This window comes from Nerophis lumbriciformis, linkage group LG18 (genome assembly GCF_033978685.3).
Source record: "Nerophis lumbriciformis linkage group LG18, RoL_Nlum_v2.1, whole genome shotgun sequence".
Taxonomy (NCBI): Eukaryota; Metazoa; Chordata; class Actinopteri; order Syngnathiformes; family Syngnathidae; genus Nerophis; species Nerophis lumbriciformis.
This window is the reverse complement of record NC_084565.2, coordinates 43,627,941-43,700,029: the sequence shown is the minus strand read 5'-3', so window position 1 is coordinate 43,700,029 and position 72,089 is coordinate 43,627,941. Positions and strand designations below refer to the sequence as shown.

At 41.4% G+C, this 72,089-nt stretch overlaps 2 protein-coding genes across 2 annotated transcripts in view; one reads left to right on the top strand and one right to left on the bottom strand.

Moving 5' to 3' along the window:
• arhgap39 (Rho GTPase activating protein 39) overlaps positions 1-25,128 on the top strand; it is a 104,399-nt gene extending 79,271 nt beyond the window's left edge. The window contains exons 3-11 of the mRNA XM_061978434.1: positions 14,578-15,835; positions 15,921-16,085; positions 19,358-19,543; positions 19,619-19,832; positions 21,330-21,403; positions 21,483-21,682; positions 24,075-24,166; positions 24,233-24,402; positions 24,477-25,128. Coding sequence (XP_061834418.1) covers positions 14,578-15,835; positions 15,921-16,085; positions 19,358-19,543; positions 19,619-19,832; positions 21,330-21,403; positions 21,483-21,682; positions 24,075-24,166; positions 24,233-24,402; positions 24,477-24,671 — 2,554 coding nt within the window. The 3' untranslated portion in view covers positions 24,672-25,128. The remainder of the gene's footprint in view (positions 1-14,577; positions 15,836-15,920; positions 16,086-19,357; positions 19,544-19,618; positions 19,833-21,329; positions 21,404-21,482; positions 21,683-24,074; positions 24,167-24,232; positions 24,403-24,476) is intronic.
• A 13,947-nt stretch (positions 25,129-39,075) lies between these two features.
• LOC133617997 (leucine-rich repeat-containing protein 41-like) lies at positions 39,076-67,705 on the bottom strand. Its single transcript, XM_061978446.1, has 10 exons — positions 67,521-67,705; positions 58,590-58,676; positions 58,458-58,516; positions 57,748-58,381; positions 51,021-51,227; positions 50,791-50,958; positions 49,387-49,485; positions 49,191-49,319; positions 49,055-49,127; positions 39,076-39,330 (listed from the first exon to the last, which is right to left on the bottom strand). The coding sequence occupies exons 1-10, from the start codon at positions 67,684-67,686 to the stop codon at positions 39,147-39,149; spliced, it is 1,806 nt and encodes a 601-aa protein (XP_061834430.1). The 5' UTR covers positions 67,687-67,705; the 3' UTR covers positions 39,076-39,146.
• Between the last annotated feature and the right edge of the window lie 4,384 nt (positions 67,706-72,089).

Here is a 72,089-nt window from a genome sequence, read left to right as displayed (position 1 = left end):
AACTCTGTGGCGGGCCAGTGTTAGCTGCCTGAGGGTTAGATGAGGACGTCGGCATGACCTCCATTACATCATCGTTATTAGCAATCACACTTCTTATTGGCTGTGCAGCGTCTCTCTCTCTCTCTCTGCAGAGCTGCTGGAGTGGCAGTTTGTCCTCTCGCTAACATGCACATGGCTCCGCCTCCCCGCACAGCCAAGGTTACGAGAGAAAGAGCGAGGATGGATGACATGCATCTAGTCGTTTTCACTGATAATAATAATAATTTATGTTATTTGTAAAAAGCACTTTACATTGAGTAAACAACCTCAAAGTGCTACAGTGTATTAAAAAAATAAAAATAAAAAGATAATAAAAAATAATAATAAATAAAGACTAAAACAGCCAAATAGCTAGAACTTGTATGCATATATCTAAAAAAAAAAGAAGGTTTTTTTTAAAAGCATCCACAGTCTGTGGTGCCCTCAGGTGGTCAGGGAGAGCGTTCCACAGACTGGGAGCGTCGGAGCAGAAAGCCCGGTCTCCCATTGTTCGTAGCTTTGTCCTCGGAGGTTGGAGGAGGTTAGTCTGTCCGGAGCGGAGGTGTGGTGTGGAGGATTTGGGGGTAGAGGGGGGGCATTTCCATGGAGGCACTGGTTGGTTAGTAGGGAGACTTTGAAGTCAATCCTGAGTGGAACAGGAAGCCATTGAAGGGATTTGAGAATTGGTGTGATATGGTCATATTTCCGCACTCATCAGGATCCTAGCAGCACCGAGGGCCACATTTTATGTTATGTTTGGCCCCAGAGGGCCGCTTCTAATAATGAACACTATTATTACACAATTTTTTAATGCATTTTATTAGTAGATTTTTTTAAATGAAAAAAAATATGGTAAATTGCAATAATTTCACTTAAAATGTAGTGCATATTACTGTAAATGGAAAAGCAGTACTGCTGTTAAAAAAAAACAGCTCAGTTGCCAGAATTTTACTGTAAAATTTACGTTAGTTTTTTAACTGTAAATAAAAAAACTGCAATTTTACAGTAAAATTTTGACACCTGAGCGGCCAGTTTTTTTTGTTTACTTTTACCGCAAATCAACAAGTGTAGATTTTTTGGTGTATTACTGTAAATGCCAAAACGGCACCACAGTTTATTACAGTAAAAAAAAAGTACAGTTTTTTTTGCATTTAGAGAAAAATGCTGTAAAAACCACAGTAAATTTGACCATGATAATAATAATAATAATAGATTTTATTTGTAAAAAGCACTTTACATTGAGTAAACAACCTCAAAGTGCTACAGTATTATTACACCATTTTTTTATGCATTTTATTTGTAGATTTTTTTAAACTAAAATGTACAAGAAATATGGTAAGTTGCAATAAATTCACTTAAAAATGTAGTGTATATTACTGTAAATGTAGTGTATATTACTGTAAATGTAGTGTATATTACTGTAAGTGGAAAAACAGTACTGCTGTTTTTATAGTTAAAAAAAAACCGTTCAGTTGCTAGAATTTTACTGTAAAATTTACATTAGTTTTTTTACTGTAAATAAAAAAAACTGCAATTTTACAGTAAAATTTTGACACCTGAGCGACCTTTTTTTTTTGTTTACTTTTACCGCAAATCAACAAGTGTAGATTCTTTGGTGTATTACTGTAAATGCCAAAACGGCACCACAGTTTATTACAGTAAAAAAAAAGTACAGTTTTTTTTTCATTTAGAGAAAAATGCTGTAAAAACCACAGTAAATTTGACCATGATAATAATAATAATAATAATAGATTTTATTTGTAAAAAGCACTTTACATTGAGTAAACAACCTCAAAGTGCTACAGTATTATTACACCATTTTTTTATGCATTTTATTTGTAGATTTTTTTTCAACTAAAATGTAAAAGAAATATGGTAAGTTGCAATAATTTCACTTAAAAATGTAGTGTATATTACTGTAAATGTAGTGTATATTACTGTAAATGTAGTGTATATTACTGTAAGTGGAAAAACAGTACTGCTGTTTTTACGGTTAAAAAAAACAGCTCAATTGCCAGAATTTTACTGTAAAATTTACGTTAGTTTTTTTACTGTAAATAAAAAAAACTGCAATTTTACAGTAAAATTTTGACACCTGAGCGGCCCGTTTTTTTTTGTTTACTTTTACTGCAAATCAACAAGTGTAAATTTTTTGGTGTATTACTGTAAATGCCAAAACGGCACCACAGTTTATTACAGTAAAAAAAAAGTACTGTTTTTTTTGCATTTAGAGAAAAATGCTGTAAAAACCACAGTAAATTTGACCATGATAATAATAATAATAATAGATTTTATTTGTAAAAAGCACTTTACATTGAGTAAACAACCTCAAAGTGCTACAGTATTATTACACCATTTTTTTATGCATTTTATTTGTAGATTTTTTTTAAACTAAAATGTACAAGAAATATGGTAAGTTGCAATAATTTCACTTAAAAATGTAGTGTATATTACTGTAAATGTAGTGTATATTACTGTAAGTGGAAAAACAGTACTGCTGTTTTTACGGTTAAAAAAAACAGCTCAATTGCCAGAATTTTACTGTAAAATTTACGTTAGTTTTTTTACTGTAAATAAAAAAAACTGCAATTTTACAGTAAAATTTTGACACCTGAGCGGCCTTTTTTTTTTGTTTACTTTTACCGCAAATCAACAAGTGTAGATTTTTTGGTGTATTACTGTAAATGCCAAAACGGCACCACAGTTTATTACAGTAAAAAAAAAGTACTGTTTTTTTTGCATTTAGAGAAAAATGCTGTAAAAACCACAGTAAATTTGACCATGATAATAATAATAATAATAATAGATTTTATTTGTAAAAAGCACTTTACATTGAGTAAACAACCTCAAAGTGCTACAGTATTATTACACCATTTTTTTATGCATTTTATTTGTAGATTTTTTTTAAACTAAAATGTACAAGAAATATGGTAAGTTGCAATAATTTCACTTAAAAATGTAGTGTATATTACTGTAAATGTAGTGTATATTACTGTAAATGTAGTGTATATTACTGTAAGTGGAAAAACAGTACTGCTGTTTTTACGGTTAAAAAAACAGCTCAATTGCCAGAATTTTACTGTAAAATTTACGTTAGTTTTTTTACTGTAAATAAAAAAAACTGCAATTTTACAGTAAAATTTTGACACCTGAGCGGCCTTTTTTTTTTGTTTACTTTTACCGCAAATCAACAAGTGTATATTTTTTGGTGTATTACTGTAAATGCCAAAACGGCACCACAGTTTATTACAGTAAAAAAAAGTACTGTTTTTTTTTCATTTAGAGAAAAATGCTGTAAAAACCACAGTAAATTTGACCATGATAATAATAATAATAATAATAATAGATTTTATTTGTAAAAAGCACTTTACATTGAGTAAACAACCTCAAAGTGCTACAGTATTATTACACCATTTTTTTATGCATTTTATTTGTAGATTTTTTTTAAACTAAAATGTAAAAGAAATATGGTAAGTTGCAATAATTTCACTTAAAAATGTAGTGTATATTACTGTAAATGTAGTGTATATTACTGTAAATGTAGTGTATATTACTGTAAGTGGAAAAACAGTACTGCTGTTTTTATAGTTAAAAAAAACGTTCAGTTGCCAGAATTTTACTGTAAAATGTATGTTAGTTTTTTTACTGTAAATAAAAACACTGCAATTTTACAGTAAAATTTTGACACCTGAGCGGCCTTTTTTTTTGTTTACTTTTACCGCAAATCAACAAGTGTAGATGTTTTGGTGTATTACTGTAAATGCCAAAACGGCACCACAGTTTATTACAGTAAAAAAAAAGTACTGTTTTTTTTTCATTTAGAGAAAAATGCTGTAAAAACCACAGTAAATTTGACCATGATAATAATAATAATAATAATAGATTTTATTTGTAAAAAGCACTTTACATTGAGTAAACAACCTCAAAGTGCTACAGTATTATTACACCATTTTTTTATGCATTTTATTTGTAGATTTTTTTTAAACTAAAATGTAAAAGAAATATGGTAAGTTGCAATAATTTCACTTAAAAATGTAGTGTATATTACTGTAAATGTAGTGTATATTACTGTAAGTGGAAAAACAGTACTGCTGTTTTTATAGTTTAAAAAAAAACGTTCAGTGGCCAGAATTTTACTGTAAAATGTATGCTAGTTTTTTTTACTGTAAATAAAAAAAACTGCAATTTTACAGTAAAATTTTGACACCTGAGCAGCCTTTTTTTTTTGTTTACTTTTACCGCAAATCAACAAGTGTAGATTTTTTGGTGTATTACTGTAAATGCCAAAACGGCACCACAGTTTATTACAGTAAAAAAAAAGTACTGGTTTTTTTTCATTTAGAGAAAAATGCTGTAAAAACCACAGTAAATTTGACCATGATAATAATAATAATAATAGATTTTATTTGTAAAAAGCACTTTACATTGAGTAAACAACCTCAAAGTGCTACAGTATTATTACACCATTTTTTTATGCATTTTATTTGTAGTTTTTTTTTAAACTAAAATGTAAAAGAAATATGGTAAGTTGCAATAATTTCACTTAAAAATGTAGTGTATATTACTGTAAATGTAGTGTATATTACTGTAAGTGGAAAAACAGTACTGCTGTTTTTACGGTTAAAAAAAACAGCTCAATTGCCAGAATTTTACTGTAAAATTTACGTTGTTTTTTTTACTGTAAATAAAAAAAACTGCAATTTTACAGTAAAATTTTGACACCTGAGCGGCCTTTTTTTTTGTTTACTTTTACCGCAAATCAACAAGTGTAGATTTTTTGGTGTATTACTGTAAATGCCAAAACGGCACCACAGTTTATTACAGTAAAAAAAAGTACTTTTTTTTTTTTTCATTTAGAGAAAAATCCTGTAAAAAACACAGTAAATTTGACCATGATAATAATAATAATAATAGATTTTATTTGTAAAAAGCACTTTACATTGAGTAAACAACCTCAAAGTGCTACAGTATTATTACACCATTTTTTTTAATGCATTTTATTTGTAGATTTTTTTTAAACTAAAATGTAAAAGAAATATGGTAAGTTGCAATAATTTCACTTAAAAATGTAGTGTATATTACTGTAAATGTAGTGTATATTACTGTAAATGTAGTGTATATTACTGTAAATGTAGTGTATATTACTGTAAGTGGAAAAACAGTACTGCTGTTTTTATAGTTAAAAAAACCGTTCAGTTGCCAGAATTTTACTGTAAAATGTATGTTAGTTTTTTTACTGTAAATAAAAAAACTGCAATTTTACGGTAAAATTTTGACACCTGAACGGCCAGTTTTTTTTGTTTACTTTTACCGCAAATCAACAAGTGTAGATTTTTTTGGTGTATTACTGTAAATGCCAAAACGGCACCACAGTTTATTACAGTAAAAAAAAGTAGTTTTTTTTTCATTTAGAGAAAAATGCTGTAAAAACCACAGTAAATTTGACCATGATAATAATAATAATAATAATAGATTTTATTTGTAAAAAGCACTTTACATTGAGTAAACAACCTCAAAGTGCTACAGTATTATTACACCATTTTTTTAATGCATTTTATTTGTAGATTTTTTTTAAACTAAAATGTAAAAGAAATATGGTAAGTTGCAATAATTTCACTTAAAAATGTAGTGTATATTACTGTAAATGTAGTGTATATTACTGTAAATGTAGTGTATATTACTGTAAGTGGAAAAACAGTACTGCTGTTTTTATAGTTAAAAAAACAGCTCAATTGCCAGAATTTTACTGTAAAATTTACGTTAGTTTTTTTACTGTAAATAAAAAAAACTGCAATTTTACAGTAAAATTTTGACACCTGAGCGGCCAGTTTTTTTTTTGTTTACTTTTACCGCAAATCAACAAGTGTATATTTTTTGGTGTATTACTGTAAATGCCAAAACGGCACCACAGTTTATTACAGTAAAAAAAAAGTACTGTTTTTTTTTTCATTTAGAGAAAAATGCTGTAAAAACCACAGTAAATTTGACCATGATAATAATAATAATAATAGATTTTATTTGTAAAAAGCACTTTACATTGAGTAAACAACCTCAAAGTGCTACAGTATTATTACACCATTTTTTAAATGCATTTTATTTGTAGGTTTTTTTTAAACTAAAATGTAAAAGAAATATGGTAAGTTGCAATAATTTCATTTAAAAATGTAGTGTATATTACTGTAAATGTAGTGTATATTACTGTAAATGTAGTGTATATTACTGTAAGTGGAAAAACAGTACTGCTGTTTTTATGGTTAAAAAAACAGCTCAGTTGCCAGAATTTTACTGTAAAATTTACGTTAGTTTTTTTACTGTAAATAAAAAAACTTCAATTTTACAGTAAAATTTTGACACCTGAGCAGCCAGTTTTTTTTGTTTACTTTTACCGCAAATCAACAAGTGTAGATTTTTTGGTGTATTACTGTAAATGCCAAAACGGCACCACAGTTTATTACAGTAAAAAAAAGTACTGTTTTTTTTTTCATTTAGAGAAAAATGCTGTAAAAACCACAGTAAATTTGACCATGATAATAATAATAATAATAATAGATTTTATTTTTTAAAAAGCACTTTACATTGAGTAAACAACCTCAAAGTGCTACAGTATTATTACACCATTTTTTTATGCATTTTATTTGTAGATTTTTTTTAAACTAAAATGTACAAGAAATATGGTAAGTTGCAATAATTTCACTTAAAAATGTAGTGTATATTACTGTAAATGTAGTGTATATTACTGTAAGTGGAAAAACAGTACTGCTGTTTTTATGGTTAAAAAAAAACGTTCAGTTGCCAGAATTTTACTGTAAAATGTATGTTTTGTTTTTTTACTGTAAATAAAAAAAACTGCAATTTTACAGTAAAATTTTGACACCTGAGCGGACAGTTTTTTTTTGTTTACTTTTACCGCAAATCAACAAGTGTAGATTTTTTGGTGTATTACTGTAAATGCCAAAACGGCACCACAGTTTATTACAGTAAAAAAAAAGTACTGTTTTTTTTGCATTTAGAGAAAAATGCTGTAAAAACCACAGTAAATTTGACCATGATAATAATAATAATAATAGATTTTATTTGTAAAAAGCACTTTACATTGAGTAAACAACCTCAAAGTGCTACAGTATTATTACACCATTTTTTAATGCATTTTATTTGTAGATTTTTTTTAAACTAAAATGTAAAAGAAATATGGTAAGTTGCAATAATTTCACTTAAAAATGTAGTGTATATTACTGTAAATGTAGTGTATATTACTGTAAGTGGAAAAACAGTACTGCTGTTTTTATAGTTTAAAAAAAACGTTCAGTGGCCAGAATTTTACTGTAAAATGTATGCTAGTTTTTTTTACTGTAAATAAAAAAAACTGCAATTTTACAGTAAAATTTTGACACCTGAGCGGCCCGTTTTTTTTGTTTACTTTTACTGCAAATCAACAAGTGTAAATTTTTTGGTGTATTACTGTAAATGCCAAAACGGCACCACAGTTTATTACAGTAAAAAAAAAGTACTGTTTTTTTTGCATTTAGAGAAAAATGCTGTAAAAACCACAGTAAATTTGACCATGATAATAATAATAATAATAGATTTTATTTGTAAAAAGCACTTTACATTGAGTAAACAACCTCAAAGTGCTACAGTATTATTACACCATTTTTTTATGCATTTTATTTGTAGATTTTTTTTAAACTAAAATGTAAAAGAAATATGGTAAGTTGCAATAATTTCACTTAAAAATGTAGTGTATATTACTGTAAATGTAGTGTATATTACTGTAAATGTAGTGTATATTACTGTAAGTGGAAAAACAGTACTGCTGTTTTTACGGTTAAAAAAAAACAGCTCAATTGCCAGAATTTTACTGTAAAATTTACGTTAGTTTTTTTACTGTAAATAAAAAAAACTGCAATTTTACAGTAAAATTTTGACACCTGAGCGGCCTTTTTTTTGGTTTACTTTTACCGCAAATCAACAAGTGTAGATTTTTTGGTGTATTACTGTAAATGCCAAAACGGCACCACAGTTTATTACAGTAAAAAAAAAGTACTGTTTTTTTTTCATTTAGAGAAAAATGCTGTAAAAACCACAGTAAATTTGACCATGATAATAATAATAATAATAATAGATTTTATTTGTAAAAAGCACTTTACATTGAGTAAACAACCTCAAAGTGCTACAGTATTATTACACCATTTTTTTATGCATTTTATTTGTAGATTTTTTTTAAACTAAAATGTAAAAGAAATATGGTAAGTTGCAATAATTTCACTTAAAAATGTAGTGTATATTACTGTAAATGTAGTGTATATTACTGTAAATGTAGTGTATATTACTGTAAGTGGAAAAACAGTACTGCTGTTTTTATAGTTAAAAAAAAACGTTCAGTTGCCAGAATTTTACTGTAAAATTTACGTTATTTTTTTTACTGTAAATAAAAAAAACTGCAATTTTACAGTAAAATTTTGACACCTGAGCGGCCTTTTTTTTTTGTTTACTTTTACCGCAAATCAACAAGTGTAGATTTTTTTGGTGTATTACTGTAAATGCCAAAACGGCACCACAGTTTATTACAGTAAAAAAAAAAGTACTGTTTTTTTTGCATTTAGAGAAAAATGCTGTAAAAACCACAGTAAATTTGACCATGATAATAATAATAATAATAATATATTTTATTTGTAAAAAGCACTTTACATTGAGTAAACAACCTCAAAGTGCTACAGTATTATTACACCATTTTTTTATGCATTTTATTTGTAGATTTTTTTTTAACCAAAATGTAAAAGAAATATGGTAAGTTGCAATAATTTCACTTAAAAATGTAGTGTATATTACTGTAAATGTAGTGTATATTACTGTAAATGTAGTGTATATTACTGTAAATGTAGTGTATATTACTGTAAGTGGAAAAACAGTACTGCTGTTTTTACGGTTAAAAAAAACAGCTCAATTGCCAGAATTTTACTGTAAAATGTATGTTAGTTTTTTTACTGTAAATAAAAAAACTGCAATTTTACGGTAAAATTTTGACACCTGAGCGGCCTTTTTTTTTTGTTTACTTTTACCGCAAATCAACAAGTGTAGATTTTTTGGTGTATTACTGTAAATGCCAAAACGGCACCACAGTTTATTACAGTAAAAAAAAAGTACTGTTTTTTTTGCATTTAGAGAAAAATGCTGTAAAAAACACAGTAAATTTGACCATGATAATAATAATTATTCTTCCGCAACTTTGCGCTGTAATTTGACCCCCTTAGCATGCTTCAAAACTCACCAAATTGTACACACACATCAGTAATAAACGGCAAAACTTTTTATCAAAAAACCAAACCCCAAAACTCAAAATTCCGCTCTAGCGCCCCCTAGGAAAAAAAAAACTAGACTGCCTGTAACTCCCACTAGGAAGGTCGGAGAGACATGAAACAAAAACCTTTATGTAGGTCTGACTTAGACCTAGATTTCATAATAGTATATTCTCGGGCAAAAATCAACAGGAAGTTGGCTATTCCCCCTTCAAGACAAAAAAGTACTAAAAACAGTAACTTTTGCCTCTTTGAGCTGTAATTTGACCCCCTTAACATGCTTCAAAACTCACCAAACTGAACGCACACATCAGGACTGGCAAGAATTGCGATCTAATAAAAAAACCTAACCCCAAATTTAAAAATTGCGCTCTAGAGCAATTTTTGAATAAAACGGAGAAAAAAACTGCTCCTCGGAAGAAAAAAATGACAAAACTGCCTGTAACTCCCACCGGGAAGGTCGGAGAGACATGAAACAAAAACCTCTCCGTAGGTCTCACTTAGACCTACATTTCATAAATTGACAACCCCCAGCAAAAATCTACAGGAAGGTTGCTATTCCCCCTTCAACACAACATTTTTGTAAAAACCGGTCACCTTTCTTCAAACATTATCTCCTCTGAGCGACTTTGTCGTTTCGGCTTCAAACTAACACAGGAGAGAGATTGAACCCTTCTGATTGAAAGTTGGCGAAAGAGTTTTGATACCGGCTCCGGTTTTGATTTTATGACCCTTCAAAGAGCCGCTGCGCTGATGGTGCTGTTTTTTCAAGAAGGCTGCTTAAAAGCAGGAAGCACCAGCGTGCCCACACAATGCAGACAAGGTAGGTACACTACACAAAAGTATTGGGACAATTCGGACTAAAAGTAGACAAAAGTATTGGGACACTTAGGACTACCACTGGACAAAAGTATTTGGACACATAGCACGAAAACTGGACAAAAGTATTGGGACACTTGGGACTACAACTTGACAAAAGTATTGGGACACTTATTACTACCACTGGACAAAAGTATTGGGACACTTGGGACTACAACTTGACAAAAGTATTGGGACACTTATTACTACCACTGGACAAAAGTATTGGGACACTTATGACGAAAACTGGACAAAAGTATTGGGACACTTACACTGCACAAAAGTATTGGGACACTTAGGAATACCACTGCACAAAAGTATTGGGACACTTCACACTAAAAGTAGACTAAAGTATTGGGACACTTGGGACTACCACTGGACAAAAGTATTGGGACACTTGGGACTAAAACTTGACAAAAGTATTGGGACACTTAGGACTAGCACCTGCCAAATACGCGGGAGTCCTTATGCAATGGGCCATGCGGGCCCTAAAAATAGATTTTATTTGTAAAAAGCACTTTACATTGAGCAAACAACCAGGGTGTACACCGCCTTCCGCCCGAATGCAGCTGAGATAGGCTCCAGCACCCCCGGGACCCGGAACGGGACAAGCGGTAGAAAATGGATGGATGGAACCTCAAAGCGCTACAATGTATTCAAAAAAAATTAAAAGATAATAAAAGTAAATACAAATAAAAACTAGAACTAGCACGCATATATATCTAAAAAAAAAAAAAGGCTTTTTTAAAAGCATCCACAGTCTGTGGTGCCCTCAGGTGGTCAGGGAGAACGTTCCACAGACTGGGAGCGTTGGAGCAGAAAGCCCGGTCTCCCATTGTTCGTAGCTTTGTCCTCGGAGGTTGGAGGAGGTTAGTCTGTCCGAAATCTATTGCTACTTTTACATTGCACAATTTGATGGATAATAAATAATTATTAGTAGTATTTATTTCTATTAAAAAAAATAGTTTGAATATTTGATCACATATTTTTGCATAATTAGACGATATTTAAGTTTGTGATTACATGGAGTACATATATTTAGTAAGAAAAGTTACAGTACTTTATTTGATACATATTATTTCCAGGCTTTCCAGGGCCAAATAAAATGAAGTGGCGGGCCACATTTGGCCCCCGGGCTTTGACTTGGACACCTATGATCTAGGCTCTTTGTGATTTTGACCTTAACTTGTACTTTTTGGGGTTCATTTTTGCATATCATTCACAATCCTTAATCGAGACAGAAAACATATTTTTAAATTTGTTTTATATGCATTCTAAATCGTAAATAAACGCTAGTAAAAGTCAGCTGACAAAGGAACCAATGAAAGTCGCTCTATTGCGCCAATAAAGCGCTCTAAAAACATTAATCAACAATTGATATACATGCTGTAATGTAGTATCTGCCACATTCACGATAACATGTAATATTGACATATTTTTCTCATTTTAAGCATACGCCTGCGTATCCACGGACGCTACTTCTACTCAAGGCAGTCTCTTCACGAGGGACAACTACGACTATCTTGGGACAAATGATGACCCCAGCACCTTATATTTTTGAGCCTGAACATAAGGAGGATTAGCTACAAAATCTGCAGCTTTAGTGAGACACTAAGCATCATGTAGCAGTAATGCTAAGTGCTAAACAAGAAATACAAACCACTCACTTTATGTTGTAACATGTTTCTATTTACACTGTTTTACTTTTTCTTCTGTTGTTTGGGATACTTAGTTTTGGGCGATACTACAAATTTGGGCGATCCAATATCAAGTAGTTACAGGGGCAGTATCGGTCATACCAATGCTGATACTGATACTTACAATTTTCGAGGGGGATTAAATCAGTGGTTGTCAAACTTTTTTCACCAAGTACCACCCCAGAATAACCTTGAATAATCTCCAAGTACGACCGTCATGGCCAACATTAAAATACAGTAGCGTAGCAGGCCTAAGTATTCATTAAAAACAAGGCAGAGGTTTTATTCAACAAGCATATTTAATATTTCTGGCCACCGTTTAAACAGTAACACTGTGTTTGAATATAGGAAAATAAAACACTACTTAAATCAAGTGATTCTTTGGAGTACCACTAGATGGAGCCCACGTACCACTAGTGAAGATCCGGTTTTTGATCACAATTATAACCCGACAAAAACATGCAATGGCGGTGCAACAATGTCAAAATATTTGAAGGATTTCCTACTATTGACTCTGACTTAAATTCTTTGGATTAAGTCCCTGGACATAGGAGGACTTTATTTTCTAAGTTTGTAAACGATGTAGAAAACACCGATCTAATCACTGTAGTTTATTGATTCTATGCTTGGTATGGGGGCGGTACCTCTGGATTGGCAGACCGGGGTGGTGGTTCCTCTCTTTAAGAAGGGGAACCGGAGGGTGTGTTCTAACTATCGTGGGATCACACTCCTCAGCCTTCCCGGTAAGGTCTATTCAGGTGTACTGGAGAGGAGGCTACGCCGGATAGTCGAACCTCGGATTCAGGAGGAACAGTGTGGTTTTCGTCCTGGTCGTGGAACTGTGGACCAGCTCTATACTCTCGGCAGGGTCCTTGAGGGTGCATGGGAGTTTGCCCAACCAGTCTACATGTGCTTTGTGGACTTGGAGAAGGCATTCGACCGTGTCCCTCGGGAAGTCCTGTGGGGAGTGCTCAGAGAGTATGGGGTATCGGACTGTCTGATTTTGGCAGTCCGCTCCCTGTATGATCAGTGTTAGAGCTTGGTCCGCATTGCCGGCAGTAAGTCGGACACGTTTCCAGTGAGGGTTGGACTCCGCCAAGGCTGCCCTTTGTCACACATTCTGTTCATAACTTTTATGGACAGAATTTCTAGGCGCAGTCAAGGCGTTGAGGGGATCTGGTTTGGTGACTGCAGGATTAGGTCTCTGCTTTTTGCAGATGATGTGGTCCTGATGGCTTCATCTGGCCAGGATCTTCAGCTCTCGCTGGATCGGTTCGCAGCAGAGTGTGAAGCGACTGGGATGAGAATCAGCACCTCCAAGTCCGAGTCCATGGTTCTCGCCCGGAAAAGGGTGGAATGCATCTTGGGTTGGGGAGGAGATCTTGCCCCAAGTGGAGGAGTTCAAGTACCTCGGAGTCTTGTTCACGAGTGAGGGAAGAGTGGATCGTGAGATCGACAGGCGGATCGGTGCGGCATCTTCAGTAATACGGACGCTGTATCGATCCGTTGTGGTGAAGAAGGAGCTGAGCCGGAAGGCAAAGCTCTCAATTTACCGGTCGATCTACGTTCCCATCCTCACCTATGGTCATGAGCTTTGGGTTATGACCGAAAGGACAAGATCACGGGTACAAGCGACTGAAATGAGTTTCCTCCGCCGGGTGGCAGGGCTCTCCCTTAGAGATAGGGTGAGAAGCTCTGTCATCCGGGAGGAACTCAAAATAAAGCCATTGCTCCTCCACATGGAGAGGAGCCAGATGAGGTGGTTCGGGCATCTGGTCAGGATGCCACCCGATCGCCTCCCTCGGGAGGTGTTTAGGGCACGTCCGACCGGTAGGAGGCCACGGGGAAGACCCAGGACACGTTGGGAAGACTATGTCTCCCGGCTGGCCTGGGAACGCCTCGGGATCCCCGGGAGGAGCTGGACGAAGTGGCTGGGGAGAGGGAAGTCTGGGCTTCCCTGCTTAGGCTGCTGCCCCCGCGACCCGACCTCGGATAAGCGGAAGAAGATGGATGGATGGATGCTTGGTATGGTTCCGGTCGATATTTCTGTCAATCCGTCCACCGTGTGTCGTGTAGCATGTCCTCCATAGTTTCTCTGCCGCCATAGAGGTGAGGATTGCTTTCTTAGGAGTGGTTTTGCACCGTGGAGGGACGTTAGCCAGAATGCCACAGTGATTTGAGGACATGTTCGGGACACAGCTCGAACGTGTGGTCAACATTCATTATCACGATAGAACGATGGTATCAAAAACTCCATTTATATCGTGGATATCGCGCAAACCTAAGCTGTGGTGTAGGTGGAGAGTGAGATGGTGGTGGTGGTGGTGGAGCGAGGTGAAGACCAAAGCAAACAGTGAAAGGCTTCTCTTTGTTCCCCGCGTTGGCGCCCATGCTAACATCCACAAGTGCCCCCTGGCAGCCACACTGACGCCATTCAGGTCCAGAGGGGGAAAGTGTGTGAAAGGGGCATGTGGCCAACACTGCAATCAATTTCACACTCTCTTCTCCACTCTTCATCCTCGTCTTCCTCCTGTTGTCGGACGGCGAGGGCACGCCGGATGAAGACGATGAATGCAAAGTGATGAGGTGGCTTGTTGCCAGAGACCCCCGTGTGCACCCCTTTAACCTCCGCCGCAGAAGCGATTGAGTCCGACATCTTCATATTTATTAACCTTAAACCTCCTCCTGTCCTCATGTGCTCCCCTCAGGACGTCCCCCTTCAGGTGGAATACAGGTACGAAGGAGCGTATGCTGATCAAGGTGACGGACAGGGAGCCCAGCTTCTTGGCCCACCAGGGTAACGGCTACTCTCCCTGCGACCCCCCCACACCAGGAGCCCTGTCGGGAGGGGGCACGGCATCGCGGACCCGCCGTTCTTCCGGAGGCCACCCGCCCTCGGAAGCCGACGGCTCGCCCGTCCTCTATGCCGAGCGCCGCCACTCCCCCTTCATGAAGCGGGCAGAGCTGGGCGGCACACAGCGCCGCTCGTCCGCCGACTCCCAGCCTTCGTCGCCGCGCTACGCCTACGAGCCACCGCTGTACGAGGAGCCGCCTTCCGAGTACCAGCCCCCGCCCATCTACGAGGAGCCTCCGTCTGACATCCACCTGTCCGACTCCTCCTTCTACGGCACAGGCAAGTCCCCTGCTCGCAAGACTTCGGCGCCGCTCTACCACTCCCCCAAGCAGTCCCCGTACGGCCAGCTGGTTCTGACCCGCCAGAAGTGTCCGGAAAAGACACAGAGTCTGGAGTACAGTCCTGTGGGCAAGGAGTATGTCAAGCAGCTGGTCTACGTCGAGCAGTCATCCTCCAGCCCCCGCTTTAAGACCACCGACCGCATGCTGCGTTACGGGACCACCGGAGGCTACGGCGGCTCCTACGGGGGCTCCTACACTCTGCAGCACAGCCAGTCTCTGATCAGGGATCCCCGCCTGCTGCTGGACTACAGCGGCGAGGGTGGCGAGGGGGGACAGAGGCTGCTTTATGAGGACTCGGTGTCCTGGTCCAGCCACACTCACTCCCTGTCCTCGTCCTCCGCCGGCCCTTTCTCTCCCGGTGGGAACCGCAAACGAAAAAGCCGCAAGCCGTCGCTTCCGCAGGAGCTGGCCCGCTGCGGCGCCCCTGACGGGGACTTGGTGGGCACGGCGTCGGAGGCCATGCTAGCCCAGGCCCGGCTGGCCTGGGAGGCGCAGCAGGTGATGAAGCAGCGGAGCAGCTGGGACTCGGACCAGGGATGCGGTCTGCAAGGCTCCAAGGACGGATACGAGAGCGACGGCGCCGTACCTCCGCCCCTGCCGGGCCCCGTGGTGAGGGCCTTCAGCGAAGATGAGGCGCTGGCCCAGAGTGACGGCCACCACTGGAAGCGCAGCACCTTTGAGAGGCTGGGCTTCCCCCAGGCCCTGCTGGAAAAAAGCCTTTCAGTCCAGACCAGCCTGGCGTCCCCCGAGCCCTACCTGCACCCGTCACAGGTACTGACGCATGCTGGGAGTTTGCAGGACTGACCCTACAAGACTAATAACATTTCTTGAATGGCATTCTTCATTTTCTGTCTAGTCGGAGGACCTCGGCGCCTGCGCCCAATTCGAGGCCAGCCGCAACGCCAGGAACATGATGCCGAGCGCCAGCTGTGGAGTTTTCCCAGAATTCACCCTGAGAAAGCCCTCGTCTGAGACCGACATAGAGAACTGGGCGTCCAAGCATTTCAACAAACACACGCAGGTACTCAAACCTACCACACCCTGCAGCTGCCATAACCACTACACAAACTACATCCATCCTAAACCTACTACCATAACCACTGAACAAACTACAACTACATCCATCCTAAACCTACTACCATAACCACTGAACAAACTACAACTACATCCATCCTAAACCTACTACCATAACCACTGAACAAACTACAACTACATCCATCCTAAACCTACTACCAGAACCACTGAACAAACTACGCTACGTCCACCGTAAACCTACTGGTATACTACCATAACTATATTACCATGTATAGCCATTATGCAATAAGTGCATTCACCAGACCGACTACCATAACCACTATACCAGGGGTCGGCAACCCGCGGCTCTTTGATCACTCTGATGCGGCTCAACAGCTTACTTGCTGAACCCCCCAATTTTCCCGTCAGACTTCCGGATTTCAGTGCCTCTCGCAGAAAAACTTCCGGGATTGATATTCACCGATTTTCACCCTTACGGCTAGAATAAGGGCGTGCCATGATGGTACAACATTTGGCGCCCTCTACAGTCTGTATTTACAGGTTACACTGACGGTGGTCATATAAAACAACTTTAACACTCTTACTAATAATGCGCCACACTTTGAACCAAAACCTAACAAGAATGACAAACACATTTCGGGAGAACATCTGCACCTTAACACAACATAAACACAACAGAACAAACACCCAGAATCCCATGCAGCCCTGACTCTTCCGGGCTACATTATACACCCCTGCTACCACCAAACCCTGCCCCCACCCCAACCCTGCTCCCTCACACATCAAATGAGACAGAAAAAGAAGTGGCATAAAACACGTCCTAGCATACTTGCCAACCCTCCCGAATTTTCCGGGAGACTCCCGAAATTCAGCGCCTCTCCCGAAAACCTCCCGGGACAAATATTCTCCCGAAAAATCTCCCGATTTTCAGCTGGAGCTGGAGGCCACGCCCCCTCCAGCTCCATGCGGACCTGAGTGAGGACAACAGGGTGACAAGAACTAAATCATCCAGACTAGAGATAAATTGTATTATTATGTTCATTTTACCTAAAAATAAATATATTTATTAATTAAAAAAAACAAAAACTAAATACATTTTTTTTAAATATTTTGCTAAAATCATCAAAATTAATTGTATTTTTATTTGTATTTTTTCCTGACTCCTTATTACATCAAGCCATAGAATTATACATTAAAATAAACATATTTGAAATAATTGATTTTAAATTATCATAATAATTCATTTAAAATGACCATATTTAATTATTAAAATAATTGCTTGTTTATCAACAACTTTAGCATTTTATTCATTACATTTTGAAGCTCTCAGAAGCCAAGTTATGTTATATTCCTTAAGATTTATTTATGCAAGTTTGAAGTATCAATTATCTAAACACAGTTTTGTTTGCATATTTTCAGGATGTAGATATATATATATATATATATATATATATATATATATATATATATATATATATATATATATATATATATATATATTAGAGATGCGCGGTTTGCGGGCACAACCGCGGAGTCCGCGGATTATCCGCGGATCGGGCGGATGAAATTAAAAAAAATTAGATTTTATCCGCGGGTCGGGTGGGGTCGGGTGGGGTCGGGTGGTTCAAATTATTTAAAAAAATTAGATTTTAAATAGATTCAGGCGGGTGGCAGTTAAACCAATTGGTAAATATATATACATAGTTAAATGTTGTTACCCACATACGAAAAACGAGCAGGCACCTGCTCCATATGCCACAACAGAAGAAAAAAAAAAAAAAGAGATGGACACTTTTACGGAGCGGAGAAGGGACGCCTCGCCGGGGTCCGGGACCGAGGCCCCTTCCCCCGAGAGGGCCACACCGGGAGCCGTAGCTGAGGCGATCCGCGAGAAGGGCCCGACGCACGTCCAGGGTCACCACCGCACCGACACCCCGCCTCGTCCGCCTTCACCGCGGCCGGCGTCACGCGCAGCAGGTAAGCAGCTTACCTGCCCGCCACCCCCGTGGCCGGGGGCTCGTAACAGGGGTCACTCCGCGCGCTCCGCCCGCGCAGCTTACCTGCCCGCCACCCCTGTTGCCGGGGGCACGTAACAGGGGTCACTCCGCGCGCAGTGCGCTCACGAAAGGGGTGGGGCTCACCCTGGTTGATATAGACAGCAGGACGGTGGCCATGGAAGTTGGAACCCGCTAAGGAGTGTGTAACAACCCACCTGCCGAATCAACTAGCCCTGAAAATGGATGGCGCTGGAGCGTCGGGCCCATATACCCGGCCGTCGCCGGCAGCGAGACGCGCTTGGAGGTGCGCTCAGCGCGGCTCCCATATGATTGCGCACTGGTGTGTGTCTGGGTCGTGACAGCGTGGCACGCGAATGTCTGTGCTGCATTGGATCAGTCTCCTTTCTTTAACAGGCAAAAGCTTTATAACCTCACTAATGCCTTGCATCGTCTATATTAGATATATAACAACGGGCGGGTGCGGGCGGATGCGGTTCTGATCAAATGTTAGATCGGGTGGATGGCGGATGGTTGACGACTTTCTGATGCGGTTGCGGATGAAATAATTGCCTATCCGCGCATCTCTAATATATATATATATATATATATATATATATATAAATATAATATGTATGAAATACTTGACTTGGTGAATTCTAGCTGTCAATATACTCCTCCCCTCTTAACCACGCCCCGCCCCACCCCCGACCATGCCCCTACCCCCCCACCTCCCGAAATCGGAGGTCTCAAGGTTGGCAAGTATGCGTCCTAGAAAGTCGGAGAAAGTTATACATGTAAACAAACTACGGTGAGTTCAAGGACCGCCATAATTAGTAGGACAAAACGGCGCTCGCCAAATACTCGAATCAGTGACGCATGTTTAATACAAACAGTGTGCTTTATAACAATTAGGGAGGTTTGTGTCATGTTTGTCCTCCTACAGAAACCATATTAAAACAAAAAATAGATTTTTTTCCCCTCATCTTTTTCCATTTTTCATACATTTTTGAAAAAGCTCCAGAGAGCCACTAGGGTGGCGCTAAAGAGCTGCAGAGCCGCGGGTTGCCGACCCCTGGTCTAGTCTCTTACGTGAATGAGATAAATAATATTATAATGTGGTAATCGTTTCACACATAAGTCGCTCCTGAGTATAAGTCGCACCCGCGGCCAAACTATGAAAAAAACTGCCACTTATAGTCCGGAAAACACGGTCCAGTCACCACAGCCCTGATACCATAACCACTATTTAAAACCTGCATAGGGTCTGTTCAGAAGAAAGGTGTCCATCGCCAACATGCTGGCGTGGAGCAGCGAGCCCATCAAAAAGCCGATGATTGTCACGTCGGACCGCAGCGTGAAGAAAGAGGCGGTGGACATCTTCAAGCTGATCCAGACCTACATGGGGGACCGGCGCACCAAAGTGGACCCCTCAAATGTGGCCCTGGAGGTCTGTCCTAACAAGACGCCACCACAGCATCTGGAATTTTGTTTCATGTCGTTTCTGTCCCGCGCGTTTACGCAGGTGGTGGTCCGCGGGTGGAGCAACCAGGGCTTGCGTGACGAGCTCTACATCCAGCTGTGTCGCCAAACCACGGAGAACTTCCGCTACGACAGCCTGGAGCGCGGCTGGGAGCTGATGGCGATCTGCCTGGCTTTCTTCCCCCCGACCCCGCGCTTCCACAACTACCTGGAGGGGTACATCTGCCGACACATGGACCCCCTCAACGACACCAAGGGTACACGCGACACTCTTTGACAGCACAGACCTCCTCTTAGCGTTTGGTCAACACAAAATACCACACAACGTGACCGTCTATCATCCATGTTGTCGTTAGCTTTCCCTCAGCTCGCTGGTTGCCAACTTCCAAACAAATAGAGGAGTTATTACAGGCTGCTGTGCCTCCCTCTGCTGGCCAAACTAGGAACAACACTCACTGGCTTACTTACTTTACTTAGTCCTCTTGCACTTCAGGGCGCGTAGAGCCGACCATAGCAACCAGGTCTCTCCATCTGGGTCTGTTGTGAGCTTGTGCCATAGTCACATTGCAGGCCTTAAGGTCCTGGGCTAATACATCCAGCCAGCGAGTGCTGGGGGCGCCTCTAGGGCGTCTCCAGCCAGCGAGTGCTGGGGGCGCCTCTAGGGCGTCTCCAGCCAGCTCGCTGCGGGTTGAAGTCCAGGATTTTGCGCGTGGGGTGTTCCCCCTGGCAGGCGGATGACATGGCCATACCAGCGCAGAGGCTGGGAGCTGTTGGGTTAGCTCTCTTAGGGTCTTGTTGGTGACATGCTGGCTCCACGTGATGCCTTCTATCCTCCTGAGGGCTCTGGAATCAAAGCCATCCAGCCTGGCCGCCAGGATGTTATTCAGCGGCCATGTTTCCGAGCCGTACAGAAATGACAGAGATGACAGAGGAATTGTAGACCCTCAACTTGGTGTCCCGAGATATGTGCCGGTGTCGCCACAACGGTCTCCACAAGGACTGCATGACGGAGGCTGCAAAGGCGCGACGGCGGTCCACCTCTCGTTTGAGGTCGCCGGTGTTGGTGACTGTCGAGCCGAGGTATCTGAAGGTAGGGACAAAGTGGACAGGGGTATCCTCAAATAAGAAGGGTGGTGGGTCTGGTCCATCGCCGATATGCATGAGTTCGGTTTTGGACCAGCTGATTTTCAGGCCGAGCTGAATCAAACACACCGAGGGCCTCCCTGAGCTGGTCAGCGGTCTCACTGAACAGGGTGGTGCCATCGGCGTATTCGAGGTCCTTTAGGGTGTAGTTTCCAAGTGACACCCCGGGGACTCGCACACAGACTCTGGACATCAGGTGGTCGATGACACAGTTGAATAGTTCTGGTGCGGCAAAACAGCCTTGCCTGACCCCGCTGTTGATGGGGAACCACTCAGAGTCTTTACAGCTCACACGCACACAGCTTTCTGCACCCTGATACAACTGGTGATTTTAGTTGGGACTCCGAGGGACTTCAGGATGTTCCAGAAGGACCCGTGGTCCACAGTGTCGAAGGCAGCCTTAAGGTCAATGAAGGCAATGTAGAGGTGCCGGTCCTTTCTGAACTCACTGGCTACATCATTTCAATGTAACAAAGATATTTGTTTTTGCATGTTTGACCGATTTATTTAGCTATATGAGAAGATCGAATCATTAAAAACAGCTTTCTGCCCTGCAAGAACTTTGTTCCCGCTCAGAAAATATATGACAGCGTACTTGTGTTCCTCCTCAGGAGTAGCCATCAGCAGCTACGCCAAACACTGCAACAGGAAGTTGACCAAGGCAGCTCTGACCGGCGCCAAGAAGGTATCCAACTCCGGACTCTCACAGTCCACAATCCTGCTGGTCTCCCAGCTGACGCAGATGGTTAACCTTTGTTCTCCAGGGTCTGCAGAAGCCATGCTTGGAGGAGATCCAACATGCCAGGAACGCCATCTTCAGTCCCTCCATGTTCGGCTCATCCCTGGAGGAGGTCATGGCCTTGCAGAAGGAGCGATACCCGGACCACCAGCTGCCCTGGGTCCAGACCCGCTTGTCCGAGGAGGTTCTGGGCCTAAACGGGGACCAGACGGAAGGCATCTTCAGGTGAGCTGTTTAGCAGGACTGTTGATCGTTGGCCACTAGATGGAGCCACTTTGATTGTGGGAATGCTGTAACTTGGTGCTTGGCATATGCTAACTGTTAACCCGTACACCTCAGTCGTGTAACTTGGTATGTGACGTATGCTAACTGTTCGCATGCTAATGGTAGCTACCTTTATTTTTAGCTATTTTTGCAGCCGTACACCTACAAAACTGTTTGATAGCTGGCCAGTAGACGGAGCCACTTAGATAGATAGATAGATAGAGAGATAGTGTTGCGTTTTGGACCAGTTGTTCCTCCCAGGGAATTCAAGTCACAAGTCGCTCCCAAGCTCTTTACGACACTTAAAGCTGAGTTGAAAAACCACCAGAGACAGAATAGGTATTTTGTAATATATTTGCAAAGCTTTGCAGATATACATTTGAGACCAGTCCAGCATAGAACATTCAATTGCGCCCCTAAGATCGTCTGCCCCCCGAAACACCCTCTCCCCTCTTAAGTCCCTGGCAGTCCTGTGTCTCCAGCCAAAACAAATGCTTATTATCGCTCTCTCTAACATTCCTCATTCAAGGTTAAGCACACCGTTTTGCAGACAACCAAAAGACCACAATTGGAAGAAAAACACTAGCTGTTTTGTAATATGATTATGAAATAAAAAGAAGTAACACTTAAATTCGGATATATGTAAATATCTGCCTCCGACAATTGATAGATAGATAGTACTTTATTGAGATACCATCTGTTTAGTTTTGTGAATGCCATAACTTGGTACTTGACATATGCTAACTGTTAATATGTTAAAGTTTGCATGCTAACTTTTTTAGCCAAACTTGCCCTCGTACATCATCAGTCATAGAATTTGGTACTTGACATTTGCTAACTGTTAGCATGTTCACATTAGTGACCTTTTTTTAGCCATGTTCGCAAGTGTACACCATAGTCATTACACTTTGTATGTGGACGTTAGCTTTAACTTCGTATGAGTCATACTGTATACTAACTGTTAGCATGCTAATGTTAGCTACCTTTTTTTGTTGCCATTTTTGCAGGCATACACCTACAAGACTGTTTGATAGTTGGCCACTAAATGGAGCCACTTAGACACCATATGTTTAGTTTTGTGAATGCCATAACTTGGTACTTGTCATATGCTAACTGTTAGCATGTTAACGTTAGCGAACTTTTCTTAGCCATGTTCGAACAATTTCCCTTGTGGATCATTAAAGTTTGTCTGAAGTTTGTCTAAGTCCAAGTGCACACCGTAGTCATTACACTTGGTACGTGACACATACCGTATTTTCCGCACCATAAGGCGCCCTGGGTTAAAAGCCGCGCCTTCAATGAACGGCATATTTCAAAACTTTGTCCACCTATAAGCCGCCCCGTGTTATAAGCCGCATCTAACTGCGCTAAAGGAATGTCAAAAAAACAGTCGGATAGGTCAGACAAACTTTAATAATATATTAAAAACCAGCGTGATGTGGGCGCGCATGGAGTCGTATATCAACATGGACGGAGCTGCGTGAAAAAAGCCACCCGGCCTCTTCGCGTAAACTTAAACTTACCTTAACCACTCGCTCATCTTTTCTTCATCCATCCCTTCGAGTTAGCTTTTATGATGACGCCGGCTGGAAAGGTCTCTTTTGGCAAGGTCTTCCTTTTGAATATCACCATGGGTGGAAGTTTCTGGCCATTAGCATGGCAAGCTAGAACCACAGTGAAGGATGACTTCTCATTCCCTGTGGTGCGAATATTCACCGTACGTGCTCCCGTTGTATCCACAGTGCGGTTCACAGGAATATCAAAAGTCAGTGGAACCTCGTCCATGTTGATAATGTTCTCTGGCCGGATCTTTTTTTCAGCTATCTTGTTTTTACAATATGCACGGAAAGTAGCCAGCTTTTCTTGAAAGTCTTTAGGCAGTTGCTGTGAAATAGTAGTCCGTGTGCGGATGGAGAGATTGCGTCTTTTCATGAACCGGAAACCTGTCGCTTAGTAGGAGCCATTTTGTGGTCTTTACAGATGTAAACACACAAAGGAAATGAAACGTACGGTGATATCCGCGCGCTTTTTCTTCTTCTACGGGGGCGGGTGGTTGCTTACAGTAGAAGAAGAAGCGCTTCCTGTTCTATGGGGGCGGGTGCTTACCTTGGCGGTTGCTTGCGTAGAAGAAGAAGCGCTTCCTCTTCTACGGGGAAAAAAGATGGCGACTGTTTACCGAAGTTGCGAGATCGAAACTTTATGAAAATTAATCTTAATATTTATCCATATATAAAGCGCACCGGGTTAAAAGGCGCACTGTCAGCTTTTGAGAAAATTTGTGGTTTTTAGGTGCGGCTAATAGTGCGGAAAATACGGTAGTCTCATTTTGACGCTAATAGTATATGTTCTCCAGGGTACCAGGAGACATTGATGAAGTGAACGCCCTCAAGCTGCAGGTGGACCAGTGGAAAATCCCAACAGGACTAGAAGACCCTCACATTCCAGGTTAGACGTCAAACTGTCACATGCCGGGGGCGTACTCAACAGTCGAGTCCCGTCTGTCGTCCGCAGCCTCCCTGCTCAAGTTCTGGTACCGCGAGCTGGAGGAGCCGCTCATCCCTCACGAGTTCTACGACGAGTGCATCAAGCACTACGACAACGCGGAGGCGGCGGTCAACGTGGTGCTGGGTCTGCCGCACATCAACAAACTGGTCCTCTGCTACCTGGTCCGCTTCCTGCAGGTGTGTGGCGCGCAGCGCAAGCCAGCCGCACAAACACGCTCGCTTGAAAAATGCTCCCCTCGTATGTGCCGCAGGTGTTCGGGCAGCCCGCCAACGTGTCCGTCACCAAGATGGACGTCAACAACCTGGCCATGGTCATGGCCCCCAACTGTCTACGCTGCCAGTCGGACGACCCCCGGGTGATCTTCGAGAACACCCGCAAAGAGATGTCCTTCATCCGCGTCCTCGTCCAGCGGCTGGACACCAGCTTCATGGACGGCATCCTATAGCCGAAGGCGTTCGCTCCTCGGCCGGACTTTGCGGGTCACATGACTGCGTGCCTTCGCGTACCTTTTATAGACGTGCCTGCAGGGATCCCGTCCGCCTCTCTGGTCACGTGACTCGTCCCCCTGCTGTCTTGGCAGCTAAGGCTCACTGCCGCCAACCGCCTGAGGCCCCGCCCACATCCATATACCCCCCGCCCACTACTAATTTGTGAATGTCTTTGTGCGCCGTGTCATTGTTTACGACTGTGGCTTGTTTATTTCAGATTATTTAACATGTTGTTTCTTTAACTTTGTAATTTATTTTGTATTTATTTGATGCCTTTTTGTCGGTGTGTGTGTGTCCTGCTCACACATGTGCAATAGTGTGTGTGGTGACGTAGGCTCGGTGTACATGAACTGTACAGAATAGAGATGCGCGGATGAAATCAACTAGCCCTGAAAATGGATGGCGCTGGAGCCTCGGGCCCATACCCGGCCGTCGCCGGCAGCGAGACGCGCTTGGAGGTGCGCTCAGCGCGGCTCCCATATGATTGCGCACTGGTGTGCGTCTGGGCCGTGACAGCGTGGCACGCGAATGTCTGTGCTGCATTGGATCAGTCTCCTTTCTTTAACAGGCAAAAGCTTTATAACCTCACTAATGCCTTGCATCGTCTAGATATATAACAACGGGCGGGTGCGGGCGGATGCGGTTCTGGTCAAATGTTACATCGGGTGGATGGCGGACGACTTTAGAGATGCGCGGATAGGCAATTATTTCATCCGCAACCGCATCAGAAAGTCGTCAACCATCCGCCATCCACCCGATGTAACATTTGACCAGAACCGCATCCGCCCGCACCCGCCCGTTGTTATATTAAAGTTAAAAAAGTTAAAGTACCAATGATTGTCACACACACACTAGGTGTGGCGAGATTATTCTCTGCATTTGACCCATCACCCTTGATCACCCCCTGGGAGGTGAGGGGAGCAGTGGGCAGCAGCGGTGGCCGCGCCCGGGAATCATTTTGGTGATTTAACCCCCAATTCCAACCCTTGATGCTGAGTGCCAAGCAGGGAGGTAATGGGTCCCATTTTTTTATAGTCTTTGGTATGACTCAGCCGGGGTTTGAACTCACAACCTACCGATCTCAGGGCGGACACTCTAACCACTAGGCCACTGAGTATCTAGACGATGCAAGGCATTAGTGAGGTTATAAAGCTTTTGCCTGTTAAAGAAAGGAGACTGATCCAATGCAGCACAGACATTCGCGTGCCACGCTGTCACGGCCCAGACGCACACCAGTGCGCAATCATATGGGAGCCGCGCTGAGCGCACCTCCAAGCGCGTCTCGCTGCCGGCGACGGCCGGGTATGGGCCCGAGGCTCCAGCGCCATCCATTTTCAGGGCTAGTTGATTCGGCAGGTGGGTTGTTACACACTCCTTAGCGGGTTCCAACTTCCATGGCCACCGTCCTAGCTGCTGTCTATATCAACCAGGGTGAGCCCCACACCTTTCGTGAGCGCACTGCGCGCGGAGTGACCCCTGTTACGCGCCCCCGGCAACAGGGGTGGCGGGCAGGTAAGCTGCGCGGGCGGAGCGCGCGGAGTGACCCCTGTTACGAGCCCCCGGCCACGGGGGTGGCGGGCAGGTAAGCTGCTTACCTGCTGCGCGTGACGCCGGCCGCGGCGGGGTGTCGGTGCGGTGGTGACCCTGGACGTGCGTCGGGCCCTTCTCGCGGATCGCCTCAGCTACGGCTCCCGGTGGGGCCCTCTCGGGGGAAGGGGCCTCGGTCCCGGATCCCGGCGAGGCGTCCCTTCTCCGCTCCGTAAAAGTGTCCATCTCTTCTTTTTTTTCTTCTTCTGTTGTGGCATATGCTGCAGGTGCCTGCTCGTTTTTCGTATGTGGGTAACAACATTTAACTATGTATATATATTTCCCAATTGGTTTAACTGCCACCCGCCTGAATCTATTTAAAATCTATTTTTTATTTTTTTCAACCGCCCGACCCGACCCGTGGATAAAATCTAATTTTTTTTTAATTTCATCCGCCCGATCCGCGGATAATCCGCGGACTCCGCGGTTGTGCCCGCAAACCGCGCATCTCTAGTACAGAACATGTATAAAAAAAAGAACTTCGAAAGAGGTATTCTGGCACCCCCTAGTGGCGACACCCTGCTGGTGCCGCCCTTAAACAGGCCGCTAGAGGGCGTTCCAAAAATAACATTTGAGCGGGTCTTTTTAAAAATGGCGGCGGCACCCAATCAGCATGCAGACGGCGTCACTACCTGACACAAATGTTCCCACAGTTTAAAGATTTCAAAGCGTCCACTGGAAGGATTTATTTCCTACTCGGAGCGAGGAAGGTGTGTGTTGAGTTGTTCGTGTCACCGTGTCTGAGCAAAAGACAAAAGCGTTTATTTAATAAAAGACTTGTGCTGACTCATGGCTGTTCTCCGTCGTGTCGGTGGGTCATTGGCTGACGGAGTGGACTTCCGGGCGGGGGACACGCCGTCATGGCCCCGGCGAAGTGCATCGAGTGTCGGCGTGATGACGGCGAGATGACGGCGTCGCTGTGCGGGAGAAGACGACGTCTTAAGTGAGGTAGTGCTTCGCCGTTATTGTTTGTCGATGTTTTTAATCAAGATATTGTCTCTTTACCAACACAAAAGACGATATCACATCACCTTTTTCACGCCCTCTCTAAAGTTAAAGTATCAGTAGAGTACAGTGGTTCTTAACCAGGCTTCAATGGAACCCTGGGGGTTCGGTGAGTCGGCCTCAGGGGTTCGGCGGAGGTCAAAACACACCCGACTCATCGTGTAAATAAAAACTTCTCCCTATCGGCGTATTATGGATACCCCCAAACAATGTTCCCTCTACTTTTTCATGTGTGAGAAAATGTAAAAACTCCTTGAGCATTCAGTGGAGCACATGTGAGCGACCCAAACCCATACTTGCCAACCCTCCCGAATTTTCCGGGAGACTCCCGAAATTCAGCGCCTCTCCCGATTTTCAGCCGGACCTGAGTGAGGACAGCCTTTTTTTCCACAACGGGAGGACAACAGGGTGACAAGAACTAAATCATCCATACTAGAGACAAATTGTATTATTATGTTTATCTTACCTAAAAATAAATATATTTATTAATTTAAATAAAAAAAAAAAAAATACTAAATACATTTTTACTATATTTTGCTAAAAACATCAAAATTAATTGTATTTTTATTTGTATTTTGTCTGACTCCTTATTACATCCAGCCATAGAATTAAAATAAACATATTTGAAATAATTCATTTTAAATTATCCATCCATCCATCCATCTTCTTCCGCTTATCCGAGGTCGGGTCGCGGGGGCAGCAGCCTAAGCAGGGAAGCCCAGACTTCCCTCTCCCCAGCCACTTCGTCCAGCTCCTCCCGGGGGATCCCGAGGCGTTCCCAGGCCAGCCGGGAGACATAGTCTTCCCAACGTGTCCTGGGTCTTCCCCGTGGCCTCCTACCAGTCGGACGTGCCCTAAACACCTCCCTAGGGAGGCGATCGGGTGGCATCCTGACCAGATGCCCGAACCACCTCATCTGGCTCCTCTCGATGTGGAGGAGCAGCGGCTTTACTTTGAGCTCCCCCCGGATGACAGAGCTTCTCACCCTATCTCTAAGGGAGAGCCCCGCCACCCGGCGGAGGAAACTCATTTCGGCCGCTTGTACCCGTGATCTTGTCCTTTCGGTCATAACCCAAAGCTCATGACCATAGGTGAGGATGGGAACGTAGATCGACCGGTAAATTGAGAGCTTTGCCTTCCGGCTCAGCTCCTTCTTCACCACAACGGATCGATACAGCGTCCGCATTACTGAAGACGCCGCACCGATCCGCCTGTCGATCTCACGATCCACTCTTCCCCCACTCGTGAACAAGACTCCGAGGTACTTGAACTCCTCCACTTGGGGCAAGATCTCCTCCCCAACCCGGAGATGGCACTCCACCCTTTTCCGGGCGAGAACCATGGACTCGGACTTGGAGGTGCTGATTCTCATCCCAGTCGCTTCACACTCGGCTGCGAACCGATCCAGCGAGAGCTGGAGATCCTATTATCCTATTATCATAATAATTCATTTAAAATGACCATATTTAATTATTAAAATAATTGCTTGTTTATCAACAACTTTAGCATTTTATTCATTACATTTTGAAGCTCTCAGAAGCCAAGTTATGTTATATTCCTTAAGATTTATTTATGCAAGTTTGAAGTATCAATTATCCAAACACAGTTTTGTTTGCATATTTTCAGGATATATATATATATATATATATATATATATGTGTATGAAATACTTGACTTGGTGAATTCTAGCTGTCAATATACTCCTCCCCTCTTAACCACGCCCCCCACCCCCCCGACCACGCCCCCCCTCCACCACCACCACCCCACCCCCCGAAATCGGAGGTCTCAAGGTTGGCAAGTATGCCCAAACCTGACTAAATAACAAGTTCAATGTTTTATTATTATAATCAAATGACGGCAGTCATTTCCATGAGATTATTTTCTAATATAAATATTTTGGCCCACTTACACAATGACTATAACAAGCAGAGATGGACGGGACCGACTTTGAGGGCACATAAAATCCAAACCGGAGCAGTAATTAAAACTCTTTCGTCAACTTTTAAACAGAAGGGTTCAATCTCTCTCCTGTGCTAGGTTGAAGCCGACACGACAAACGTCAGCCAGTCAAGTCCCGTCTGAGTGGGCGGAGCTTGTCCAGCGCAGCGTGCCATTGGTCTGCATCTTGGACTTCCGGGCGGGGGACACGCCGTCATGGCCTCGGCGAAGTGCATCAAGTGTCGGCGTGATGACGGCGAGATGACGGTGTCGCTGTGCGGGAGAAGACGACGTCTTAGTGAGGTAGTGCTTCGCCGTTATTGTTTGTCGATGTTTTTAATCAAGATATTGTCTCCAAAAGATAGCTCTTTACCAACACTAAAGACGATATCACGTCACCTTTTTCACGCCCCCTCTAAAGTTAAAGTATCAGTAGAGTACAGTGGTTCTTAACCTGGCTTCGATGCAGGCCCGGCCCTAACCAATCTGGCGCCCTAGGCAAGATTTTAGGTGGCGCCCCCCCACATCGGCAGTGAAGTGTATATACTCACAAGAAACCGAATAGCTTTGTCTTTGACCTTTTTTTTTTTACTTAAAGAAAGCAAATTAACAATCAGAATAGTTAACAAGATTTAAAAAAAATATGAATAAATAAATGAATGCAAAAAATAAAAAATGAATATATGAAATACAATATTTTTTACATACATATTGCTTAATTAACATTAATGATGTGCACTTTAACAACTAGGCTTACAACTATACCTAATATATAAAGGGGTGGAAAAGTGACTATTACCTGCAGGGCAAACATTAGCTAACCAGAAGGCAATAACAATGTAAACAAAAAACACCTGCTTAAAAGATCTAATACAAATGTCCCTGAGGAATGTAAGGTGGGAGTACTGTAATTACCTAACGTTACATTATTATTTTCCATAACAATTTAGCCCCCTCCACAATTAACCCGACGTTAAAACAGAACTGCAATTGCCGAATCATGTAACATTAGCTTAATGCTAAAAAGCCAGGTTACTATCACATTCTGTAACAGACAAATAATTTCATGTAGGCTAACGTTACCTACCTGCTACCTCTTGTCTTTTTCTCGTTTCTCCTCCTCTTCTTTTCTCTTTTTTCTTCCCTGGGCACCTGACAGTTTTGGCCGTTTTGACATCTTGTGTTGATTTTTTGATGTGGTGACGTCCAAAAAGAGTCATGATACGGGAAGGGAGGGGGCGCACCGTGCGAAGGGGGCGGAGGGGGGTGTTATGTTGTAACAAATAATATTTCTGTTATATAGGCTTTACTTTGCATTTTAATTAACGTGGGATTATTTTTTGTATTTAGAAATAATAGTACCAACTTTTTTTTTTTTTTTCTCCAACATTTGTGGCACTGGCGTGGCGCCCCCTGATGGACGGCGCCCTTAGCATTTGCCTATACGGCCTATGCCACGGGCCGGCCCTGCTTCGATGGAACCCTGGGGGTTAGGTGAGTCGGCCTCAGGGGTTCGGCGGAGGTCAAAACACACCCGACTCATCATGTAAATAAAAACTTCTCCCTATCGGCGTATTATGGATATACCCCCAAACAATGTTCCCTCTACTTTTTTCATTTGTGTGAGCAAATGTAAAAACTCCTTGAGCATTCAGTGGAGCACATGTGAGCGACGTCAGACCAGCAACACACCTGTCCCAAACCCATACTTGCCAACCCTCCCGAATTTTCCGGGAGACTCCCGAAATTCAGCGCCTCTCCCGATTTTCAGCCGGACCTGAGTGAGGACAGCCTTTTTTTCACAACGGGAGGACAACAGGGTGACAAGAACTAAATCATCCATACTAGAGACAAATTGTATTATGTTTATCTTACCTAAAAATAAATATATTTATTAATTTAAATAAAAAATAAAAAAAATAAAAATACATTTTTACTATATTTTGCTAAAAACATCAAAATTAATTGTATTTTTATTTGTATTTTTTCTGACTCCTTATTACATCCAGCCATAGAATTAAAATAAACACGTTTGAAATAATTCATTTTAAATTATCATAATAATTCATTTAAAATGACCATATTTAATTATTAAAATAATTGCTTGTTTATCAACAACTTTAGCATTTTATTCATTACATTTTGAAGCCCTCAGAAGCCAAGTTATGTTATATTCCTTAAGATTTATTTATGCAAGTTTGAAGTATCAATTATCTAAACACAGTTTTGTTTGCATATTTTCAGGATATATATATATATATATATATATATATATATGTATATATATATGTATGAAATACTTGACTTGGTGAATTCTAGCTGTCAATATACTCCTCCCCTCTTAACCACGCCCCCCACCCCCGACCACGCCCCCCCTCCACCACCACCACCCCACCCCCCGAAATCGGAGGTCTCAAGGTTGGTAAGTATGCCCAAACCTGACTAAATAACAAGTTCAATGTTTTATTATTATAATCAAATGACAGCAGTCATTTCCATGAGATTATTTTCTAATATAAATATTTTGGCCCACTTACACAATGACTATAACAAGCAGAGATGGACGGGACCGAGTTTGAGGGCACATAAAATCCAAACCGGAGCAGTAATTAAAACTCTTTCGTCAACTTTTAATCAGAAGGGTTCAATCTCTCTCCTGTGCTAGGTTGAAGCCGACACGACAAACGTCAGCCAGTCAAGTCCCGTCTGAGTGGGCGGAGCTTGTCCAGCGCAGCGTGCCATTGGTCTGCGTCTTGGACTTCCGGGCGGGGGACACGCCGTCATGGCCCCGGCGAAGTGCATCAGGTGTCGGCGTGATGACGGCGTGATGACGGCGAGATGACGGCGTCGCTGTGCGGGAGAAGACGAACGTCTTAGTGAGGTAGTGCTTCGCCGTTATTGTTTGTCGATGTTTTTAATCTAGATATTGTCTCCAAAAGATAGCTCTTTACCAACACTAAAGACGATATCACGTCACCTTTTTCACGCCCCCTCTAAAGTTAAAGTATCAGTAGAGTACAGTGGTTCTTAACCTGGCTTCGATGCAGTCCCGGCCCTAACCAATCTGGCGCCCTAGGCAAGATTTTAGGTGGCGCCCCCCCACATCGGCAGTGAAGTGTATATACTCACAAGAAACCGAATAGCTTTGTCTTTGACCTTTTTTTTTTACTTAAAGAAAGCAAATTAACAATCAGAATAGTTAACAAGATTTAAAAAAAATATGAATAAATAAATGAATGCAAAAAATTAAAAATGAATATATGAAATACAATATTTTTTACATACATATTGCTTAATTAACATTAATGATGTGCACTTTAACAACTAGGCTTACAACTATACCTAATATATAAAGGGGTGGAAAAGTGACTATTACCTGCAGGGCAAACATTAGCTAACCAGAAGGCAATAACAATGTAAACAAAAAACACCTGCTTAAAATATCTAATACAAATGTCCCTGAGGAATGTAGGGTGGGAGTACTGTAATTACCTAACGTTACATTATTATTTTCCATAACAATTTAGCCCCCTCCACAATATTAACCCGACGTTAAAACAGAACTAGCTATTTATTGATTAGCAATTGCCGAATCATGTAACATTAGCTTAATGCTAAAAAGCCAGGTTACTATCACATTCTGTAACAGACAAATAATTTCATGTAGGCTAACGTTACCTACCTGCTACCTTTTGTCTTTTTCTCGTTTCTCCTCTTCTTTTCTCTTTTTTCTTCCCTGGGCACCTGACAGTTTTGGCCGTTTTGACATCTTGTGTTGATTTTTTGATGTGGTGACGTCCAAAAAGAGTCATGATACGGGAAGGGAGGGGGCGCACCGTGCGAAGGGGGCGGGGGGGGGGGGGGGGGGTGTTATGTTGTAACAAATAATATTTCTGTTATATAGGCTTTACTTTGCATTTTAATTAACGTGGGATTATTTTTTGTATTTAGAAATAATAGTACCAACTTTTTTTTTTTTTTTCTCCAACATTTGTGGCACTGGCATGGCGCCCCCTGATGGACGGCGCCCTTAGCATTTGCCTATACGGCCTATGCCACGGGCCGGCCCTGCTTCGATGGAACCCTGGGGGTTAGGTGAGTCGGCCTCAGGGGTTCGGCGGAGGTCAAAACACACCCGACTCATCGTGTAAATAAAAACTTCTCCCTATCGGCGTATTATAGATACCCCCAAACAATGTTCCCTCTACTTTTTTCATGTGTGTGAGCAAATGTAAAAACTCCTTGAGCATTCAGTGGAGCACATGTGAGCGACGTCAGACCAGCAACACACCCGTCCCAAACCCATACTTGCCAACCCTCCCGAATTTTCCGGGAGACTCCCGAAATTCAGCGCCTCTCCCGATTTTCAGCCGGACCTGAGTGAGGACAGCCTTTTTTCAGAACGGGAGGACAACAGGGTGACAAGAACTAAATCATCCATACTAGAGACAAATTGTATTATTATGTTTATCTTACCTAAAAATAAATATATTTATTAATTTAAATTTTAAAAAAAAAACTAAATACATTTTTACTATATTTTGCTAAAAACATCAAAATTAATTGTATTTGTATTTGTATTTTGTCTGACTCCTTATTACATCCAGCCATAGAATTAAAATAAACATGTTTGAAATAATTCATTTTAAATTATCATAATAATTCATTTAAAATGACCATATTTAATTATTAAAATAATTGCTTGTTTATCAACAACTTTAGCATTTTATTCATTACATTTTGAAGCTCTCAGAAGCCAAGTTATGTTATATTCCTTAAGATTTATTTATGCAAGTTTGAAGTATCAATTATCTAAACACAGTTTTGTTTGCATATTTTCAGGATATATATATATATATATATATATATATATATATACAGGTAAAAGCCAGTAAATTAGAATATTTTGAAAAACTTGATTTATTTCAGTAATTGCATTCAAAAGGTGTAACTTGTACATTATATTTATTCATTGCACACAGACTGATGCATTCAAATGTTTATTTCATTTAATTTTGATGATTTGAAGTGGCAACAAATGAAAATCCAAAATTCCGTGTGTCACAAAATTAGAATATTACTTAAGGCTAATACAAAAAAGGGATTTTTAGAAATGTTGGCCAACTGAAAAGTATGAAAATGAAAAATATGAGCATGTACAATACTCAATACTTGGTTGGAGCTCCTTTTGCCTCAATTACTGCGTTAATGCGGCGTGGCATGGAGTCGATGAGTTTCTGGCACTGCTCAGGTGTTATGAGAGCCCAGGTTGCTCTGATAGTGGCCTTCAACTCTTCTGCGTTTTTGGGTCTGGCATTCTGCATCTTCCTTTTCACAATACCCCACAGATTTTCTATGGGGCTAAGGTCAGGGGAGTTGGCGGGCCAATTTAGAACAGAAATACCATGGTCCGTAAACCAGGCACGGGTAGATTTTGCGCTGTGTGCAGGCGCCAAGTCCTGTTGGAACTTGAAATCTCCATCTCCATAGAGCAGGTCAGCAGCAGGAAGCATGAAGTGCTCTAAAACTTGCTGGTAGACGGCTGCGTTGACCCTGGATCTCAGGAAACAGAGTGGACCGACACCAGCTGGACTGCTGCTGAGTGGTCCAAAGTCATGTTTTCTGACGAAAGCAAATTTTGCATTTCCTTTGGAAATCGAGGTCCCAGAGTCTGGAGGAAGACAGGAGAGGCACAGGATCCACGTTGCCTGAAGTCTAGTGTAAAGTTTCCACCATCAGTGATGGTTTGGTCGGTCCACTCTGTTTCCTGAGATCCAGGGTCAACGCAGCCGTCTACCAGCAAGTTTTAGAGCACTTCAAGTTCAATGTTTTATTATTATAATCAAATGACAGCAGTCATTTCTATGAGATTATTTTCTAACATAAATATTTTGGCCCACTTACAATGACTATAACAAGCAGCGATGGACGGGACCGAGTTTGAGGGCACATAAAATCCAAACCGGAGCAGTAATTAAAACTCTTTCGTCAACTTTTAATCAGAAGGGTTCAATCTCTCTCCTGTGCTAGTTTGAAGCTGACACGACAAACGCGCTCAGAGGAGATCATTTTTGAAAAAAGGTGATTTGTTTTGAAGGGGGAATTGCAAACTTCCTGTTGATTTTTGCTGGGGGTTGTCAATATATGAAATGTAGGTCTAAGTGAGACATACATAGAGGTTTTTGTTTCATGTCTCTACGACATTCCTACTGGAAGTTACAGGAAATTGTGTCTTGTGTTTTCTTCCTAGGAGCAGTTTTGTCTGTGTTTTCTTCCTAGGGGGCGCTAGAGCGCAATTTGTAGTTTTGGGGTTGGGTTTTTTATTAGATCGCAATTTTTGCCAGTCCTGATGTGTGTGTCCAGTTTGGTGAGTTTTGAAGCATGTTAAGGGGGTCAAATTATAGCTCAAAGAGGCAAAAGTGACTGTTTTTACAAAACTTTTGTTTTGAAGGGGGAATTGCAAACTTTCTGTTGATTTTTGCTGAAGGATGTCAGTGTATGAAATCTAGGTCTAAGTGAGACCTTCATAGAGGTTTTTGTTTCATGTCTCTACGACATTCATACTGGGAGTTACAGGCAGTTTTGTCTGTGTTTTCTTCCTAGGAGCAGTTTTGTCTGTTTTCTTCCTAGGGGGCGCTAGAGCGCAATTTTGGGTTTTGGGGTTGGGTTTTTTATTACATCGCAATTTTTGCCAAACCTGATGTGTGTGTCCAGTTTGGTGAGTTTTGAATCATGTTAAGGGGGTCAAATTATCGCTCAAAGAGGCAAAAGTGACTGTTTTTACAAAACTTTTGTTTTGAAGTGGGAATTGCAAACTTCTTGTTGATTTTTGCTGAAGGATGTCAATGTATGAAATGTAGGTCTAAGTGATACCTACATAGAGGTTTTTGTTTCATGTCTCTACAACATTCCTACTGGGAGTTACAGGCAGTTTTGTCTTGTGTTTTCTTCCTAGGAGCAGTTTTGTCTGTGTTTTCTTCCTAGGGGGCGCTAGATCGCAATTTTGGGTTTTGGGGTTGGGTTTTTTATTAGATAGCAATTTTTGCCAGTCCTGATGTGTGTGTCCAGTTTGGTGAGTTTTGAAGCATGTTAAGGGGGTCAAATTATAGCTCAAAGAGGCAAAAGTGACAGTTTTTACAAAACTATTGTTTTGAAGGGGGAATTGCAAACTTCTTGTTGATTTTTGCTGTAGAATGCCAGTGTATGAAATCTAGGTCTGAGTGAGACCTACATGGAGGTTTTTGTTTCATGTCTCTACAACATTCCTACTGGAAGTTACAGGCAGTTTTGTCTGTTTTCTTCCTAGGAGCAGTTTTGATTGTGTTTTCTTCCTAGGGGGCGCTACAGCGCAAGTTTGAGTTTTGGGGTTGGTTTTTTTTATTAGATTGCAATTTTTGCCAGTCTTGATGTGTGTGTCCAGTTTGGTGAGTTTTGAAGCATGTTAAGGGGGTCAAATTATAGCTCAAAGAGGCAAAAGTGACTGTTTTTGCAAAACTTTTGTTTTGAAGGGGGATTTGCAAACTTCTTGTTGATTTTTGCTGAAGGATGTCAGTGTATGAAATCTAGGTCTAAGTGAGACCTACATAGAGGTTTTTGTTTCATGTCTCTCCGACATTCCTAGTGGGAGTTAAAGGCAGTTTTGTCTGTGTTTTCTTCCTAGGGGGCGCTAGAGCGCAATTTTGAGTTTTGAGGCAAGGTTATTTGATTAGATCGCAATTTTCGCCAGTCCTGATGTGTGTGTCAAATATGGTGAGTTTTGAAGCATGTTAAGGGGGTCAAATTACAGCTCAAAGAGGTGGTGGTATAATAAAGAATGAAAAAAAACCTTTCAATTACAATAGGGTCCTCTGTCTCAAAGGGACATTGCGGTCCCTAAAAATACTGTTTTTCATGAGCTGTGTACTACTTTGTATGTCTGGGTGGGGGTCCTGCTTTGGGAAAAATTTGTACCCCTTTCAGATACCGCATTTAGTTCCCATTAAAACATTCACATGTTGCACAATGAGATGTAAACATGGGATCATGTGTACATTCCTGTAACTTTGTTTGTAAAATATATATTTATTAATATTTCTTTAATATAATATAATTTCATGGTTAATATTTATAAATTAAGATAAAATTAAGAACAAAAACATTTTATTGTAAAGAAGGGTTCGGTGAATGCGCATATAAAACTGATGGGGTTCTGTACCTCCAACAAGGTTAAGAACCACTGAACTAGAGACAGGGTGAGAAGCTCTGTCATTCGGGATGAGCTCAGAGTAAAGCCGCTCTTCCTCCAGATAAGGTGGTTTGGGCATCTGGTCAGGGTGCCTTCCTCGGGGGGTGTTTAGGGAACGTACCAATGTGTCCGGGGAAGACCCAGGACACATTGGGGAGACTATGTCTCCCGGCTGGCCTAGGATTGCCTTGGGATCCCCCGGGAGGAGCTGGACAAAGTGGTTGGGGAGAGGGAAGTCTGGGCTTCTCTGCTTAAGCTGCTGCCCCCGCGACCCGACCTTGGATAAGTGGAAGATGGATGGATAATTTATTAGGGCCCGCATGGCCCATTGCATAAGGACTCCCACAGGGAGTCCTTATGCAATGGGACATAAGGACCTATTGAATTTGTAAGGTTTTATTATTATTATTCTTCCGCAGCTTTGCGCTGTACTTTGACCCTCTTACATGCTTCAAAACTCACCAAATTTGACGCACACATAAAAAAACGCGAACAAAACTCTTTGGTAAAAAAAACCTAACCCCAAAACTCAAAATTGCGCTGTAGCGCCCCCCTAGAAAGAAAACTGCTTATAACTCCCAGTACGAATGTTGTAGAGACATGAAACAAAAACCTCTATGTAGGTCTTACTTAGATCTACTTTTCATTAATTAATTTTCTCGTGCAAAAATCAACAGGAAGTTGGCAATTCCCCCTTCAAGACAAAAAAGTACTAAAAACAGTCACTTTTGCCTCTTTGAGCTGTAATTTGACCCCCTTAACATGCTTCAAAACTCATCGAACTGAACACACACATCAGGACTGGCAAAAATTGCGATCTAATAAAAAAACCTAATCCCAAATCTCAAAATTGCGCTCTAGCGCAATTTTTAATGAAACGCACAAAAAACTGACACAACTGCCTGTAACTCTCCCTGGGAAGGTCGGAGAGACATGAAACAAAAACCTCTATGTAGGTCTCACTTAGACCTACATTTCATAAATTGACAACCCCCAGCAAAACTCAACAGGAAGTTTGCTATTCCCCCTTCAAAACAAATATTTTGCAAAAACCGGTCACCTTCCTTCAAAAACTATCTCCTCTGAGCGTGTTTGTCGTTTCGGCTTCAAACTAACACAGGAGAGAGATTGAACCCTTCCAATTTTTCTAACTGCTCCGGTTTTGATTTTATGAGCCTTCAAAGACCCGCTGCGCTGATGCTGCTGCGCTGCTGTTTTTTTAAGATGGCTGCTTAAAAGCAGGAAGCACCAACGTGCCCACACAATGCAGACAAGGTAGGTACACTAGACAAAAGTCTTGGGACACTTCAGACTAAAAGTAGACAAAAGTATTGGGACACTTATGACTATCACTGGACAAAAGTATTGGGACATTTAGGACTAGCACCTGCCAAATATGCGGGCCCGACCAATGCTGCTTGCAGCTTTAATTTTGTATGTATTTGATGCCTTTGTGTCGATAATGAGTTCATGTGGGTCCTGCTCACACACGTGCACTACTGTTTGTGTGTTTGTGTGTATGCGTGCTCACGTAGAAATATGTTTTTGTTCTTACTATGAGCTACGATGAAGAAGATGAGGAGCGAGGAAGATGTGTGTTCAGTTGTTTGTGTCGCCTTATCTGAGCAAGAGACAACGCTTTTATTGAATGAAACACTCCTGCTGACTCGTGGCCTTGTTACATGTTGCTGTTGACCAACGTCTGACAGAGTGGGCGGAGCTTGTCCAGCGCGGCATTCCATTCATCATTGTCATGGTCTCCCAGGTTTTCCCTGAGGTCGAGGGTGAGATGGCGCGGCGGGGGACACGCCGTCATAGCCTCGGCCAAGTGCATCAGGTCCACCGGGTTGATGGAGTTGAGGCTGTGCGGGAGAAGACAAAGACATCTTAGTCAAGGTAGTGAGTCTTCATTATTTTCTGTCACACCCCCACTTAGGGGGCAGATTTTATTCATGCCTTGCCCTAAACTTAATGTTTCTTTTTTCTCTCACGATAAATCTTTACTAGCACTAAAGACGCTATTACGTTATTGCCTCCGAAAGTCCGAGATCAGCATCCGTTAGCGGATGAATTTGACAACACATACAGTTGATAGACAGTTGCGATAGCCAATCAGATCGCAGGTTGTTGACCGTGGCCTACCTAGGTAGCCTGGTGTTAACGAGACTGTGATTGGATACTCACTTGTCACTCCAAAGTGAATATCCAATCACAAGTTGCAATTTACTAAAAGCAGGAAGTGTTGCACCGTAGCCAACACTTCAGCCAGCTAGCAGAGAAATCACTTTTTTTAACCCACAAAGGAGGAGAACAAAACGTTGATTAGGTGGCAGATATATATATTTGCAAGGCCATTTTCAAGAAGGATATTTAAAGGGGAACATTATCACAATTTCAGAATTGTTAAAACCATTAAAAATCAGTTCCCAGTGGCTTATTATATTTTTCGAAGTTTTTTTCAAAATTTTACCCATCACGCAATATCCCTAAAAAAAAAGCTTCAAAGTGCCTGATTTTAACCACCCGTCCATTTTCCTGTGACGTCACATAGTGAAGCCAACACAAACCATACCTGCCAACTACTCCGGTTTTCCCGTAATTAGTACGGTTTTCATCAACCTATTCCGGGTTACGGTTGCAGTGATAAAAAATACGGTTTTTCATTAATTAAAAAAAGGTTTTATTCACGAAATCGCGTAACAACAATGACAATCGACACTGCTTCCCGTAACTTCCTATCGAGCCATTCCGAATGCCATGTGTAACACGGGTGGGAAATAAGCCATATTTCCTCTCATGACATCTCCTCATATTTCCTGTGCCGTTTCCACGTTTAATCTCGCGAGTTTAACACACGCGCTCACGTGACCCGCTGCAGCCAATCACGCTCTATAAAATCCAGCATTCCGAGATGGCTGCCAGGTGCGGTGGCTAAGCCTGGGGACATATGAAGCCGGTATGTTTTAAAGTTGTCGTTTGCTTGCATATTGTAAAAACAACCGTCCAACATTTTACAACTAATTGTAAACTTGTAGGTGCCGAACATCAGGGACGTGTTGCGACGAGAGAGTGTGTCGATGATAAGATATTAAGCCGAGTTGGTAAGTGAATCTGTTTGCTAATAGTAGCGACTAGCCGTACCCATGTATTTCCTATGGGCGGTTAGCATCGGGTTTTAATCCCGTTTCCTCCAATGTTTCTGATCCGATTGAATTTATATTTATGTCGAGTCTTTATTTTGAGTATTTACATATGGTAACTGAATGTTGTGGCGTTTTAAGGCCATTTGCACTTTTTATGCTATGGTAAAGACAATGAATGAATACTGCCGCTGGTGTGCGGTTACACCCGTCATAGTGACGTCACTGTTATTGTTAATGTTACTCCCGTCATAGTGACAACACTGTGTACTGTTGTGTTTATTTTATACATGCATGTGTTAATGTTAGCAGTATTATAGCTAATAATGATAATAATAAGTGTAACTTATTTATTGAAGGTCGAACGATAGATGACTTAATGTTGATGTTATGTGCGCACATTGATTGAACTTCGGGTCCTGTGCTTACGCAGGCCAGGTCCCTAAGTCTTGGATGGCGAGCTGTAGATAGGCCTCGAGCCTGAGCCCAAGGATCTCCACCTCTCAACCCCTGAAGTCCATCTGCTCTGGTCGGCCGGTAGGCGGCTTATAGCCGAACCCCTTGCCTCGCACCTCATTGCTCTGCGGCCCTTTGCACTACCTCATACTCACCCTGCCCATAAACTGAACTCTCACTACAAACTGCCATACCCACAACCCCAAACCGTGTGGCTGTATGAACTCTGAATGCGCATATGGACTGCAATCAGTCTCATATGACCTTTTAAGAACTTTTGATACTACCTGTTATGAATTACCTGAACCCTTGCTGTTTTTTTCTTTTGTTTTGAATGGCCATTCCTATCAATGTATGTCCACTATTTGTTGCACTGTACATATTTAAATAACACCAGTATAATTTAAAGCATTTAATTGTGTCTGTCCTACTCTCTCCGAGTCGTAATCTAGACTTCTGATTAGCCCAAATATTGAGAACGTCTACTATAATAGCTAACGTACCTGTTACACATGCGCAAGGCTATTTATAGCACCGCTGCCAAGCACGAGGCAGCAGTTGCCATTGTTTCCAAACGAGCGAACGATCATGGAATCAGCCGGAGAAAAATCGCATAAGAGTCTTAAACCGAAAAGAAAACTGCAGTCATTCCGTGAAGAATATTCAAAAGCCTATCCGGGAATAATTATCCGTTCCAAAAAGGGTGAAAACTACGCGAATTGCACCTTGTGCAGACAAGATTTTTCGATCGGACACGGAGGAATTAGCGATGTAAAAGACCACGTTGGGACAAAAAAACACAAGTCTAATGCCGCTGCTAGCGATACAAGAGGAAAACTTTCAACGTTTTTCGTCGCCCAAACAGATTCTTTGAATGTGATAAATGCCGAAGTTTTATTTACGGAGGCAATAATTGAGCAAACAAAAAGGTAATGACACCAATGTTATCTATTGGAATTGTTTAGTACTGTTATACTGTTAAAAGTGTTTATACTATTTATGCTTTCAAGTCCAAGTTGAAGAAATCTTGTTAAATGTTGACAGCATAACTACCAAAATACAGAAGTATGTCCTTAATATTTTTGCAGTGCTATTTCTGTTGAAAAGTTCAAATGATTACATTAGAGATGTGATGTGCCACTTTTCAAGTGTCTGATGGCTTCAATTAATTTTCATTCATTTTTCATATTTTGAATTCTTTTGAAAGGCTTACAAAAAAACTACATTTGAATTGTAATTCCATGCTATTGACAGGACTATTAATTTTAATGAAGTTAGCTTACCATGTTTACAGTATGATAATTGTGATAGAAATGTGAATTTTAGGCACAGAATATTTTTTACAATTGAACAAGGCAGTAGATTATACAAGCTTGGACAGAAAGTTAATAATGACACCAATTTTTTTTTTTATGGAATTGTTTAGTACTGTTTACTGTAAAAAGTGTTTACCGGTATACTGTTTGTACTTTCAATGAACAAATTGAAGTCTTGTGAAAGGTTGACAGGATAACTGGCATTAACTGTCAACATTATTTCAAACTATTGAAGTTAGCTTACAGAATAAACATGTCAATCAACCCATATGATTTTTGCTGTAATATTTTTGTTTTGAAAAGTCACTGTGACTGATAGAAAAGTGATGGTTTTAGCAACATTTTAACCTGTCTGCATGCTAATAATCATTTTGCGTCGGGGGGCGAAGCCTGAACCCCCCACCAGGACTTTGTCCTGGACCTACCCTGGACCCTGGCTACTAGGTTTTTCTGATTTCAAAAGTTGGCAGGTATGCTTCAGCCAGCTAGCAGAGAAATCACTTTTTTTAACCCACAAAGAAGGAGAACAAAACGTTGATTAGGTGGCAGATATATCTTTGCAAGGCCATTTTCAAGAAGGATATTTAAAGGGGAACATTATCACAATTTCAGAATGGTTAAAACCATTAAAAATCAGTTCCCAGTGGCTTATTATATTTTTCGAAGTTTTTTTCAAAATTTTACCCATCACGCAATATCCCTAAAAAAAGCTTGATTTTAACCACCCGTCCATTTTCCTGTGACGTCACATAGTGAAGCCAACACAAACAAACATGGCGGAAAGAACAGCAAGCTATAGCGACATTAGCTCGGATTCAGACTCGGATTTCAGCGGCTTAAGCGATTCAACAGATTACGCATGTATTGAAACGGATGGTTGTAGTGTGGAGGCAGGTAGCGAAAACCAAATTGAAGAAGAAACTGAAGCTATTGAGCCATATCGGTTTGAACCGTATGCAAGCGAAACCGAGGAAAACGACACGACAGCCAGCGACACGGGAGAAAGCGAGGACGAATTCGGCGATCGCCTTCTAACCAACGATTGGTATGTGTCTCAGAATCAGAATCAGAATCAGCTTTATTGTCATTACGCAAGGTAACGAGATTGAGGCCATTCCATACAGTGCGATGTGTGCATGCTAGAAAAACAATGTGCAAATATATAAAAATATAAAAAATGTAGAGGTGCAATGAATATGGTGTGAAATAAATATATACATGAAAAAACAAAAAACAAAAACAGGGTGGTTGGTGGAATGGGTTATTGCACCGAAGAGAAGGCAGTTATGAGGGACAATGGGGCAGTCCGTTCAGGATGGTTATGGCCCTGGGGAAGAAGCTGTTCTTTAGCCTGTTTGTTTTGGTTTTAATGCACCTGTAGCGCTTCCCAGAGGGCAGCAGGTGGAACAGGTCAGAGCCAGGGTGGGTGCTGTCCTTGATGATGGCACTGGCTCTGTTGAGGCAGCGGGAGGTGTAGATGTCCGTCAGAGAGGGGAGAGGGCGGCCGATGATCTTCTGAGCCGTCTTGACCACTCTTTGCAGCCTCTCCCTGTCTGCTGCAGTGCAGCTGCCGTACCATACCGTAATACAGTAGGTCAGCAGGCTCTCGATGGACGAGCGGTAGAAGGTCAGCAGCAGGTCAGGCTTCAGGTTGTACTTCCCGAGGACTCTAAGGAAGTGTAGCCGCTGCTGAGCCTTCTTGATGATTGATGTGGTGTTGTTGACTGTCCAGGAGAAGTCATTAGAGATGTGGACTCCAAGGTACCTGAAGGTGTGGACCCTCTCTACACGCTCGCCGTTGAAGTAGAGGGGGGCAGGGTCGGTGCTGCTCCTCCTGAAGTCGACGATGATCTCTCTGGTCTTGCTGGTGTTGAGAGCGAGGTTGTTCTCCAAAGACCAGGCAGTCAGCTTCAGGACCTCCTCTCTGTAGGCAGCCTCGTCACCCCTGGAGATGAGCCCGACCACTGTGGTATCGTCGGCGAACTTGACGGTAAGGTTGTCACTGTGGGCCGGACTGCAGTCATGGGTGTAAAGGCAGTAGAGGAGGGGGCTCAGCACACAGCCCTGTGGGGAGCCGATGCTCAGCGTGCGGGAGGATGAGAGGTGCGGGCCAAGTCTCACATTCTGGGGTCGGTCCGTTAGGAAGTCCCTTATCCAGGCGTTTGTGAGAGGGGGGAGGCCAAGAGTGTCCAGTTTATTGCAGAGTCTGTCCGGGATTATTGTATTGAAGGCAGAGCTATAGTCCACAGAGAGCATCCGGACGTAGCTCTGCTGCTGCTCCAGGTGGTTCAGAGCAGAGTGGAGAGCAACAGCGATGGCGTCCTCTGTGGACCTGTTCGCCCGGTATGCGAACTGGTGGGGGTCGAAATCTGGAGGGATATGGTCCTTGATGTGCTGGAGAACAAGTCGCTCGAAGCACTTCATGATTACCGGAGTGAGGGCCACTGGTCGGTAATCATTCAGGCTGGCGATGGGAGACTTTGTTTGGCATTAAAGGAAACTAACAACTATGAACTAGGTTTACAGCATATGAAATACATTTGGCAACAACATGCACTTTGAGAGTGCAGATAGCCCAATTTTCATCAATTAATATATTCTGTAGACATACCCTCATCCGCTCTCTTTTCCTGAAAGCTGATCTGTCCAGTTTTGGAGTTGATGTCAGCAGGCCAGGGAAGCTAGGGTCGATATTCTTCTCTTGATCATCTTCGGTGGCATAAGGGACGGTGTGAGCCAAGACATCCAGGGGGTTTAGCTCGCTCGTCTGCGGGAACAAACTGCCGCCATTGCTTGCCGTGCTACCGAGGTCCTTTGTCCCTGAATTGCTCACACACTCCGGCAGATTCAATGGGGGTCTGGCGGCAGATTTCTTTGACTTTATGGTTGGAAATGCATCTGCTTTGAGTGTCGCAGGATATCCACACATTCTTGCCATCTCTGTCGTAGCATAGCTTTCGTGGGTAAAGTGTGCGGAACAAACGTCCGATTTCTTGCCACTTTGGCATCTTTGGGCCACTGGTGCAACTTGAATCCGTCCCTGTTGGTGTTGTTACACCCTCCGACAACACACCGACGAGGCATGATGTCTCCAAGGTACGGAAAACAGTCGAAAAAAACGGAAAATAACAGAGCCGATTTGACTCGGTGTTTGAGAAAATGGCGGATTGCTTCCCGATGTGACGCCACGTTGTGACGTCATCGCTCCGAGAGCGAATATGAGAAAGGCGTTTAATTCGCCAAAATTCACCCATTTAGAGTTCGGAAATCGGTTAAAAAAATTTATGGTCTTTTTTCTGCAACATCAAGGTATATATTGACGCTTACATAGGTGTGGTGATAATGTTCCCCTTTAAGAGAAACTACATCTTGTGAGACCATGTCGGCCAACCCCGGAAACCAGCTCAGCTGTCCTGGCGATGAAATGGGGGAAATGCCCGCCACTCGAATCAAGCGACTGCGAGCGTACCACCGGCTTATACGGCGTTGAATGGGTGCTACAAATTGTAAATTCAAATCTTTTCTTTATTTTGTCACGTTTAATGTTTTTTTACGATTTTAATTTTGACAGTACCACATAAGATATGTTTTAATTGCTGATGCAGGTTTATTGATTTTTAATTGCGCCAGAAAATAACCCGTTTTGTACACTGTTGAGGTGTTTCAATGCTCAGTAGTGCGTAAAATGTGTTCCTGTATAGCAGGGGTGCTCACACTTTTTCTGCAGGCGAGCTACTTTTCAATTGATCAAGTCGTGGGGATCTACCTCATTCATATATATCATTTATATTTACTTATTTATGAAATATATGTTTTTGTTAACAAGTTAAAGGTGTTTAATGATAATGCAAGCATGTTTAACACATATAGTTAATATTGTTAATACATTAAAGTTGTTTAATGATAATACAAGTATGTTTAATACATATAGTTAATATTGTTAACAAGTTAAAGGTGTTTAAAGATAATGCAAGCATGTTTAACACGTATAGTTGATATTGTTAACAAGTTAAAGATGTTTAAAGATAATACAAGCATATTTAACACAAATAGTTAATATTGTTAACAACTTAAAGGTGGTTAAAGATAATACAAGCATGTTTAACACAAATAGTTAATATTGTTAACAACTTAAAGGTGGTTAAAGATAAAACAAGCATGTTTAACACATATAGTTAATATTGTTAACAACTTAAAGGTGGTTAAAGATAATACAAGCATGTTTAACACATAGTTAATATTAATAAATTACAGGTGTTTAAAGATAATACAAGCATGTTTAACACATATAGTTAATATTGTTAAGTTAAAGGTGTTTAAAGATAATACAAGCATGTTTAACACATATAGATTCCTTTCTTTCATGAAGACAAGAATATAAGTTGGTGTATTACCTGATTGTGATGACTTGCATTGATTGGAATCAGACAGTGGTGCTGATAATGTCCGCATTTTCGAATGCAGGAGAAAAAAAGTCCTCCTTTCTGTCCAATACCACATGAAAGTGGTTGGTTTTTGGCATCTTATTTGTCCAGCTTCCGTACTCCTTTGTATACACTGTACAAGAAATACATTGTCGGCAAACTCCGTAGCTTGCTAGCTTGTGCACGCCAGCTTTCTGAGACTCTTATTTTGGTAGCGCAGGCAGGATGAAGCAGAGCTTTTATTGTGCAACTGTGCAGTCGGTATTTGGAGTTTTGACGACAGGTACGGCGCCAGAGTCTGTTGAAATAAAGTGTTTCTCGCCTTCCAGTCGGTAATTTTAATGAGCTGGCAGCAGCCAGCGTCATCTCAGAAGACCCTCGGGTGCCGTGAATGTCAATCAAGTGACGAAAGTGACGTCATGGTGAAGATTTATGATCGCTCATTTTTAGGACTGTTTTTTTAATGCCTGGCTGGTGATCGACTGACACACCCTCCGAGATCGACCGGTAGATCGCGATCGACCGGTAGATCGCGATCGACGTAATGAGCACCCCTGCTGTATAGTATTTCTCCAGCAATGGTCATGTGGTGACATCAATGATGGTATTTTGAGAGGTCATCATTGAAGTTGGACATCTCTGAAGGCCTAGGTGGGAAACGCATGGCCCACCACTGATATGTATATATATGTACATTAGAGATGCGCGGTTTGCGGACACAACCGCGGAGTCCGCGGATTATCCGCGGGTCGGGCGGTTGAAATAAAAAAAAATTAGATTTTATCCGCGGGTCGGGTCGGGCGGTTGAAATAAAGAAAAAATTAGATTTTAAATAGATTCAGGCGGGTGGCAGTTAAACCAATTCGGAAATATATATTTATAGTTAAATGTTGTTACCCACATACGAAAAACGAGCAGGCACCTGCAGCATATGCCACAACAGAAGAAGAAAAAAAAAAAGATGCAAACGTGGTACGCGACAAACTAAAAAAGGGAATACTAAAGACCAGGGGAAAAAAAAGGCCAGAAAAGTTCAGCGTGGACTCGTTTTTATGAGGTTGTAAATCAGGATGATAGTAATGCTGGCTACGTGATTTGCAAGAGCTGCGACGCTGTTTATGTCTACGACAGTCACAAAACCGAGGACATCTAACATGGCGCATCACATTTGTGCAAAACCCCGAACCTCCCCAAACACCCTGAGCATGAGCAGTGTCGTCCGCCGTGATCCCAGAAGAGTGCCACAGGATGTTAAAACAAGATAGAGCGCAGCTGCGCGCTTGGAGGTGCGCTCAGCGCGGCTCCCAGATGATTGCGCACTGGTGTGCGTCAGGGCCGTGACAGCGTGGCACGCATTGAATGTCTCTGCTACATTGGATCAGTCTCCTTTCTTTAACAGGCAAAAGCTTTATAACCTCACTAATGCCTTGCATCGTCTATATTAGATATATAACAACGGGCGGGTGCGGGCGGGTGCGGTTTTGATTAAATGTTAGTTCGGGTGGATGGCGGATGGTTGACGACTTTTGTGATGCGGTTGCGGATGAAATAATTGCCTATCCGCGCACCTCTAATGTACATACATATATGACTCCCTCGTCGTCATGTGACATGAGTGCGCGACTTGTGATTTTGCTTGCTAGTTTCGATCTTGCCTCTGATTGGCCAGTCCGTAATGTTTCGCCCTAACTTTAGCCAATTGTGACTCACCGACCAATCATTATGGATGTTCTCATTCATCCAGGTCATTGTATACTTTCTGTATTTCTTGGGCCTGGATTTGCAGTCCATTTTCTCAGTTTGTAGCTTGTAGCGTTGATGTATGCTACCTCGAGCTAAGCTACAGGAAAAGCTCCTTGCTCAAAAAGTAGTGAAGTTACCGCCAAGCTACTGGGAAATGTAGTTAAGCCACGTAGCCTAGCACATGTAGCTTGTTGCTGCCCATCACTGCGTGTCTCTGATGATATTGTACATCCCACATCTTTTATTTTGCTACAAAATAATAATGTTGGAAAAAAGTGTGTTTGCGTGTTGGCGAGTTCTTCCGAAAATCTGCTATTTCGTTGTTTGTACTGAATTTTGACATGTTTGGCAAACTTCCCTCTTCAATTTGGAACTGCCCAAAGTGAATGTTTATTTATTTATCTGTATTTGTGTCAAGATGCACGCTATTGCATCTCATGCCCCAAAGGTGGTCTCGCTCCACTATTGGGAGAATTGGAAGGTTCTGTGGAAGCGGGTGAGCCTCACCGAACATCCAGGTGCTCCACCGAGCTCGGCGTTGGTCCAGAGAAGAGTTCCGCCAGCACGTGCACGTCGCAGGCTGCGGACACAGGCGACACGTCAGCACGTAGGCGTGACGCGGCGAAGGGCGCGCGTGGCTTACCGAGGCGGTTCTGAGACAACATGAGCTTGCGCAGGGACGGCGCCGCCTTCAGGGCGCCCACCAGAAGCCGCAAAGACTCCTGCTTATTGCTCTGCTCTTCCAGGAGGCGGCAGTCGTGAAGGCGGAGCTCTGAAAGACAAAAGCCACGTCAAACATGGCGACATAAAGAATACGACGACGGCGGGGAATTTGTTACCTTCCAGCTTGCACGCTCGCACGACGTTAAGGATCTCGTGCAGACAATCAGACATGTTGAGGTTCTCCAGGTGGAGACATGTCAGGTGGCCATTGCACTCTATAAAGAAAAGCTCCATCAAATACAGGAAGTACCGCACTTTTTCACCATTCCACTAAACCAGGGGTCGGCAACCCGCGGATCCGGAGCCGCATGCGGCTCTTTGATCACTCTGATGCGGCTCAGCAGCTTACTTGCTGAACCCCCCAATTTTCCCGTGAGACTTCCGGATTTCAGTGCCTCTCGCAGAAAACTCCCGGGATTAATATTCACCGATTTTCACGCTTACCGCAGATGACATGGCACCCCAAACCATCACCCAACCATGCAAATTTTGCATTTCCTTTGGAAATCGAGGTCCCAGAGTCTGGAGGAAGACAGGAGAGGCACAGGATCCACGTTGCCTGAAGTCTAGTGTAAAGTTTCCACCATCAGTGATGGTTTGGGGTGCCATGTCATCTGCTGGAGTCGGTCCACTCTGTTTCCTGAGATCCAGGGTCAACGCAGCCGTCTACCAGCAAGTTTTAGAGCACTTCATGCTTCCTGCTGCTGACCTGCTCTATGGAGATGGAGATTTCAAGTTCCAACAGGACTCGGCGCCTGCACACAGCGCAAAATCTACCCGTGCCTGGTTTACGGACCATGGTATTTCTGTTCTAAATTGGCCCGCCAACTCCCCTGACCTTAGCCCCATAGAAAATCTGTGGGGTATTGTGAAAAGGAAGATGCAGAATGCCAGACCCAAAAACGCAGAAGAGTTGAAGGCCACTATCAGAGCAACCTGGGCTCTCATAACACCTGAGCAGTGCCAGAAACTCATCGACTCCATGCCACGCCGCATTAACGCAGTAATTGAGGCAAAAGGAGCTCCAACCAAGTATTGAGTATTGTACATGCTCATATTTTTCATTTTCATACTTTTCAGTTGGCCAACATTTCTAAAAATCCCTTTTTTGTATTAGCCTTAAGTAATATTCTAATTTTGTGACACACGGAATTTTGGATTTTCATTTGTTGCCACTTCAAATCATCAAAATTAAATGAAATAAACATTTGAATGCATCAGTCTGTGTGCAATGAATAAATATAATGTACAAGTTACACCTTTTGAATGCAATTACTGAAATAAATCAAGTTTTTCAAAATATTCTAATTTACTGGCTTTTACCTGTATATAAATATATATATGAAATACTTGACTTGGTGAATTCTAGCTGTAAATATACTCCTCCCCTCTTAGCCCCGCCCCAACCACGCCCCCACCCCCCACCCACACCCCCCACCTCCCGAAATCGGAGGTCTCAAGGTTGGCAAGTATGAACAATACTTGCATAGTAATTGACATTTCAAAGTGTGACTGTTCACCTGACAGCATGCTGAGCAGTTGCTTGTGAGAGTGCTGGCTCTGCAGGCGCACGGCTTGTACATGCAGCCTCACCAGGCAGGGGCAGCGTCTCAGCACGGGCAAGAGGAAGGTGGGCGTGGCCATCTGCTGGGTCAGTTTGACTGACAGGCGCTTCAGCGGAAGTTCACCTGCAGGACGGTGGGAGCAGGCAGAATGACACGCACCGAAGCTGCCGCGCACCGAGACTCACCCGTGTCGCCCGTCAGCGGCTGATTGTCCACAGAGAAGCTCTCGAATGTCACGTTGAGCTCCGTCAGCCGGGGGCAGGCGTGCAACAGGTCGGTCAGCAGCGACGGGCATTTCAGCGTTTCGATGGACAGACGTCTGAGGGACACGTGGGAGCATCGGGCCTTCAGCGCCCGGGCGAGGAACATCACGTCCAGAAATGAAAAGCCTTCTGCACAGAAGAAAACATATGGTGTGCGTACCAGTGACGTGCGCTGAGGTTGATGGCGGGTGAGGCACTGACTTCATCCCAGTCAGATTTACAAACATATGAACCCTAAAGAGTATCTTATTCACCATTTGATTGGCAGCAGTTAACGGGTTATGTTTAAAAGCTCATACCAGCATTCTTCCCTGCTTGGCACTCAGCATCAAGGCTTGGAATTGGGGGTTAAATCACCAAAAATTATTCCCGGGCACGGCGCCGCTGCTGCCCACTGCTCCCCCTCACCTCCCAGGGGGTGATCAAGGGGATGGGTCAAATGCAGATGACACATTTCACCACACCTAGTGTGTGTGTGACAATCATTGGTACTTTAACTTAACTTTAACTCTACACATACAAACTGTAGCACACAAAAAAGCACATTTAGTAAAAAAAAAAAAACGCTATTTTGGTCTTACCTTTACTTATAAGTGCGGGAACAGTGGTGTTGGTGTTGGAGGAGTTGTGAATGAATGAAATATGAAATCCGTGCTGCAGTCTGCAGGTGTACCTAATGTTGTGTCCCTGCAGTCGTTCACGGCTCCTCCGGCGCGAGCATTGTTGTTTTTGCACTTTTTGGCTTCTTGTTAAGTGATTCGGTCTTGCACGTGGAGGGTTTGGGTCTGGGCTTTGGTTGGTGTGGCGCTCCCATCGGGGGGTGCATTCTGCGGCGGGGGTGTATTAACCGGAACCAGGAGGCGGGATTACTGCGAGCCTCACACGGTGCGTCTTCGCAGCAGTTTTATGATTGCCCAGCACAAGAAATACGTTACACACACAGTTCATTCACAACTCCTCCAACACCAACATTATTGTTTTTGCACTTTTTGGCTTCTTTTGAAATAACTTTTTTAAATAGATTCAATCTTGCACGTGGAAAGTTTAAGTGTGGGCTTTAGTTGATATAACAATTCTACGGCGGGGGTGCAGGAGGCGAGCCTCAGCCAGTGCGTCTTTTGCAGCCGTTTTATGATCGCTCAGCACAAGAAATACTTTACACACGTGCAGTTGTTGACAAAATACACTGTACATTATATACCTCAGCTAACTAAACTATGGAAATGTATAATATAGTTCATATAGCAATACGGTCTCACTGCACAGCAGGCCAGCAGTTAGCCGAGTCATTGCGCAATCCATGTTGAGGCACTGAGTGACGTGCCTCAACTGGCTGCTGTTCACCGCACCGTCTCTTCTCAGTATTTGAACGGCAAATGTGAAAATTCTGCGATTTTGAATAAAAAATAATCTAAAACCGGTGAAGTTAAATGGAAAATAACTTTATAGTATAATCACTGGATACATATAACAATTTAATTAATTTTTTTTCTTTTTACATTTTTTTTTCTTTCCATGATGGCAGGTGAGGCCCCGCCAAAAGGTGCACATCCTTTCCGGCACGCAGCTACGTCCAGTGATTCCAGCGCAAGGTTGGTAACGGTGATAAACGGTTTTCAGCCAAAAGCTGAAAAAGGTAATTTTGGGGCATTTTTGGCAGAAACTTTGCAGGTGGCCAAAATATTGGTGCATCACTAAAATATATGTAAAACCATACACTAGAACTCGTACACACAACTGCAGTCGCTTTAAGAAGTAATGTAATATTAATCATTTGCCTTGGAAAGCAGACTTCCAGCTGCTTCTCCACATTTTCATAGATAAATGCACACTGGTTAGATCTTATTTTTACATCCTTGGCTGGAGAGTGTTGCGTTTGGACCAGTTGTTCCTCCCAGGGAATTCAAGTCACAAGTCGCTCCCAAGCTCTTTACGACACTTAAAGCTGAGTTGAAAAACCACCAGAGACAGAATAGGTATTTTGTAATATATTTGCAAAGCTTTGTAAACATACTGAGACCAGTCCAGCATAGAACATTCAATCGCGCCGCTAAGATGGTCTGCCCCCCCTTGAAAAACCCTCTCCCCTCTTAAGTCCCTCTCCCTCCCACCCTCGCAGTCTTGTCCCTCCAGCCAAAACACATGCCCATTGTCTTCCGCACCTGGACATAAGGCTAGATAAGAGAAAGGAGTATCTCTCTTACATTCCTCACTCAAGGTTTAAGCACACAGTATGTTGCAGACAACCAAAAGACCACAATTGGAAGAAAAACACTAGCTGTTTTGTAATATGATTATGAAATAAAAGAAGTAACACTTAAATTCGGATATATGTAAATATCTGCCTCCGACAATTCCCCCTTCAGATCTTCTAAAAAGATCTTTATCACTAGTACAACACTTCTAAAATACGCCCCTCTTTGAGCAAGCTAGTGAAAAATTAAAAGCATATGGTTACATGGGAGATAAACGGATGGAATCTATGTCAATGTCGTCACTGTCAGGGAAGGAAACTAGCATTTCTCGAAAGTCACCACTTTGCTTGACCCCCTTCAGTGACATAGCAAACCCAGAAACAGGGTGGGGTTGACCTTCTACAGCTCTAACAATGATGCGGGTGCATAAAGACCTAGCACAAGGGGCGATAAAGCAACCGCATGAGGCTATGATGGCCAAGAAAACTCCAACGGATAACAGGGCAGACTTAATTAGGTCAGACCACCTTCCAAAGGTGCTTTGGAGCCAATCTTTGAAGGGGTCAGAGACACCGGAAACTTCAGTAAGTTCCTTAGACAGGGCATGGAGGCCCTCCAGGGCCCTCTGGACCGAGCCATCGGGGGCGGTGTTGTTAGGAATGAAGGTACAGCATTGGTCACCAAACATTGCACACACACCTTCTTCCTTGGCTAGGATACGGTCAAGGGCTATGCGGTTCTGGACGGCCATGAGGGAAGTTGGGGCAAGTTGTTCAGCAAGCCCCTCAACAGCATCACGAGTCAGTTTGGTCAGTCTCAACAGATTATAAAAAACATAGTTAATGCGTTCTACATTTTTAGTAGCAGTCACAGGGAAAATAGCACCAATTATAGGAAGGTTCTTGAAACCTGCACAGGATTCACCACAATTTATGTTGTGGTGGGACCCCCCTTGGTTGTCCAATTGCATCAAAGTAAACACCATCAGGGTTTCTCATCAAATCAAAGGAGCCCGTTACACTCCTCCGAGATAAAACATGGCGTGTTCTGCGGGAAGTTAGAGGCCGCTGAAACAGGAGTTCCAAGGGGTGTTAATTTGGTACCCACTAGGGTGACTGGGGTCACCAGTCTAACCATAGCACAAAGTCCAACGGCTGACGTCGGGATTCTAATGTACAATCTGTGTTCCCCACAATACCAGAATAAGTCAGCTCGTGCCCAAGGGCCTATCCTTGAGTCATCTATCAGGGTGGTGCACCAGAAGGGGTTAATGTCACCCAATTTGTAGGGGGATGTTGAGGGTCCTGTAAATTGAAAACACGTGTATTTCGGCTTTTGGGCCGCAAAGGGAAGAAGTCGGGTGAAATTGTCAACAGGAGGGTACACACTAGCCAACAAATCACAACCTGGCGATGTGGGTTCAGAAAACAAGGAGATAAGACAGTTTGAGCCATTAGAGTCAGTCAACTTAAAAGGGGCGGGGTAAGTGTGGGGAAAGGGACGTCCAGCGGAACAAGCAACGCAGTCACCCAGGTTTTGGCTACTCTGAGTAGAGCCGCTGCTCCTCCGCTTGGAAAGGAGCCAGCTTAGGTGGTTGAGACCCCGGGGCAGGCCAAGGACCAGATGGGGGATTACATCTCCTCTCTGGCCTGGGAATGCTTCGGGATTCCCCTGGAGGAAGTTGCTAAAGTCGCTCTGGAGAGGGAAGTCTGAAGGTCTCTGCTGGAGCTGTTGTCCCTGCGACCCCATTCCGGATAAGCGGTTGAAGATGGATGGATGGATGGATGGATGGATGGCTGGCGTTATGTCAACTTTTGTTTGTATTAACTCCGTCCCATGTTTTGCGCTGACAATATTTTACTGTTGTGGCCGAGTGATTTTATTGATTTATTTCTGATTTACGTATTACGTACAGTCTCTCCAGGCCACTTCACTTCCGTTGTGTCAGCGCCACGCCGCCACTGTGGGCGTGACTTAACGACACACTTAACTTCCATTGTCACCAACACTGTGGCTGTTCTTTTAAGGCGGGTGTTCTTTGGAGGGCGTGCCTTTAAGTGTCTGCGGTCTGCAGCTAGATGTACTTTTCAGCCGTACACTACAGAATCATATCATTGGCTATTTTACATATGCTTATGGTTAGCATGCTAATTTTAATTCCATACAGCTCAAAATCATATAACTTGGTATGTGTCACATGCTAACTGTTAGCATGTTAAAGAATAGACTTCCCTCTCCAGGCCAAAAGTTTGGACACACCTTCTCATTCAATGTGTTTTTTTAATTTTCATGACTATTTACATTGTAGATTGTCACATCAAAACTATGAGTGAACACATGTGAAATAACTGAAAACATGTTTAATATTCTAGTTTCTTCAAAATAGCCACCCTTTGCTCTGATTACTGCTTTGCACACTCTTGGCATTCTCTCCACAAGCTTCAAGCACACCTGTGAAGTGAAAGCCATTTCAGGTGACTACCTCTTGAAGCTCATCAAGAGAATGCCAAGAGTGTGCAAAGCAGTAATCAGAGCAAAGGGTGGCTATTTTGAAGAAACTAGAATATAAAACATGTTTTCAGTTATTTCACCTTTTTTTTGTGAAGTACATAACTCCACATGTGTTCATTCATAGTTTTGATGTGACAATCTACAATGTAAATCAGGGGTGCTCATTACGTCGATCGCGAGCTACCGGTCGATCTCGGAGGGTGTGTCAGTCGATCACCAGCCAGGCATTGAAAAAATAGTCCTAAAAATGAGCGATCATAAATCTTCACTATGACGTCACTTTCGTCACTTGATTGACATTCACGGCACCCGAGGGTCTTCTGAGATGACGCTGGCTGCTGCCAGCTCATTAAAATTACCGACTGGAAGGCGAGAAACACTTTATTTCAACAGACTGGCGCCGTACCTGTCGTCAAAACTCCAAAGACCGACTGCACAGTTGCACAGTTGCGCTAACAAAATAAGAGTCTCAGAAAGCTAGCGTGCACAAGCTAGCAAGCTACGGAGTTTGCCGACAATGTATTTCTTGTAAAGTGTATACAAAGGAGTACGGAAGCTGGACAAATAAGATGCCAAAAACCAACCACTTTCATGTGGTATTGGACAGAAAGGAGGACTTTTTTTCTCCTCCATTCGAAAATGCGGACGTTATCATCACCACTGTCTGATTCCAATCAATGCAAGTCATCAGAATCAGGTAATACACCAACTTATATTCTTGTCTTCATGAAAGAAAGGAATCTATATGTGTTAAACATGCTTGTATTATCTTTAAACACCTTTAACTTATTAACAATATTAACTATGTGTTAAACATGCTTGTATTATCTTTAAACACCTTTAACGTATTAACAATATATTTACTATATGTATTAAACATTCTTGTATTATCATTAAACACCTTTCATTTTTTAACAATATTAACTATGTGTTAAACATGCTTGTATTATCATTAAACACCTTTAATTTATTAAAAATATTAACTATGTGTTAAACATGCTTGTATTATCATTAAACACCTTTAATTTATTAAAAATATTAACTATGTGTTAAACATGCTTGTATTATCTTTAAACACCTTTAAGTTTTTAACAATATTAACTATATGTGTTAAACATGCTTGTATTATCATTGAACACCTTTAATTTATTAAAAATATTAACTGTGTTAAACATGCTTGTATTATCATTAAACACCTTTAAGTTGTTAACAATATTAACTATATGTATTAAACATTCTTGTATTATCATTAAACACCTTTCATTTTTTAACAATATTAACTGTGTTAAACATGCTTGTATTATCTTTAAACACCTTTAAGTTGTTAACAATATTAACTATATGTATTAAACATTCTTGTATTATCATTAAACACCTTTAATTTTTTAACAATATTAACTATGTTTTAAACATGCTTGTATTATCATTAAACACCTTTAAGTTGTTAACAATATTAACTATATGTGTTAAACATGCTTGTATTATCATTAAACACCTTTAATTTATTAAAAATATTAACTATGTGTTAAACATGCTTGTATTATCATTAAACACCTTTAAATTGTTAACAATATTAACTATATGTATTAAACATACTTGTATTATCATTAAACACCTTTCATTTTTTAACAATATTAACTTTATGTGTTAAACATGCTTGCATTATCATTAAACACCTTTAACTTGTTAACAAAAACATATGTTTCATAAATAAGTAAATATAAATGATATATATGAATGAGGTAGATCCCCACGACTTGATCAATTGAAAAGTAGCTCGCCTGCAGAAAAAGTGTGAGCACCCCTGGTGTAAATAATCATGAAAATAAAGATTGAATGAGGAGAAGGTGTGTCCAAACTTTTGGCCTGTAATGTATCTAATATGACCCCTCTAAATGATTTCTTTGGCAAGAGCAAGTAGTTTATGGACAAGAGGAACTCACTGTGGCTGCGCAGCGTCAGAGACGTCAGGTTGGAGCAGGAAGGAAGTGTTTCCGTCAGCTTCCAATAGAGACTGGATGTACAGTCCACCAGTTCCAGATGTTCAAAGGCTCTTTTTGAACACTCTGTGTAAGTCGGGACTTTTTCACAAAAAACGTATTTGTGCTTCTTTGCCGGGGGGCCTTCTTTGTCCTCTTCTTCATCATCATCGCGGGTGCGTCCCCCGCTCAGACATCCTCCAGCCAACAGCACTTTAGATAAGAGGCTATCTTCACAGGTGCGTAGAATGACATGTTTGGTGACGCCATGTTGCACCAGGCGATGGATGATGCCCATCAGTAACTCCTCCTTCTCCCTGGGCTCAGTCTTCTCCAACCACAATGTGAGCTTAGTCACCGTCTTCTCCAGAACGCTGAGAACGGGCGTCTGTCGACATTTGCTTACAAAGTTGACCTCAAAGTTGTGCTCTGAGGACAGTGTCAGGGAGTTGATGCTTTTAGCTGCCGCCAAAAACAAGGTTGAGGTGTTTAAATGCTTCCAAACAGTGGAAGAAAGGTGCCAGTCGTTGATGACGGTGGCAAATATCTGCTCCATGACTGCTTGTTTCACGTCTTGCTCCGTGTGAACCTGGGACTTCTGGAATCCCAGACATGAAAGCCATCAGTCGTCTTCTTTGAAGGTAAAATACCTATCTATCATGGAAGATACCTACTTTGCCCCTGCCTTGCAATCGCCCGGAGAGTTCCACCCATGAAGAGAGCGTGGATATTCCTGGGAGGAAACACGAAGAAGACAAAGTGTTTTGCCGCCGTTGGCCATGCTTGCAAGTTACTCACAGGCTTACCTTTGAGGTTGAGGCCTGCTTGGAGCTCATCCAGCTGGATCACATCCAAATAGGGAAGAAGCTCTCTTAGAAGTTTCTCCGGAAGACCTAATGAAATATCACCAGCTCAGAACTTTTCCGTCATTCAATCTTACTCTCGTTCAGAGTTATCAAAATTCACTTTGTCTTTCTCTCAAGTGGAAAGTGTCACTTCTGCCAGCGTATTTTATTATTGAGCGTTCATTGGGCTTTATTTTCGAGTTCATACGACATCACGCGAGTTCACATACTATACTCGGTCTGTGTTGAAAAAGTTGTTAAAAAAACAGCCCCGTCCATCATATTGCTTTTGAGTATAGATGGTAAGTTCAATGTACACAATTCAATACTTTAGTCAGACACTAATGTGTGTATATTGGGCAGAGGTGGGTAGAGTACCCAGTAATTGTACTCAAGTAAGAGTACTGTTCCATCCATCCATCCATCTTCTTCCGCTTATCCGAGGTCGGGTCGCAGGGGCCTAAGCAGGGAAGCCCAGACTTCCCTCTCCCCAGCCACTTGGTCCAGCTCCTCCCGGGGGATCCTGAGGCGTTCCCAGGCCATCCTGAGGCGTTCCCAGGCCAGCCGGGAGACATAGTCTTCCCAACGTGTCCTGGGTCTTCCCCGTGGCCTCCTACCGGTCGGACTTGCCCTAAACACCTCCTTAGGGAGGCGTTCGGGTGGCATCCTGACAAGATGCCCGAACCACCTCATCTGGCTCCTCTCCATGTGGAGGAGCAGCGGCTTTACTTTGAGCTCCCCCCGGATGACAGAGCTTCTCACCCTATCTCTAAGGGAGAGAGGAGGAAACTCATTTGGGCCGCTTGTACCCGTGATCTTGTCCTTTCGGTCATGACCCAAAGCTCATGACCATAGGTGAGGATGGGAACGTAGATCGACCGGTAAATCGAGAGCTTTGCCTTCCGGCTCAGCTCCTTCAATTGGGAAGAAACGCCCTACTGCCCCCTACTGACCAATGTGAATACTGATAAATCTGTAATGACAGCTCCAAAAACGAATTCAAACCACAAAATAAAATAAATAAATCAACACAAAAATGTGACACATTATAGGTGGGTCACATATGCATGTACAGTAGATGGCAGTAGTGTCCTGTTTAAAAGTGTCACAACATTGCTGTTTACGGCAGACCAACTGCTTTACGGGGGACGAAAACTTGACTGCTGTTGTTGTGTGTTGTTACCGCGCTGGGAGGACGTTAATGAAACTGCCTAACAATAAACACACATAAGAAACCAAGAACTCGCCCTCCATCATTAGCTGTTTATATTGTGGGAAAGCGGACGTGTGAACAGGCTGTCAACACGTCACTCAGGTCCGCATGGAGATGGAGGGGGCGTGAATTTCGGGAGAAAATTTGTCCCGGGAGGTTTTCGGGAGAGGCGCTGAATTTCGGGAGTCTCCCGGAAAATCCGGGAGGGTTGGCAAGTATGGTTTTGACCTCCGCCGAACCACTGAGGCCGACTCACCGAACCCCGAGGGTTCCATCGAACCAAGGTTAAGAACCACTGGTCTAGTTGTTGTTTCCTGTCCGGTCGTCGCATTCCATTTGTATGGGAAAGTCAGACTTTTCGCATTCCTAGTCGGAAATTAAATTAGAGCCCCCCTCGAGGTCGGTTTTCCGACATTCTCACCACCCCTGAGTTTGTTTCAAAGATGGCTGCTCTGTAAGTAAACAATGATGTCAGCTTCTATAATATCCCTTATTAGTTTTTCAAATCATCCATAAACAAAGTATTATTAGGTTATATGGTAAGGTCACTGTAGTGTAAACTAAATGTATTTGACATGGTTTATACGCTGTACCTTGCGAGCAATAGCATCTGTATTTCCTCTGCATCCACCGTGTTTGAAGGTTGCAAAAAGACCTATTTTCCCAGAAGTTGTTTATATTCAGACAAGGCCAGCACAAAATAGCATTAGTGGATGTGGCCATCTTGATCGTAATTGGAACACTCACAACCTACAGGCGGAGGTTGGTACTGTTAGTGTGTCGCTCACACTTCCTGCGTTGCTTGGTTACCAGACAGTGAGTGCCTTTCTTCATGCAACCAACTTTGCTTCGGAATTTCCGGTTTATTCCGACGAAGGAAAACAATATGTTTTATGGAACACCTTGTTTTCTTGGTTTTGAGTTGGCTTCCATGGCGATATATGTTGATATCATTTTATCTCACTGCCCTAATTCCAACTATCATATTGTGACCCTGTGAACCATGACTGACGACCTGAGACTTAGGCTGATCGTTGCAATGATGGGGGGAAAAATATTCATATTGGAACCGCGATTCTTTTCTGTTACAATTGTAAATTGATTCATAAGTTTCAAGAATCGGTTTATGTTAAAAATATTTTCTTTTCTTTTTTTAATACTTTTTTTATGCCATCTGTGTGCTTATTTGCTGACGGTACACATCCGCAGCTAAGAAGAGCTTTTGTAACCCGAAACCCATTTTGAAAAGTTGTATTAACGCAGTGGTTCTTAACCCATACTTGCCAACCTTGAGACCTCCGATTTCGGGAGGTGGTTGGGGGCGTGGTTAATAGGGGAGGAGTATATTTACAGCTAGAATTCACCAAGTTTATATAAGAAATACTTGACTTTCAGTGAATTCTAGCTATATATATATATATATTTAGTTTATATTTTATACATATATATATATATATATATATATATATATATATATATATATATATATATATATAAATAGGAGAAATACTTCAATTTCAGTATTCATTTATTTACACATATACACACACATAACACTCATCTACTCATTGTTGAGTTAAGGGTTGAATTGTCCATCCTTGTTCTATTCTCTGTCACTATTTTTCTAACCATGTTGAACACCCTCTCTGATGATGCATTCTGCTTCGTCTCCTTGTTGTGTGCGCAGTTGTGCACTGCACTCTCTAAAAGCCGTAGATGTTATTGTCACATATGCATGAACAGAAGATGGCAGTATTGTCCTGTTTAAGAGTGTCACAACATTGCTGTTTACGGCAGACGAACTGCTTTACGGTAGACGAAAATGTGACTGCTGTTGTTGTGTGTTGTTGCCGCACTGGGAGGACGTTAATGAAACTGCCTAACAATAAACCCACATAAGGAACCAAGAACTCGCCCTCGATCGTTCTCAAGTTATAATGTGATTGGGCAGGCACGCTGTTTATATTGTGGGAAAGAGGACGTGAAAACAGGCTGTCGACATGTCACTCAGGTCCGCATGGAGCTGGAGGGGGCGTGGCCTCCAGCTCCGCCTGAATTTCGGGAGATTTTCGGGAGAAAATTTGTCCCGGGAGGTTTTCGGGAGAGGCGCTGAATTTCGGGAGTCTCCCGGAAAATCCGGGAGGGTTGGCAAGTGTGTCTTAACCTGGGTTCGATGAAACCCTCTGGGTTCGGTGAGTCGGCCTCAGGGGTTCGGTGGAGGTCAAGACACACCCGACTCATCGTGTAAATACAAACTTCTCCCTATCGGCGAATTACGGATACGGTAACAGCTGACTGATTTGCAGGTGTGTAATTTGTTGTGAGTTTATGACAGTGTTGGTTTTGTTGTTTGAACAAGGTGATGTTCATGCACGCTTCATTTTGTGCACCAGTAATAAAACATGGTAACACTTTAGTATGGGGAACATATTCACCATTAATTAGTTGCTTATTAACATGCAAATTAGTAACATATTTGCTCTTAACTAGTCATTATTAAGTACTTATTAATGCCTTATTCGGCATGGCCATATTATAACCCTAACTCTCTAACCCTAACCAAATAACTCTAAATTAAGTCTTTGTTACTTAGAATATGTTCCCCGAGTGTCCAAAAAACTCTAAATTAAGTTTTTGTTACTTAGAATATGTTCCCCTCGTGTCCAAAAAACTCTAAATTAAGTCTTTGTTACTTAGAATATGTTCCCCTAGTGCCCAAATAACTCTAAATTAAGTCTTTGTTACTTAGAATATGTTTTCCTAGTGTCCAAATAACTCTAAATTAAGTCTTTGTTACTTAGAATATGTTCCCCGAGTGTCCAAAAAACTCTAAATTAAGTCTTTGTTACTTAGAATATGTTCCCCTAGTGCCCAAATAACTCTAAATTAAGTCTTTGTTACTTAGAATATGTTCCCCTAGTGCCCAAATAACTCTAAATTAAGTCTTTGTTACTTAGAATATGTTCCCCTAGTGCCCAAATAACTCTAAATTAAGTCTTTGTTACTTAGAATATGTTTTCCTAGTGTCCAAATAACTCTAAATTAAGTCTTTGTTACTTAGAATATGTTCCCCGAGTGTCCAAAAAACTCTAAATTAAGTCTTTGTTACTTAGAATATGTTCCCCGAGTGTCCAAAAAACTCTAAATTAAGTCTTTGTTACTTAGAATATGTTCCCCTAGTGCCCAAATAACTCTAAATGAAGTCTTTGTTACTTAGAATATGTTCCCCTTGTGTCCAAATAACTCTAAATTAAGTCTTTGTTACTTAGAATATGTTCCCCGAGTGTCCAAATAACTCTAAATTAAGTCTTTGTTACTTAGAATATGTTCCCCTAGTGCCCAAATAACTCTAAATGAAGTCTTTGTTACTTAGAATATGTTCCCCTAGTGTCCAAATAACTCTAAATTAAGTCTTTGTTACTTAGAATATGTTCCCCTAGTGCCCAAATAACTCTAAATGAAGTCTTTGTTACTTAGAATATGTTTTCCTAGTGTCCAAATAACTCTAAATTAAGTCTTTGTTACTTAGAATATGTTCCCCGAGTGTCCAAAAAACTCTAAATTAAGTCTTTGTTACTTAGAATATGTTCCCCTAGTGTCCAAATAACTCTAAATTAAGTCTTTGTTACTTACAATATGTTCCCCTAGTGTCCAAATAACTCTAAATTAAGTCTTTGTTACTTAGAATATGTTCCCCTAGTGTCCAAATAACTCTAAATGAAGTCTTTGTTACTTACAATATGTTCCCCTAGTGTCCAAATAACTCTAAATTAAGTCTTTGTTACTTAGAATATGTTCCTCTAGTGTCCAAATAACTCTAAATTAAGTCTTTGTTACTTAGAATATGTTCCCCTAGTGTCCAAATAATTCTAAATTAAGTCTTTGTTACTTAGAATATGTTCCCCGAGTGTCCAAAAAACTCTAAATTAAGTCTTTGTTACTTAGAATATGTTCCCCTAGTGCCCAAATAACTCTAAATTAAGTCTTTGTTACTTAGAATATGTTCCCCTAGTGCCCAAATAACTCTAAATTAAGTCTTTGTTACTTAGAATATGTTCCCCTAGTGCCCAAATAACTCTAAATTAAGTCTTTGTTACTTAGAATATGTTTTCCTAGTGTCCAAATAACTCTAAATTAAGTCTTTGTTACTTAGAATATGTTCGCCGAGTGTCCAAAAAACTCTAAATTAAGTCTTTGTTACTTAGAATATGTTCCCCGAGTGTCCAAAAAACTCTAAATTAAGTCTTTGTTACTTAGAATATGTTCCCCTAGTGCCCAAATAACTCTAAATGAAGTCTTTGTTACTTAGAATATGTTCCCCGAGTGTCCAAATAACTCTAAATTAAGTCTTTGTTACTTAGAATATGTTCCCCTAGTGCCCAAATAACTCTAAATGAAGTCTTTGTTACTTAGAATATGTTCCCCTAGTGTCCAAATAACTCTAAATTAAGTCTTTGTTACTTAGAATATGTTCCCCTAGTGCCCAAATAACTCTAAATGAAGTCTTTGTTACTTAGAATATGTTTTCCTAGTGTCCAAATAACTCTAAATTAAGTCTTTGTTACTTAGAATATGTTCCCCGAGTGTCCAAAAAACTCTAAATTAAGTCTTTGTTACTTAGAATATGTTCCCCTAGTGTCCAAATAACTCTAAATTAAGTCTTTGTTACTTACAATATGTTCCCCTAGTGTCCAAAAAACTCTAAATGAAGTCTTTGTTACTTACAATATGTTCCCCTAGTGCCCAAATAACTCTAAATTAAGTCTTTGTTACTTAGAATATGTTCCCCTAGTGCCCAAATAACTCTAAATTAAGTCTTTGTTACTTAGAATATGTTTTCCTAGTGTCCAAATAACTCTAAATTAAGTCTTTGTTACTTAGAATATGTTCCCCGAGTGTCCAAAAAACTCTAAATTAAGTCTTTGTTACTTAGAATATGTTCCCCGAGTGTCCAAAAAACTCTAAATTAAGTCTTTGTTACTTAGAATATGTTCCCCTAGTGCCCAAATAACTCTAAATGAAGTCTTTGTTACTTAGAATATGTTCCCCGAGTGTCCAAATAACTCTAAATTAAGTCTTTGTTACTTAGAATATGTTCCCCTAGTGCCCAAATAACTCTAAATGAAGTCTTTGTTACTTAGAATATGTTCCCCTAGTGTCCAAATAACTCTAAATTAAGTCTTTGTTACTTAGAATATGTTCCCCTAGTGCCCAAATAACTCTAAATGAAGTCTTTGTTACTTAGAATATGTTTTCCTAGTGTCCAAATAACTCTAAATTAAGTCTTTGTTACTTAGAATATGTTCCCCGAGTGTCCAAAAAACTCTAAATTAAGTCTTTGTTACTTAGAATATGTTCCCCTAGTGTCCAAATAACTCTAAATTAAGTCTTTGTTACTTACAATATGTTCCCCTAGTGTCCAAAAAACTCTAAATGAAGTCTTTGTTACTTACAATATGTTCCCCTAGTGCCCAAATAACTCTAAATTAAGTCTTTGTTACTTAGAATATGTTCCCCTAGTGCCCAAATAACTCTAAATTAAGTCTTTGTTACTTAGAATATGTTTTCCTAGTGTCCAAATAACTCTAAATTAAGTCTTTGTTACTTAGAATATGTTCCCCGAGTGTCCAAAAAACTCTAAATTAAGTCTTTGTTACTTAGAATATGTTCCCCGAGTGTCCAAAAAACTCTAAATTAAGTCTTTGTTACTTAGAATATGTTCCCCTAGTGCCCAAATAACTCTAAATGAAGTCTTTGTTACTTAGAATATGTTCCCCGAGTGTCCAAATAACTCTAAATTAAGTCTTTGTTACTTAGAATATGTTCCCCTAGTGCCCAAATAACTCTAAATGAAGTCTTTGTTACTTAGAATATGTTCCCCTAGTGTCCAAATAACTCTAAATTAAGTCTTTGTTACTTAGAATATGTTCCCCTAGTGCCCAAATAACTCTAAATGAAGTCTTTGTTACTTAGAATATGTTTTCCTAGTGTCCAAATAACTCTAAATTAAGTCTTTGTTACTTAGAATATGTTCCCCGAGTGTCCAAAAAACTCTAAATTAAGTCTTTGTTACTTAGAATATGTTCCCCTAGTGTCCAAATAACTCTAAATTAAGTCTTTGTTACTTACAATATGTTCCCCTAGTGTCCAAATAACTCTAAATTAAGTCTTTGTTACTTAGAATATGTTCCCCTAGTGTCCAAATAACTCTAAATTAAGTCTTTGTTACTTAGAATATGTTCCCCGAGTGTCCAAAAAACTCTAAATTAAGTCTTTGTTACTTAGAATATGTTCCCCTAGTGTCCAAATAACTCTAAATGAAGTCTTTGTTACTTACAATATGTTCCCCGAGTGTCCAAAAAACTCTAAATTAAGTCTTTGTTACTTACAATATGTTCCCCTAGTGTCCAAATAACTCAAAATTAAGTCTTTGTTACTTAGAATATGTTCCCCTAGTGTCCAAATAACTCTAAATGAAGTCTTTGTTACTTACAATATGTTCCCCTAGTGTCCAAATAACTCTAAATTAAGTCTTTGTTACTTAGAATATGTTCCTCTAGTGTCCAAATAACTCTAAATTAAGTCTTTGTTACTTAGAATATGTTCCCCTAGTGTCCAAATAACTCTAAATTAAGTCTTTGTTACTTAGAATATGTTCCCCTAGTGCCCAAATAACTCTAAATGAAGTCTTTGTTACTTACAATATGTTCCCCTAGTGTCCAAATAACTCTAAATTAAGTCTTTGTTACTTAGAATATGTTCCTCTAGTGTCCAAATAACTCTAAATTAAGTCTTTGTTACTTAGAATATGTTCCTCTAGTGTCCAAATAACTCTAAATTAAGTCTTTGTTACTTAGAATATGTTCCCCTAGTGTCCAAATAACTCTAAATGAAGTCTTTGTTACTTACAATATGTTCCCCGAGTGTCCAAAAAACTCTAAATTAAGTCTTTGTTACTTACAATATGTTCCCCTAGTGTCCAAATAACTCTAAATTAAGTCTTTGTTACTTAGAATATGTTCCTCTAGTGTCCAAATAACTCTAAATTAAGTCTTTGTTACTTACAATATGTTCCCCTAGTGTCCAAATAACTCTAAATTAAGTCTTTGTTACTTAGAATATGTTCCCCTAGTGTCCAAATAATTCTAAATTAAGTCTTTGTTACTTACAATATGTTCCCCTAGTGTCCAAATAACTCTAAATTAAGTCTTTGTTACTTATAATGTGTTCCCCATACTAAAGTGTTACCAAAAACATATAACTTTGTCTTGAATTTGAAGAAAAAAAACATTGTATTTGTCACTAAAGAAGGGTCATATGAAACTGCTGGGGTTCCGTACCTCCAACAAGGTTAAGAACCACTGTATTAATGTATTGCAAAAATGGGTTTGTATCAAGAATCCAGTCTGAATCAAATCATGAATTCGCAATCGAATTCCCTCACTCTTTCGAAAACCATCCTTGAGTAAAATGAGAAGAATAATACCTTTAAATATTGTCATCAAATTATTTTTGTATGATTTTTTTTTTTTAGGTTTGTCTGCCATTTTCGGCATTGAATCCCCCGCATAGATCCTCTTTATATCATCATTGATGAAGGTTTGTTTTGTTCCTTGTATATCAAAGGCGCATGCATCATTTCATTCAGAATTGATGAGAAAAGCTTTGTGTTTACTCACCAAGTATCGCTGTTGTCCCCAAAACATCCAACTGTTCACTGACAGCGTTGAGACACATGGCATTTAAAGTCATGATACAATTATTTGTGTGCATACTCTTTATTGCTGCTGACAACTTCATGGCTTTTAGTACACAGACTGTACCGGGCAACACACTCCACCTCATTTCCTGTGAGGACAAACCAAATGAGCGCCACCAAGTGGCCCGGGAGAACAAATACATGCTGTCTTTTTTGTGGGAAGTCACTTGTCACTTTAGGGCAGGGCCGGCCCGTGGCATAGGCCGTATAGGCAAATGCTAAGGGCGCCGTCCATCAGGGGGCGCCACGCCAGTGCCACAAATGTAGGAGAAAAAAAAAAGAAAAGTTGGTACTATTATTTCTAAATACAAAAAATAATCCCACGTTAATTAAAATGCAAAGTAAAGCCTATATAATAGAAATATTATTTGGCACGGTGCGCCCCCTCCCTTCCCGTATCATGACTCTTTTTGGACGTCACCACATCAAAAAATCAACACAAGATGTCAAAACGGCCAAAACTGTCAGGTGCCCAGGGAAGAAGAAAGAGAAAAGAAGAGGAGGAGAAACGAGAAAAGACAAGAGGTAGCAGGTAGGTAGCGTTAGCCTACATGAAATTATTTGTCTGTTACAGAATGTGATAGTAACCTGGCTTTTTAGCATTAAGCTAATGTTACATGACTCGGCAATTGCTAATCAATAAATAGCTAGTTCTGTTTTAACGTCGGGTTAATATTGTGGAGGGGGCTAAATCGTTATGGAAAATAATAATGTAACGTTAGGTAATTACAGTACTCCCACCTTACATTCCTCAGGGACATTTGTATTAGATCTTTTAAGCAGGTGTTTTTTGTTTACATTGTTATTGCCTTCTGGTTAGCTAATGTTTGCCCTGCAGGTAATAGTCACTTTTCCACCCCTTTATATATTAGGTATAGTTGTAAGCCTAGTTGTTAAAGTGCACATCATTAATGTTAATTAAGCAATATGTATGTAAAAAATATTGTATTTCATATATTCATTTTTTATTTTTTGCATTCATTTATTTATTCATATTTTTTTTAATCTTGTTAACTATTCTGATTGTTAATTTGCTTTCTTTAAGTAAAAAAAAAAGGTCAAAGCCAAAGCTATTCGGTTTCTTGTGAGTATATACACTTCACTGCCGATGTGGGGGGGCGCCACCTAAAATCTTGCCGAGGGCGCCAGATTGGTTAGGGCCGGGCCTGCTTTAGGGCATTTTTAAATAAGACAACAAACACTCAGTGTAGGTTTTGGTCATTGATATTTTCTTTTCATGAATGCTGTCTCACCATCGTCATCTGGGATCACCCCAGTAGGATTTTGACGAATACTTTCTTCATGACAGCTGAAGCCGAGGGCAACTAAACGCCCGCAGACTGTGCCATCTGTAGCTACATTTGCCAAGTTGTCTACATCAATGCCGCATTTCTTCACATTACGTTGGGATAATTATGGCTTTATATACAAAAGCAGTGAAGTCAATCTGGCGCCCTAGGCAAGATTTTAGGTGGCGCCCCCCCCCCACATCGGCAGTGAAGTGTATATACTCACAAGAAACCGAATAGCTTTGTCTTTGACCTTTTTTTTTACTTAAAGAAAGCAAATTAACAATCAGAATAGTTAACAAGATAAAAAAAAAAAGAATAAATAAATGAATGCAAAAAATAAAAAATGAATATATGAAATACAATATTTTTTACATACATATTGCTTAATTAACATTAATGATGTGCACTTTAACAACTAGGCTTACAACTATACCTAATATATAAAGGGGTGGAAAAGTGACTATTACCTGCAGGGCAAACATTAGCTAACCAGAAGGCAATAACAATGTAAACAAAAAACACCTGCTTAAAAGATCTAATACAAATGTCCCTGAGGAATGTAAGGTGGGAGTACTGTAATTACCTAACGTTACATTATTATTTTCCATAACAATTTAGCCCCCTCCACAATATTAACCCAACGTTAAAACAGAAGTAGCTATTTATTGATTAGCAATTGCCGAATCATGTAACATTAGCTTAATGCTAAAAAGCCAGGTTACTATCACATTCTGTAACAGACAAATAATTTCATGTAGGCTAACGTTACCTACCTGCTACCTCTGTCTTTTTCTCGTTTCTCCTCCTCTTCTTTTCTCTTTTCTCTTCCCTGGGCACCTGACAGTTTTGGCCGTTTTGACATCTTGTGTTGATTTTTTGATGTGGTGACGTCCAAAAAGAGTCATGATACGGGAAGGGAGGGGGTGCACCGTGGGGGGGCGTAATGTTGTAACAAATAATATTTCTATTATATAGGCTTTACTTTGCATTTTAATTAACGAGGGATTATTTTTTGTATTTAGAAATAATAGTACCAACTTTTTTTTTTTTTCTCCAACATTTGTGGCACTGGCGTGGCGCCCCCTGATGGACGGCGCCCTTAGCATTTGCCTATACGGCCTATGCCACGGGCCGGCCCTGAGTGAAGTTGTCACATTGTGTAAATGGTAAATAAAAATAGAATACAACAAATCCTTTTCAACTTATATTCAATTGAATAGACTGCAAAGACAAGATATTTCATGTTTTAGCATTCAATCAGACATTATTGTCAGGTTTTGTATTAGTCTTCCTAAAAATCTGATATTTGTTTTTAGATCTTTAAGATGGAAAGTGTAGCTGCCATTCTGACAGTGACGTGCGGTGAGGTTGATGGCTGGTGAGGCACTGACTTCATCACAGTCAGATTTACAAAAATATGAACCCTAAAGAGTATCTTATTCACCATTTGATTGGCAGCAGTTAACGGGTTATGTTAAAAAGCTCATACCAGCATTCTTCCCTGCTTGGCACTCAGCATCAAGGCTTGGAATTGGGGGTTAAATCACCAAAAATGATTCCCGGGCGCGGCGCCGCTGCTGCCCGCTGCTCCCCTCATCTCCCAGGGGGTGATCAAGGGGATGGGTCAAATGCAGAGGACAAATTTCACCACACCTAGTGTGTGTGTGACAATCATTGCTACTTTAACTTGACTTTAACTTTACACATACAAACTGTAGCACACAAAAAAGCACATTTAATAAAAAAAAACGTTATTATGGTCTTACCTTTACTTATAAATGAAGTCCATGCGCCGCAACTAAAGCCCTCACTTCAACTTTCCACGTGCAAGATTGAATCTATTTAAAAAAGTGTAACCGAGGGTTTATAAATGTCGCCTATACTGTATGAAACTACAAAATAGCAAACACGGAGGCTCCAGTTTACACGAGGACCACTTTATTTACCATCTTTCAAAAACCTCCGCAACGTGACATCACTTCCGCTCTTAGCGCCTTCAAAATAAGAGCTCAAGGCATATACTGTATAACAGCGCATAACAGGAACTTAACATCACAAAGAGGAAAGCCCATGAAAATAGGTTACAAAAGTTATTTAATAAGAAGCCAAAAAGTGCAAAAACAATAATGTTCGTGTTGGAGGAGTTGTGTACCTAATGTTGTGTCCCTGCAGTCATTCACAACTCCTCCAACACCAACATTATTGTTTTTGCACTTTTTGGCTTCTTATGAAATAACTTTTTTTAAATAGATTCAATCTTGCACGTGGAAAGTTTAAGTGTGGGCTTTAGTTGATACAACAATTCTACGGCGGGGGTGCAGGAGGCGAGCCTCAGCCAGTGCGTCTTTTGCAGCCGTTTTATGATCGCTCAGCACAAGAAATACTTTACACACATACAGTTGACAAAATACACTGTACATTATATACCTCAGCTAACTAAACTATGGAAATGTCTAATATAGTTCATATAGCAATACGGTCTCACTGCACAGCAGGCCAGCAGTTAGCCGAGTCCGGAATCCATGTTGAGGCACTGAGTGACGTGCCTCAACTGGCTGCTGTTCACCGCACCGTCTCTTCTCAGTATTTGAACGGCAAATGTGAAAATTTAGCCATTTTGAATAAAAATAATCTAAAACTGGTGAAGTTAAATGGAAAATAACTTTATAGTATAATCACTGGATACATATAACAATTTAATTAATTTTTTTTCTTTTTACATTTTTTTTTCTTTCCATGATGGCAGGTGAGGCCCCGCCTCACCTGCCTCTAGTGACTGCACGTCACTGCATTATGATGTGTAGTCATGTTTTCAAATGACCGTAAGTATTGAACTGTCTCAGTGGCCTAGTGGTTAGAGTGTCCGCCCTGAGATCGGTAGGTTGTGGGTTCAAACCCCGGCCGAGTCATACCAAAGACTATAAAAATGGGACCCATTACCTCCCTGCTTGGCACTCAGTATCAAGGGTTGGAATTGGGGGTTAAATCACCAAAAAATGATTCCCGGGCGCGGCCACCGCTGCTGCCCACTGCTCCCCTCACCTCCCAGGGGGTGATCAAGGGTGATGGGTCAAATGCAGAGAATAATTTCGCCACACCTAGTGTGTGTGTGACAATCATTGGTACTTTAACTTTAACTTTAACTATACAAAGTATTTCAATGGTTGGAATCTGCGCTTTAGCAAGATATGTTGTCA

Bases quoted from the DNA above. Each gene is read 5' to 3' on its own strand.
- LOC133617997 (XM_061978446.1), bottom strand. From the start codon at position 67,686: ATGAGGTGGAGTGTGTTGCCCGGTACAGTCTGTGTACTAAAAGCCATG. The intron at 51,228-57,747 runs GTGAGTTCCTCT...TCTTCTGTGCAG, and splicing joins TCTGACGCTGCGCAGCCACA to AAGGCTTTTCATTTCTGGAC. The intron at 50,959-51,020 runs GTGAGTCTCGGT...ACCGTCCTGCAG, and splicing joins GCCGCTGACGGGCGACACGG to GTGAACTTCCGCTGAAGCGC.